This window comes from Clarias gariepinus, chromosome 1 (genome assembly GCF_024256425.1).
Source record: "Clarias gariepinus isolate MV-2021 ecotype Netherlands chromosome 1, CGAR_prim_01v2, whole genome shotgun sequence".
NCBI classification, from domain to species: Eukaryota; Metazoa; Chordata; class Actinopteri; order Siluriformes; family Clariidae; genus Clarias; species Clarias gariepinus.
Window position 1 is genome coordinate 9866465 of NC_071100.1, and position 72089 is coordinate 9938553.

At 41.5% G+C, this 72089-nt stretch overlaps 1 protein-coding gene across 1 annotated transcript; it reads right to left on the reverse strand.

Moving 5' to 3' along the window:
- Nucleotides 1-2430: 2430 nt before the first annotated feature.
- LOC128515988 (Fc receptor-like protein 5) lies at nt 2431-33492 on the reverse strand. Its single transcript, XM_053490317.1, has 8 exons — nt 33432-33492; nt 31214-31560; nt 30694-30730; nt 15860-16168; nt 15495-15770; nt 4080-4340; nt 3543-3641; nt 2431-2477 (listed from the first exon to the last, which is right to left on the reverse strand). Exons 1-8 carry the CDS (start codon nt 33490-33492, stop codon nt 2431-2433), a joined length of 1437 nt encoding a protein of 478 aa, XP_053346292.1.
- Nucleotides 33493-72089: the final 38597 nt, after the last annotated feature.

The following is a 72089-nucleotide window of genomic DNA, read 5'->3' on the forward strand; positions in this document are numbered from 1 at the left end:
AACTAGTAATTGCTTTAAATTGTCCCAAACAGTTGAGGATGGAGTTTCGCCAAACAACAGCGTGTCAATGTTGGAGTTTAAGACGCCCGCCCCTAAAAAGCCCTTGAAGCGTAGCATCAGCGGCATCCAAAAGGTCCTCAACATCTACAGCATCCTCAGCTCGACTAAAGAAGGCAGAAGCTAACAGAGCAGCCTTGTTGGCTAAAGCAGCAACCTTAGGAGCTTGGCAGGCGCTAGAACTAAAGGGAGCACAATTAAAGGCAGAAAAGGAAAGGCTGAAAATGGAAACAGCACTTGTAATGGCCGATGCTGAAATAAAATCGTACCAGGACTGTAAAAAAAAACAACATCCTGCGAGACGGAGTGTGGTCATCGAAATGAGTGGTGCATGTGCCCCCGAACCGGAATACAATAAACACCACGACCACAGTTCGGCAACGGAATACCTCGAACTGCCATCACACCTCCGCGCAACCCACTTAAGCATGCCCCTAAGTGCAAAACCCATAATGTCAAGCACCTTAATGGAACAGTCTACCCAAAGTAACAAACACTCACTTTACAATACTGATGCAGTAGAGTCTCAGGGTAGGATGCCACTTCAGGCAGATATTACAGAAATGTTTGTTTCTTCGTTCGATGGTGACCCTCTTAAGTTCACGTCCTTTGAAAGAGCCTTTAAACATGTCATTGAAACCAGAACTGATAGCGATGTGTATAGGCTGTACTATCTTGAGCAGTATACTAGAGGACAGCCTAGGGACTTTGTGAGAAGCTGCCAGCTCATGCCATGTCATCGTGGTTATGCAGAAGCTATGACAAACAAATAATCGCTACAACGCTGATGCAAAAGGCACTCAACTGGCCAGAAATAAAGTCAGAGGACAAGAGTCGCTGACCACTTTCTCCCTGTTCCTGGTAAACTGTCACAATACTATGGCAAGCATTGATTACATGGATGAGCTAGATAATGCTACCAACTTAAGGACTATTGTCTCAAAACTGTCCTACCAATTGCGTGAAAGATGGAGGAACCATGCATAAAAGGCGCACCCAAACAAGATCCAAGTTTGTGCAGTTGATGGAATTCGTAGAGCAAGAAGCAACGGTAATGTTCAACCCACTTTTCGGTGACCTGAATGTTTTAACTTGTGATAAAAAACACTGCAACAAATCTCCTCCAGGGCTCAAGCAAGAAATGGAAGGAAAAAGAGGTAGCAGCTTTGCAACCGACGTAAACCAGGTTGGTAAAAATCATAAAGACTTGATTACAGTAAAGAGTAGTGGTGCATCAGTTATCAGTGCCCCCACTAAACCTTGTGCATTCTGTGTGAAAGATCATACCCTAGATGAGTGCTACCAGTTTAACGCTAAGACATATAAAGACAAATTGGACTTTTTGAGAGAGAATGGATTTTGCTTTGGATGTTTAGTAAAAGGACACTTAAGCAAAGACTGCACAAGAAGAATCACATGTTAAGCACCATGAACGCGAGGAAACAAGTAGAAAGTTATGTGCTTACTGACTTAGAGGTTAGCGGTCTGGAAGAAAACACTTTCAACACTCCCCAAAGTGTTCACACAAAAGAGCATCCCAGTCACAGTGGAAAACATTCCGCAACAGCACGACATTGATAAGTGGTCATACCTCAGCGAAGTAAAATTGCCTCAGATTAATGCTAGAGTCGAAATTCTCATAGCTAACAAATAGCATAGACGAGTGGTCTCCTAGGACCATGGCGAGTAATTAACAGCAGGAACAATGGGCCATATGCAATAAAGACCGCTCTTGGATGGACCATAAATGGACCTCTTCGAGAATCAGTCGAGGAAGGCACGTGTGACAATGAGCAAGCGATCGTTGCAGTCAACAGAGTTTCCATCGAAAGTGTAAAACAAATGCTGATACAACAGTACAATCATGATTTTCCTGAATGGAATTGTCTGACTCTGTAACCAACTCCCTGCAGTTTACCGACAACCTTTTTTTACATTTAGGCATGTGGAAGATGCTCTTATCCAGAGCGACTTACATTTTTATCTCATTATAGATCTGAGCAGTTGGGGGTTAAGGGCCTTGCTCAAGGGCCCAACAGTGGCAACTTGGTGGTTGTGGGGTTTGAACCTGGGATCTTCGAACTGTAGGCCAATGCCTTAACCACTGCGCTACCCCTGGCCGACATTATCCGTCTTTTTTATTAAGTATTTCATTTATTTAGCAGTATTTAGCAGTATTAGCAGGCTTTAGCTAAACAAATCCAGTTACAATAACAAAGCAGTAACATTAAAGCAACTAATAATAATAATATGGAATTATAATAATAATATTATTATTATTATTGTTGTTGTTATTATTATTTATACTGTACAAGCAATCAAGTATCCTTAAAGAAAACACCACAGCATCCTCTTCTTATACAGAGACTCTGCTCACTCCTCCAAAACTGCATTCTCAATTTTCTCTTTATTAGTTTGAGCTGTTAAAGGAAACAAAAGCACAGTGTGTTGTTGCCAAACTGCATTTAATTTCATCCTAAAACAGTTTATAGGGAGTTTATTTTAATGCTTATGAATGGCAGTGAAGCAACAAGTGCCAGTGCTTCAAGAAAAGATTGATGTTAGAAAATTAACAACATTTATTAAGTCATCAGTAACTGCAACATATAGGTCAGAAAGATTCTTTATCAATTATTACAAACAATTTATTAGAGTATCATGTTACTGTATTAAATACTACTTCAAGGCCTAACTTGGGCAGAGACTGACTCGTGCCTCAGTGGGGGCATTATTATAACCAACTGCATGATCTAAATGTGAAATAAAATAATTACACCAAAGTTTCTTTCTAAGTAAAGCATCTATTTCATATTGATAATGTTTACACTGTGTTCTATCAACAGAATCAAGTTAGCTTGATATACAGCATTTTAAAAAACAGGGCACAAAATTTAAGAATAATGCACAAAAAGAGTTTATAAAGTACACGCCCAGGTGTTATCGCTTACCTGCCTGAGGGCATTGTGTGGCAGCAGACATTTAAAAGAAAAACCTCTTTACCTCGAAACTCTTTAACTATATGTATCACACACCGCTTCACTTATAACCCCTAAACAAAGGCATTGCTTGGTGTGTGGACCAAGGGATACCAAATCCTACAGAAGGAGTGCACTACAGTAGCTTTCCATTTAACACTATTTGGGATTTAACCCCAAAGGTGTTGATGTCTGAGGATAAAAGCTAAAGCAGAATAAGTAAAGACATAAAGAGAAACAAATGAGATTTACAGGACTGTCCACCACCATCACCACTTACTGTATTCTCCTCACCATTCAGTTTTATATTGCAGTAAAAATGAATATGCACTGTATATTTGAGAAAAAAAAATTAAGACGACTTACTGAACCCTGTTAATTACACTCTTGATCACTAACTATCAGTCACCAGCTCCACCATTCATGGCTAGTCATGGAAGGATATGTGTTGGAGAAGCAAAATAACTAAACAAACAAATTATGATCTAAACATTCTGAAAAAATTCTCACCTCGAGCTCTGTAACATTTGAACAGTAGAATGATGGTCACCAGCAGGTATGGAGAGGCCGTCACTACACTACTGATCAGCATGAGCACTGAGGATGGAGCTGATCCTGAATATAATAATAATAATCATATTATTAATAATAATAATAATAATAATAATAATAATAATACATTATGCACAAGACATTATGCTTTACAGTGTGCTATCTTCTTTACTGTTTTATCTGTTTCGGCTCATGAGAGAAACAGATTTTACACACGAAGGACCTGACATTGAATAAAATAATAATCATAATATATTTAAAAATATATAAATATATATAGTATATAAAATTATAATCATAATATGCTAAACTATGTGCATATAACAAACAGATACAAACAAACACACACACACACAGTGGACTTTGCAATTATAATTTATATTTCATATATTTAAAGTTATACAATTATATGCTTATATGTACATCAATATAAGTAGTGTCATGTAAATGCACTGTGTTCAACATGTTCAGAGTTTTATTTAAATTAATATTTACCTGATTTCTCACCTCTGACTGAGACCCAGTTTTTCGGTGACTCTCCTCTATCTGGGTATTTACAGTGATAGAAATCTTCATCTGACTTTGAGACCTTATGGATGATCATCTCTCCTGTAGTCTGTGTCTGGAGAACTGATCCATCTTTATAGAAATCAGCTCGGAGATTTGAGGAATTTGTGCTGCGATATAAACAGCGTAGAGTCAAAGGATGTCCCTCAGTCACAGGATGGACAGGACTCTCCAGGATCACATTACCATCTAGATCACAAAAAATAACATGTACAGCACAAAGGATTACAACCTCAATATTTATTTATACCTGCAGTGACAATGATTTAAAATAAATATCATTAGTGTATGTTGTGTACAATAGTAACTATTTACCATGTAATATAAAGTGGGCGGTAAATTTTTTTTTACAGACTTTTTCTGAAAAGGGTGCAACAGAATGGAATTGGGAGGTAAAATACAAAGTTGAATTATGTATCCAATTTAAATGGTGGATTCAATTTTATTTGTCTTTCCTTATGTATGAATAAATGGTTAGTTAATGGATGTCATGTAATAGTGATAAATAGTATGTGCATTATTGTTAATTTATTATTATTATTATTATTATTATTATTATTATTTAATTTAAATTACAAATTCAAATTTTATTTGTCACATACACAAACATACACAGTACGAAATGTAGTGAAATGCATTATACGACTGCCATTGACCCTAAAAGAGAATTAAAGTTTACAAATAAGAAATAAATATGAATAAAAGAAATACGATAGAAATTAAATAAAAAAATTACATTAAACTAGGAAAAATAGAACTAAAAATAAAAATAGAAATATGCTAGGAAAAATAAAACTAAAAATAAAAATAGAAATATGATGTAAAAAAAATAGAAATATACTGTACAAATTGAAATATACTGTACTGGGTGTGCAAATATGCATAGAACAAAGTGTCTTTGTGCAGAGGTTATTAAAGTGTCTTTGTGCACTGGTCCAGGATGTAAACGTAAACATGTAGTGTAGTTGTGAAGGTAGGTGTGCAAAGTTATTAAAGTGTCTTTGTGCAATGGTCCAGGATGTAAACGTACAACATGTAGTGTAGATATGAAGGAAGGTGAGCGTGTAATTTTCCATAGTGTTCATGGATGTAAAAAGATTGATAGATTTGATCAATTATGAAAAGATTGTGTTAGTTCTGCATAGTGGTGTGGTTGTGGTTGAGAGACCTTATCGCCTGCGGGATGAAGCTCCTCCTCAGTCTTGATGTGTTGGCCTTCAAGGAGCGGAATCGCTTCCCAGGCCGCAACAGAGTAAACAGTCTGTTATTGGGGTGGCTGAGGTCCTTCACGATCTTCCTGGCCTTGGTCAAGCACCGCTTGCTGTAGATCGAGTGCAGGTCGGGAGCTCGATGCGGATGATGCGCTCAGCTGATCGCACCACCCTCTATAGAGCTTGTCTGTCCTGCATGGTGCTGTTCCCGAACCAGGTCGTGATATTTCCCGTCAGGATGCTCTCTATGGTGCAGGAGTAGAAATTCCTGAGCACCTTGGAGGGCAGTCTAAAGTCTCTCAAGCATCTGAGGTGGTAGAGACGCTGCCGGGCCTTTTTTACCACGGTGTTGATGTGACAGGACCATGCCAGGTCCTGCGTGATGTGAACACCGAGGTATCTGAAGCTGTCCACTCTCTCCACTGGGCTCCTGTTGATGACGGGGGTCTGGTAGTTCCTCACCTGCTTTGTACTGAAGTCCACTATCAGCTCCTTTGTCTTACTGACGTTCAGGAGGAGATTGTTTCTCTGGCACCAGTTCTCCAGATTTCCAACCTCCTCCAGGTAGGCAGTCTCATCGTTGTTCGTGATCAGGCCCACCACAACAGTGTCGTCAGCAAACTTGATGATGGTGGTGGAGCTGGTAGTGGCCACACAGTCGTGGGTGTACAGAGAGTACAGCAGGGGGCTCAGAACACAACCCTGGGGGGCTCCAGTGCTGAGAGTGAGGGAGGCTGAGACATGTCCGCCCATCCTTACTGCCTGTGGTCTGCCAGTCAGAAAATTGGAGATCCACTGACACATTGATGAGCTGAGTCCCAGGTGCTCCAGCTTGGTGGTAAGTGTGGAGGGGATTATGGTATTAAATGCAGAACTGTAGTCGATGAAGAGCATTTTCACATAATTCCCCCTCCGAGTGTCCAGGTGAGTGAGAGATGTATGGAGGAGATGAGAGATTGCATCATCCGTGGAACGGTTTGGACGATAAGCAAACTGTAGTGGGTCGAGTGTGTCTGGTAGTGAAGAGATGATGAAGTCTCTGACCAGGCGTTCAAAGCACTTCATCACTACTGAGGTGAGGGCTACAGGGCGATAGTCATTGAGGTCAGCAGGATGAGGTTTCTTTGGGACAGGAACAATGATGGACTCTTTGAAGCATGTGGGGATCACCGACTGAGATAAAGAGATGTTGAATATCTCAGTGAACACAGGTGCTAGCTGGTCTGCGCAGGCTCTGAGAATGCGGCCTGAGATGCCGTCTGGTCCTGCTGCTTCCCTGGTGTTCACTCTCTTGAAGGCTCTCCTCACGTCATGCTCGGTGATGATGAACGCGCTTCCGGTGCTGGCAGTGACTTCCTGTCTGCAGCCGTTAGCGCCGCTAGCATTAGCGCCGCTAGCATTAGCGCCGCTAGCATTAGCGCCGCTAGCATTAGCGCCGCTAGCATTAGCATCGCTAGCGTCTTTAGCTGCAGCCTCGAAGCGAGCATAGAAAGTGTTCAGCTCGTCTGCCAGAGACACGTCTGCATTTATCATACCGGATGTTGGTGCTTTATAATCCGCTATTGTCCTTAATCCCTGCCACAGGCTCCTAGGGTCATTCTGTTGGAGTTGTGACTCTAGTTTCCTCCCGTAGCGCTGCTTCGCCTCTTTCACCGCCTTCCGGAAGCTGTATGATGCAGCCTTGGATGGTTCCATGTCCCCCGACGCGAGTCCCGTGTTGTAGGCAGCGGTGTGAGATCTCAGAGCGTCGCAGATGGTTTTATCCACCCACGGCTTCTGGTTGGGAAACGTTTTAATAGTCTTTTTTCTACGGTATCGTCCGCTAGTTTCCCGATGAATCCCACAACCGCTTCCGTAAACACGCTGACGTCATCATCGGAGCTGTTTCTGAACATGTCCCAGTCTGCGTCATCGAGTGCGTCCTGTAACGCGGCCACCGATTGGTCCGTCCAGCGCGCGACCTCCCTCTGAACCGGAACTTCCTGTTTCAGCCTTTGTTTGTATTTTGGCATGAGGAAGATGGCGGCGTGGTCGGATTTACCAAACGGTGGACAAGATTGTGCCTTGTAGCCCTCCTTGACCGTTGTATAGCAGTGGTCCAGTGTCCTTTCGCCCCTGGTGGGGCAGGTGATGTGCTGATAAAAGCGTCCCGGTGTTGTGTTTGTTGTTGTGTGAGTGCCTCATGCAGCTCGCATAAGGCAGTGTCCGTGTCCGCTTGTGGTGGAATATAAACGGCGCTGATTATGACCGATGTAAACTCCCGAGGAAGGTAAAAAGGACGACACATGATGGACAGTAGTTCCAGATTTGGTGTGCAGGAGCGTGTGAGAGGAACAACGCTCGCGCTGTTGCACCAGCTGCTGTTCACCATTAAACACACGCCGCCTCCCCTTGACTTCCCCGAGTCCCGCGTCCTGTCCATGCGGTGAACCGAGAAAAACTCGGCCGGCTGGATGGCGTGGTCCGGCACCGCTGGGTTCAGCCATGTCTCGGTGAAGCAGAGGAGATTGCAGTCCCGAATGTCTCTCTGGAACTTTATCCTGGCCCTGAGGTCATCGAGCTTGTTTTCCAGTGACTGGACGCTGGCGAGCAGGATGCTAGGCAGAGGTGTGCGGTGTGCACGGGCTCTCACGCTGGCTCGTTTCCCTCAGGGCCGCCGCTTCGCGTCGCGTCCTTTGTTGTCCCTCAGGATCTCACTCGGCCAGCTCGGATCCGGAGTTAAAAACGTCGAATTGTGAGTACATTGTATACCAATAGAAACAAGAGTGTCTCTATCATAACTAATGTACCCTATGGTAGTAATTTTGCCGGTTTTAAAACGCTGTAAACTAACTTAAAGAACAAAAACAAAGAAAAGGTGGTCGGAGCAGTCGTGACGGCAGCCGACCTCACCGGCGCCATCTTGAATATTATTATTATTATAAGTAAAATGTCTTGCCAGAATGAGTTAAAGTTCAAATTAAAGTTAAATTAAGTTGCATTAAGTGGACAGTTATTTGGCTGAGACAAAAATTGTAAGAATAGGGAATCCACTTGAGTACTGGAGCAGACACCAGTATCCTGGCCTTTACCAGCTGGCACTGGAACCACTGTGTGAGATCATGCAGTTTAGGATTGTTGAGGTTGGTGAAAAACTGTCTCACCTCAACCACAGCTATGAAGATTTTTTTAGGAATAAAATAGTTTTTCTTTAAACGTACAGTGTGTGTCTTCATAAAGCAAACCTACTGGGTCACCAATTTGTTTAAACGATGTCAGAGCTCGGCAACAGTGTAATTTCAAAAAGACTTTGGACACCATGATGGCCGGATCTGATATCATCAGACTTCTTCGTTTGGGGTATGATCAAAGGAAAAGTCTAGTGAAACAAGTCTCGCACTGAGGAAGATTTAAAGAAAAATATTTACCGTGAAAATTGCTGCTATTGCGATACATTCAGAAACATGAATAGTTGCGTTGATATGGGTCTGGCAGAGAAGATCACTTCCAGCATCGCATGTAATGCAACTGATTACACATACAGTATGTCAAGTTATGTACTGTAGCCTTTTTTTTAGATTGTTTCAGATTTGTTTCATCGTAGCAAGAGTTATTACGAAATATTTGGGGCCTCTTTCGTGAATTACCCTGTCATACCAATGAATGCCAGGAGCACGGTGTGGGTGTGTTTTAGAACCTAAAATAAAACTGGAATGGTAACAGAGCAACTGGAATTCATGGACCACAATTGATTTTTGTTGTGACACATACTTGAGCAATATTTATATAATCACTAGTTAACCATATATATATATATATATATATTTTTTCCCGGCCTGTCAGTATCACAGATAACACATAACAGAGTGTATGTTTAGCTGTGCTATCATCATTCACAGCCATTTTTTTTTCCATTAATTAACAGTTTTTTTTTTTGTTTTTTTTTGTTTCCCATATTATGACAGACAAGACCGGGGGACCAAAAAAAGTGAAGAGAGAGTAAAAAAAATAAAAAATTAATAAAATATATATATATAAATAAATAAATAATAACAATAATAATAAATAAATGAACAAATAAACAATTAAGGAAAAAAAAAAGGAAAGGAAAAAAAAAGAGAGAGAATATAGTCAGAATCTGCTTCCGTACCTGCTGAAGAAAAAGAGAGAAAACAACAGAAGACACAACAGCAGAGAAATTGCAGCCACAACCAACATCTGTATGATTTGCAGTAAATCATAAATTCTAAAACCTGTTGAGCAGCGCACATAATAAAATATTTTGAAATAAACATTTTGTTTTGAAGCAACAGCAAAGACAGTGTGTGTGTGAGCACCTGTTTGTACACCACTGTGAACGCCTGTGTGTGTGAGCGCGCTTGTGTTCATAAGGTTCCTCCATGTAAATGTTTAATAGTGTGTGTGGGGAACCACAGTCCCGTCCCGCAAGGCATGGAGCAGACACGGCGGAGACACGGGCCCCAGACATCCAGAGGCCCCCCAGAGCACAGGAGTCCCAGGAGAACCACCACAGGGACAGCCCCCCCACCCCGAAAGGGGCAGCGGAGAGCCCAGAGGGGGGTCATCCAACAGCCCCAGTGCAGACGCCCCAGGGGGCCTTGGCGACAGGACCGCAGGCTCTGCCGGAGGTCGTCCACTCCGAGGCAGTCCGGTCCCTGTGTCCAGAGTTCCCAGGGCCCCTCCACCCCCCAGCCGGTGCCCAGCCAAGCCAGGAGAGCCAGATCCCGCCCAGCGACCGCCGCGAGTGAGCCCCGGAGTGAGAAACCACCAACCCACCAGCGGCCGGGGGCACCCCACAGCTGGGTGTTCTGGCAGAGCAGGGGGGGCCTGGGATGTTGAGAGAGGTGTCTAGGACCTGACCTGACACCTAAACGTAGACAGCCAGGCACACATATACACAAACAAATATTCGCACACTCACACATGTAGACACACAAAAATAGACACAGTATACACACTCACACTTCCCATATACCCACTTCCCTCCGCCGTGGGGACAGAAAGACCCCCTCGGTCCCCGCAGCAGCGGAAAGGACCACCAGCCCAGACCCCGACCGAACGGCCAGCTCCTCCTCTCAGCCCCCGGCCCTGGATCGCGGACAGAGAACAGGGGTGTAGAAAAAAAGAAGACCCCCGCTTCACTCCACCCGCTCTAATGTAGTGTTGGTGTGTGTTGTTCTAAAGTGCTTTAAAACAAGGGAGGGGCAAGACACTAACCACCCTTCGGCAGCTCGTGTCAGCTCTGCCCCTCCCAAGAACCCTAAATGTCTACGTGCCACTTAAAATTGGGAAGTGGGCACTGGCACCAGAGGTAAGGCTGATTAAACAGCCCGCCCTCTGGACGCCATTCAGTGTGCCCACCCCCAAGGCCCTATATGTATGTGTAACATAACAGTAAGTAATGAGAGTGTCTAAGATGTGATATAAAATTGAGATACAGGTGGTCACAAGGAGACAGGGGAGGGAAACCTCCCCTGCATCCCAGCAACACCCCTGCACCCCAAAGCCCTACCTGTATGGTGTTGTGATGGAGCAGGAGGAGGGAAGCATCGGGGATGGGGAGGAAATAATCAGAGGGGGCAAGTACCCCCCCTTTGGAACCAGCTCCCCTACTGACCCCCATAGGCACCCCCGTTGCCCAAAAATCGGGGGGCCCAGGCCCATCCAAACCAGGGCCCATGGCAGCGGCCCCACCGGCCACCGCAGAGCCCAGGGCAGCCCACCAGGCCCCACAACAGAGGGGAAGAAAAAAAAAAAAAAGGGCCGGGCACCAGGGCAAGCACCAACCCACATCCCGGCAGCACACCAGCCAGGACCCACGCCCCCCAGGCCCAGCCGGAACCCCAGCCCAGAGGCAGAGCGCCCCCAGGACCCCAAACCCCCCCCGGACCTATCTCGGGGCGCTACGGCCCCCAGGCCGGCAACCTACATCTGCTGACACGGGCCTCCCCAGCAGCACCGCGTGCGGCCGGCAAAAAAAAAAAAAAAAAAAACACCGCCCAGGAGCCATCCACGCCCCAACCAGGCCAGGACCCCAGCCCCAGTGCCGGACCCCCCAAGAAACCCACCCCCCGAGAACACCCAGATGCCCCAGGCCAGCATGCCCCCCGCCGCATCAGCAACCAGAACCAAAACCGGACAGAACTGCGGCACCCACCCGCACTAGGTAATGGAGCCGATCAAAGGAGCCCAGAGAGATTGATCTAATGTGGCAGCAGATGCCGTGTCAAGACTAATACAGTCTAACAAACGATTTCTGTATTGGTTAATATTAAGATTTTTTCTATTTTTCCAGTTCATGAGGACAGTCTTCTTAGCAATGCATAAGGCGGTGAAAGCCATGTGGATTGTGTTGACCTCTGTAGTGACACCCTCTAGGTCACCCAACAAGCAAACTGAAGGAGAGGCTAGAATGGAACATTTAAGACACTTTGATAAGTCTTCACAAATCTCATACCAGAATTTCTGAACAGGTGGACAGAACCATAGAGCATGTATGTAATTGTCAGGTGTGTTGTTTTGACAGTGTGAGCAGTTGTTAGAAGCTGTAAGACCCATCCGGAACATCCGATGACCTGTGTAGTGCACTCTATGCAGAATTTTGTATTGTATTAATTGTAAACTGGGATTTCTAATCAGTTCAAAAGGTTTTAAACATATCTGAGACCAGAAATTGTGGTCCCAGCTGACTGATAGATCTGCCTCCCATTTTGCAATAGGAATCGATACTGATTCATCTATTTTGGATAGTGTCCTGTATATTTTAGATAATAATTTGGGGGTCCTGAGATTAAGGAATTCTGCCACTCTTGGTGGTATTTGTAATTTAATACGATCGGAATTAAATTTCTTTTATACTATAGATTTAACTTGTTGATATTCTAAAAATCTGTTCTTGTTATCCCATATTGATTGACCAATATATCAAAAGGAATAAAATCTGTCCCTTCGAATATATGTTTCAAGTATTTAATACCTTTACCACTCCAGTCCATAAAGTTTATCATATTATTGTTTTGTACTATGTCAGGGTTGTTCCATATGGGAGTGCGTTTGCATGATTAACCTAGTTAACCATATGCCAAATGATGCTTCAAGAAATTACATGTGACCTTTTCTAGAACCAATCAGTTGGGAAGCCTTAAAGTTTCATGAAGCCTCAATTGGGCATCACTACTAGAAACTTAAGGTTCATGCTAACCCAAGAAAACAAATAAAAAACCAAACATACGAGGAAACAAGAAAAGTTTCAATAAAAGCAGATGCAACAAGACAAGACCCAACTCAACCACAGACATTATATCGACTGATTAATCAAACTAAACAATGGGCAGGTGAACAGGTGAGACGCAATCGAATCTGTACTTTACTTAAGTAGGTTTATTAGAGGATATGTTTTACTTTTGCTCTGCTAAAGATATATTATGCAGAAAATATCACTACTTTGTTCTTCTGTAACACGGCCGCGCGAAGGGCAAATCTGCAGACAACTAGGTAGATTCATAGGCAGGCAGAGCAGCAGATGGCCGTAGTTGCGAGGCAACCCAGCCATGTTGACAATCAAAGAAGGCGCACTACACCTGTCCGGCAGGTAACTTAAACCCCCAGAAACCAGCACACTATGTGAAAACATTAAATAGCACCAGGTATATAGGGGTAAAAAAACGTCAAAACTAAAAAAAGAATGTAGAAGAGAAATAAAAGAGAATGTAAAAAAAGTGAAGAGAAAGGTAAAAATGTTAAGAAAAAAAAAACTGAAAAGAGGCCTGAAAGATAAATATTATATCTCGGAATTTCACCATCTGTTGACTATTATGTGCAGTTGGGTAACTTGCCTTTACTTGGAGACATGGTTAATTTACATTTACATTTTGGCATTTGGCAGACGCTCTTATCCAGAGCGACTTACAAAAAGCTACTGCATGGAGCAGAGGAGTGGTGTGGTGTAAGAGAACTTGGGAAGGTTAAAAACGAGACGTGCTGCTGGATCAGTTGCAGAGGAAGAATCGTGGACAGAGGCAGGCCTGCCAGGAGTGAGTTGCAGTAGTCCAGTCTTAAAATAACAAGGGACTGAACAAGCACCTGAGTAGCCTGTGAAGAAAGAAATGGGCGATTTCTCCTGATATTGTAAAGAAAAAAATCTACAAGAGCGAGTACGGTTAGCGATGTGTGGGGAAAATGACAGATGATTGTCCACGGTTACCCCAAGGTAGCGGGCGGTGGCTAAAGGAATGATTTGGTTGTTGTCCAGGGATATCACAAGGTCTTGACATGGGGATGAGTCACAAGGGATAAGCAACAGCTCAGTTTTACAACCAAAGAATATTACAGAACTAGAAGCCTTTTGCAAAGGAAAAATGGGAGAAAATCCAAAGTACAAAAATTTAAAGACTTTTAGCTGGCTATAAAAAGCGTTTGCAAGCTGTGATATCTGCCAGAGGAGGTGTTACTAAGTACTGATTATGTAGGGTGCCCAAACTTTTGCACAGTGTCACAATAATGTTTTTATTTATTATCTTTGTTCAATTCATGATATAAAAAAAACCTATGCACCAATGTTTGCTGAAAATATTGTGCATTTTTTTCAATTTCCAAGAGAGACTGTGTTAACTTCTTTTTAATAAAAAATAAATAAATAAATAAATAAAATAAAATAATCACCAAAATCTGTTATTTATCAAGAGGTGCCTAAACTTTTGCATAAGACTGTATATACAGTATAAGGTCATGGGTGCTGGTTGTTTAAATCGAGAGACTGTGATGGCCATTCCAAAACATTCATCTTGCATCTCTTGAGGCATTCCAAAATGGATTTCAAGGTATGTTATTACACATACACACACTTATTCAAACACTACGGGCAATTTGGGAACGCCAAATAGCCTAATCTGCAGGTCTTTCAACTGTGGGAGGAAATCGGAGTACCCGGAGAAAACCCAGCAAGCATGGGGAGAACATGTAAACTCTGCACACAGAGACGGGCATCGAGCCTGGACCCTGGAGGTGCAAGGTGGCAGTGCTAACCACTACACCACCATGCCGCCATTGAATTACAAATATTTTAAAATTATAATTAAATACTGGAAATTCTAATAAAGTATTTGAATTTACCTTTACAGTTCCTAAATAAAATGTTTTAAACTGATACATTTCCCCTTCGTTATTCATTACAGTGATATAATGCCTGTCTTCTGCCAAGCACCAAGCTCAGAAGGTCTGTGTCATCATCACATGATAATCAGCGAGGACTGATGCCACCATGTAAGTACCTGCTGCAGGCTCTGCTGCTGATGTTACAACTCCATTAAGAGATGTGACCATGGAGTAGATCTGTTAAGGGCTTTGTAATGTTAGCAGCAGAGCCTGATAACATACAACACCGTACATTACTATGACTTTATCAGGAAGTTTATTTACAATCTCACAGTAATTGTGATGGTACGAAGGAGACTTTTTTAGCTTGTTTGTTAGTTTAGATGTTTTGTTTATCGTTAGCTATGTTTGATGTAAGACATTTTGGTGCTAGGTAACCAGAAGTGAATGGCTTTTCCATTCTGAACAGTGCAGCGTATTTTTGTGGCTCTGCCCCTTGCGAGACCTGCGTCATTATAGTTAATGGTTTGTTTGTTTGTTTGTTTTTTATCTATTTTAGCTTGTTTGCTGGGTGCTCAGTTTTGGAGCTCACTGAAGACCCAAGTCTGAAAGAAGGAGTTCATTACTGTTTAAAACCAACACTGAATTAAAGCTGCAAATCTTACACTTATTTAAATGAAATCTATTTCATGGCATTGTGAGACTCATTAGTGTTATTGTGTTTAGTGGTGTGAAATTAGATGTAAAATTTAGATAAGGAATGTAAAACTGGGGCTGTGTAGAGCTGCATTACAGCCTTATTTAGTGTTTTATCCTCTGTAGCTTATTTGGCTCATTAGAGAAACTTAACTGACATTTGGTTGCTGTCTTCAGGTAATATTACAATTACAGAACATGCAGAAATTTCTAAACATTACTGCAAACTAACAGTTCAGTGTCTCTTGTTGAACAGTTCTCCCAGGGAAACTCAGAGCTGAATAGTCTATAATGAAACATTTCCCTTTTCTTTTATCAATAAACATTTAACATGAAGACTCACCATGCACTGTGATGTTGACAGGATTACTGTTTTCTCCAGATTCAGACTCACACCAGTAAACTCCAGTGTGGAATTTGGAGAGGGAGCTGATATTACATGTAGATCCTGTAACTGATCCCCATAGTGAACAAGTTGTCAATCCCGATTCATGTGTGTATCGTCTCACTATCCATCCAGTAGAGTCAGTCCGGTCCACACAGGTCATTGTGAGAGAGTCACCAGTAAAGTGTTGAGTTCTGTTGGGATTGATGATCAGAGAGACTGGAGGAGATTCACCTTAAACACACAACATTATAATTTACGTGTTATTAAGATTATGTTTTTATGGCATAACTTACTTACAAAGTTGTTGTAATTTTCCTCACCAGTGATCCATAGTGGCTGTGAATTGCTGCGATCTGTCTGAACCTGCTGTCCGTCTCTCTGTCCTCTGCACGTATAAACTCCTGTGTGATTACGAGCAGCAGGACTAATACTGTAGGAGCCTCCACACCCTCTCCTGCTGTCTGAGAGGAGTTTTACTTCATACCTGATATGTCCATCACTGTCTCTGTAGATAACCTCTCTATACCATGTGAATGTCCAGTCTGTAGAGGAGTCTGTAACCTTACAGTTTAGAGTCACTGTGTCTCCTTCAGTCAGCCAGCTCTGTGGAGATACACTCAGTACGGGCCCTATTCATATTACACAGGAAATACACATGTTTTTGTTAAGCTTTTGGCTGCTCTTGTTAAGGTGTTGCCACAGTGGACCATACGATCCGCACAACAGCTTGGCACAGGATTTACGCCGGATTGCCCTTCTGGAAAGCTACCATTGAGACATCAATGCCCATTCACAGGAAATGCACAAATATACTTAAAACTGTACATTTACTTTATACATAAAAATCATTTCATACCTCACATATAACACAAAAAGAAAAGAATAGTAAATTACATACTAAACAGCAAAGAAATTAATGAAGAAAACATTAAAACTCCGTTAAGCGACGTCACCATGGAGTAGATCTGTTAATGGCTTTGTAATGTTATTAGCAGAGCCTGATAACATACAACACTGCACATTACTATTTCTTTATCACGGACGTGGAGTTTATTTAGAATCTTACAGTAATTGTGAAAGTACAAAAAGGTGAAAGATTTGTTTCTTGCTTGTTTGTTTGTGTGGATTGTTTGTTTATAGTTAGCTATGATTGATGTAAGAAATTTCTTTGCTAGGTAACCAGAAGTGAATGGGTAAAGGAAGGGAATCTGTTATGCATGTTTTTTGTTAGTTAGTTTCATTGTTTTAACAGTTAGTTAGTGATATGAGAGTTTTCTTTGCTAGCTATCTACAAGTGGACAAGTAAAGGACGGTAATCTGTTGTCTAATCTAATATTGCTTTGCTTCTTTGGTAGTTTTTTCTTTCTTTTAAACCAGAAAACTGTTGTGTGTGAAGATCAACAGTTTCTTTTAAATACCAAGGATCACCTGTAGGTCTGAATCTGGATGTCATTGTCTGCTTCACTCAGGAGGATTAAATCATGGATTTTTAGTTTTCCAGGACACAACACTCATGACTATATACTGTACAGTACAGGCCAAAAGTTTGGACACGCCCTCTCATCTATATGTCAATGTGTTTTCTTTATTTTCATGACCATTTACATTGGTAGATTCTCACTGAAGGCATCAAAACTATGAATAAACACATGTGGAGTTATGTACTCAGCTTCCCGACAGAGCAGCAAGCGCTCCAGCTACAAACTTGTTATAAAAACCCTGCTTCCAAGCCAGTTACAAATTTCACATCTATCAGTTCATAACATAATAAATTCCTAGGAGTTACTCCACTGCACTTGGATCCATCTCAACCTGCGATCCTTAATAAATGTGTGTGTGTGTGTGTACATATATATTATGGCAAGCCGTTTGGGAAAATATTCATGAAAACTCCATATATATTGAATGAAAAGTCTGAATATATTGAATGGATTCTGAATATATTGAATGAAACTCGATATATATTGAATGGATTCTGAATATATTGTGTGTTTCGATGACGTCATGTTTCATTCAACGTGTTGACCATCTCTTCATTTCTCAGAATTCCAGCAACAAAGTTTCTAACTGACTCACTCATCCTTCCTTAAGATGGCGCTGTGTTTCGATGACGTCATGTTTCATTCAATATATTCAGAATCCATTCAATATATTCAGACTTTTCATTCAATATATATAAAGTTTTCATTCAATTCTCTCATGAATATTTTCCTAAACGGCTTGCCATAATATATATAAAGAAGACTTAGGAAGAGGCGCCAAGGCCCCTCGAGGGAAGTTGCAGCAGAGGCCCCTCAAACGTTCAACGTTCTATCATGCTGTATCACGCGCAGAAAGGAAGCTGTTAACCTTTGCAAGGCCTGCGGTTACCAGCAATGTTCCTTTTACCTAATGATGAACTGTATAGAGTCACGTCTGCTACAACTGTACAATGTGTTCAAGTTTGGCAGGAAGCCAGCCCTGAGATTGAAATATGTATTTTGATGTGTGCATTAGGTCTAGTTAGAAGCAGTATAAGCTTATCTTTGTGTGCCAGTATTTACCTTATAAGGTCAAGGCCTGCTAATTGGTTAGTAGCATAAGGCTGTTAGAACATAAGTCACAGAACCAGGGTATAAGACAGTTCTGTTGTACTCCTGAATTGTTCTTTGGTTATTGGGCAGTGTTAGCATACGCTGTTAATTTAAGTTCACAAGCCTTTGTGTTCTTTTATTTTCCATTGAACCCTTTGCTCAGTATTTACTATTGTATTCACCATAAATCTAGCTCGTTTTATTTTCTTTAAGTTGTCATTGTTTTGCAATATAAAAAAATGAAAGGACTGCCTCCCATTGCTAGGCCAGAACCCCCAGCACGGTGCTGAAGGTGTGAGTTTGTTTTGTGTTTGAGAGCAGATGGTTCTGGGGACTACATTTCCAAGGACCTTTTCTAAGATGAGTCTTGCGCTTATCTTTACAGAATTTGACACCGGTAATTTATATATATATATATATATATATATATATATATATATATATATATATATATATGTTGTTAAGACACGGAAGGATACAGAAAGGTGTGGAAAAAACAAGCTTTTGACCGTGAGATCGTGAGACTGTAAGCTAAAAGATACAGTAAAATGAGTTTTTGTAACTGTAATCTATCTAAACTACAGAACACAGCAAATGACTTGTCGTGACTACAGTGGATTTATGCAAGAAACTGTAACAACCGTTGTACTTTGATGTTGAAAATAAACAAGAGACAAAGAAATCAACGAAACGTCTGGAGTTGTGAGTGACACTGTGTAACAAAGGGACACGCGTCAGAACTTGTGAATAACATGCACGTACATGTAAAGTCAAACGCTTGCTCCGCTGCAAAAATAAAGATAAGTGATTTAAGAGTGTGAACATGGAGTGAAGAGCGCGCGTGCGATCTCAAAAACGCGCATCGACTGTCGACAAGCAACTGAAACCGAAAGCGATAAGAGGACTTGCCTGCTTTAAATTTTACTATGTCAGACGGCGAGGACAACGCTGCTGTCGCCGAACCTGAGCATGTGATGGCACAGACGACAAAGATGCCGCAGACAACCTTCACGAACTGAAGAACGCCAGAGAAGGCAAGTGGAGTCAATTGACTGCATTAACCGGTGAATTAGAGTTGCTTATGTACGATGCCTGCAATCTGTATGATGTTGAAACCAAATACTATACGGAATACAAAGCGCTACTAGAAGACTTTGCTAAATGTAACAGAGATTTGCGATCGTGTTTGAATGAAGACGAATGCGACCATGGTCCGCCAGACCTGCACAAGTATAAATTGCTGTACTGCACGGAATTCACAGAAAATAGAGTCATGGATTGCAAAGACTAAGAACCGCTCTAAGCCGCTTCAAACATTTGACGACGGAGTTTTACCAGAAGACAGTGTGTCAATGGTGGAATTAAGGACGCTCGCGCATAACAAGCACGGAAGCGTATTGACGGCAGCATCCAAAAGGTCCTCAACATCTACAGCATCCTTAGCTCAGCTAAAACAGGCAGAAGCTGACAGAGCATCCTTGCTGGCTGCAGCAGCAATCTTAGAGCAACCGCAGGCGTTAGAAATGGAGGAAGCACAGTTCCAAGCACGATTAAAGGTTAAAAAGAAAAGGCTGGAATTCGAAGCGAAGCTTGCAAAGGTTAATGCAAAAATAAAAGTGTATTAGGGTTGTTAAGAACGACAAAGTCCTGCAAGACAGGACGTGACCATCGAAAGGAGTGGTGCATGCGCTCCCGAACCGGAACACAATGACCACCACGACCACAGTTTGGCAACGGAATACCTCGAACTGCCATCACACCTCCGAGCAACCCATTTAAGCATGCCCATGAGTGCCAAACCCATAATATCAAGCACCTTAATGGAACGGCCTACCCAGGGTAACGAACACTCACTTTACAATACTAATACAGTAGAGTCTCAGGGTAGGATGCCACTTCAGGCAGATATTACAGAAATGTTTGCGAAGAGTCAAAGGCAATTTTCCTTACCTCCGTGCAACGTTTCTTCGTTCGATGGTGACCCTCTTAAGTTCACCTCCTTTGTAAAAGCCTTTAAACATGTCATTGAAACCAAAACTGATAACAATGTGGATAGGCTGTACTATCTTGAGCAGTACACCATAGGACAGCCTAATGACCTCGTGAGAAGCTGCCAGCTCATACCAGAACATCGCGGTTATGCAGAAGCCATGAGATTGTTACATGATAAGTTTGGAAATAAACAAATAATCGCTACAACGCTCATGCAAAAGTCAGAGGACGGAAAGTCGCTGACAACTTTCTCCCTGTTCCTGGTAAACTGTTACAATACCATGTCAAGCATCGATTACATGGATGAGCTAGACAATGCTACCAACCTGAGGACTATAGTCTTAAAACTGCCCTACAAATTGCGTGAAAGATGGAGGAACCATGCATATATGCACGAAAGGCGCACACAGAAAAGAGCCAAGTTTGTGCAGTTGATGGAATTTGTAGAGCAAGAAGCAACGGTAATGTCCAACCCACTTTTCGGCAACCTGAACGCTTAAACTAGTGATAAAAAACACTGCAACAAACCTCCTCCGGGGCGCAAGCAAAAAATAGAAGGAAAAAGAGGTAGCAGCTTTGCAACCGGCGTAAAACAGGTTGGTAAAAATCATAAAGACTCGATTACAGTAAGGAGTAATGGTGCATCAGTTATCAGTGCCTTTACTAAACCTTGTGCATTCTGTGCGAAAGACCATACCCTAGATGAATGCTACCAGTTTAACAATGAGACATATAAGGACAAATTGGACTTTTTGAAAAGGAATGGATTCTGCTTTAGATGTTTGGTAAAAGGACACTTAAGCAAAGACTGCACAAAGAAAATTACATGTCAGTTGTGCTCAAAGAAACATCCTCGCATGCTACACATTGCAGCACAAGACATTTACATTTACATTTACATTTAGGCATTTAGCAGACGCTCTTATCCAGAGCGACTTACATTTTTATCTCATTACACATCTGAGCAGTTGAGGGTTAAGGGCCTTGCTCAAGTGCCCAACAGTGGCAACTTGGTGGTTGTGGGGTTTGAACCTGGGATCTTCCGAACCGTAGTCCAATGCCTTAACCACTGAGCTACCCCTGGCCCAGCCAAGACACAGCTCAAGCGATCGTAAAGGCTGACAAAATTGAACCAGTTAAAACACTACCTGTTACAGTGAGTCATTCTGTATTCTCTCCATAGTACCTGTTAAAATAAAGTCCAAGAAAGGTAATAAGACAGTAGAAGTGTACGCCTTTATGGACCCAGGCAGCTCTGCTACCTTTTGTACAGTCATTAGCAAGGCTATTAAACGTACAAGGTGAAAAAATTGACATAATGTTAAGCACCATGAATGCGAGAAAACAAGTTGAAAGTTACGTGCTTACCGACTTAGAGGTTAGTGGTCTGGAAGAAAACACTTTTGTCAAACTCCCCAAAGTGTTCACACAAAAGAACATCCCAGTCTCAGTGGAAAACATTCCACAACAGCACGACATTGATAAGTGGTCATACCTCAGCGAAGTAAAATTGCCTCAGATTAGTGCTAGAGTTGAAATTCTTATAGGTAACAAAGAGCATAGGCTCCTAGAACCATGGCGAGTAATTAACAGCAGGCACAATGGGCCATATGCAGTAAAGACCGCTCTTGGATGGACCATAAATGGACCTCTTCGAGAGTCGGTCAAGGAAGGCACGTGTGATAATGAGCAAGCGAGCGTTGCAGCCTACAGAGTCTCTATCGAAAGTGTAGAACAAATGCTGATACAACAGTACAACCATGACTTTCCTGAACGGAATTGTGATGACAAAGCCGAGTTGTCACAAGAGGACTATCAGTTTTTAGACTCTGTAACTAACTCTCTGCAGTTTACAGATAATCACTTCTACATCGGCCTGCCATTTAAAAAAGCAGCTATTCAAATGCCCAATAACCGAAGTGCAGCCATGCAGCGCGCACTGAACCTCAAAAGGAAGTTTAAGAATAACAGCTCCTTTCAAGAAGAGTATTCAAACTTCATGAACGACATGTTTGAAAAGGATCATGCAGTCAAGGTCCCTACACCTCACCTAAGTCGACAAGACGGGCAAGTGTGGTATATACCTCACCATGGTGTATACCATCCTCAAAAGAAAAAGCTAAAGGTAGTCTTCGACTGTGCCGCTAGCTATCAGGGAGTATCATTAAATAGCGAGCTTCTGCAGGGACCCGACCTGACAAACTCACTCATTGGAGTGCTCACACGCTTTAAACAAGAGGAAGTTGCCATGATGGCAGATGTGGAAGCCATGTACTATCAGGTTAGAGTTCCGGAAAAGGACACAGACTTGTTGCATTTCCTATGGTGGCCGAATAGAGTCGTGAGTCAAGACTTGGTCGAGTATAAAATGGTCGTTTATTTGTTTGGTGCAAAATCATCCCCAAGTGTAGCTAACTTCGCCCTTAGGAAAACAGCAGAAGAAAACCGCAGCAATGCACCTGCCGAGGCAGTCAACACAGTACTTAAAAACTTTTATGTAGACGACTGCTTAAAGTCTGTCTCTAGTCATAATCAAGCAGTTGCGTTATATAACAATTTCACCAAACTTTGCGCAAGTGGAGGACTTTACTCACCAAGTGGGCAAGTAATAGTCGAACTTACTAACTTCCATTCCTGAGAGTGAAAGAATCAAAGACATGAGGGACTTAGATTTGAGTAAAGACGCACTCCCTGTTGAGAGAGCTCTAGGGGTGCTGTGGTGTATTAATTCAGACACGCTCAAGTTCAAGATTAGTTTAAAAGAGCAGCCTGTGACTAGAAGAGGAATCTTGTCAGTCACTAGTTTAATTTATGACCCCTTAGGCTTCCTCGCACCAGTCATACTTACAGCTAAGATCTTAATGCAGCAGCTATGTAAAGAAAAACTCGCTTGGGATGATGACATTCCCGAACAATTTATAAAAAGATGGAAAGCCTGGCTACAAGAGTTGCATCAATTGTCTAAGTTCAGTGTAGCAAGATGCGTAAAACCAGTTGACTTTGAGGTTACAGCTGCAGCACAACTTCACCACTTTTCAGATGCAAGTGAAATGGGATATGGAGTTGTCTCATACATTAAGTTAGTAAATGCTGATGGACTCACACACTGTGCATTCATGATGGGGAATTCTCGCGTAGCGCCCTTGAAACAAACTACTATCCCCCGAATGGAATTGACAGCGGCAATGGTTGCTATGAACAACGACAAAATGTTGAAAGGTCAAATGGAAATAAAACTGCTGGACTTTGTGTTTTGGACCGACAGTACAACTGTCTTGAGATACATTGTCAATGAAAAACTTCGCTTTAAAACCTTTGTTGCTAACAGAATTTCCATCATACGAGAGTCAACCAAGCCACAGCAGTGGAGGTATGTCAACACTTTAAAAAACCCAGCCGACGCTGCTTCCAGAGGAGTTTCCTGTGTAAAATTCATGAAAAACAACAATTGGATCCATTGTAGCGCAGCCACATAAAGGGGCGTTTTAAATAGCAGGAAAAGGATTAAGGAGCTAATGCTGCTCACCTGCACAATGAAAAAGGCCCTATATGGTTTTAATTGTCCTAATAGACAAGTGTTGGTCCCAGGATTAAGCTCTCGCAAGCATGCGCGATCGCAGCGCGAGAGAACCCGGAAGCAGCGTCGGGTCACGGGTGCCGGTATAAAGCCGGAACCGGCAAGCGACCCGGCACCGAGAGATGAAGCAGCGCGCTGGTTACTCAAAGAGAGAGAGAGAGAGATTGTTTGAGGTTGCAGTGGATTATTTTCCCCAGGACTCATCAATTCCCATCTCCTTCCGTTTTCTCGGACTTTTCATCTTAACCCGGTGAGGCCGAGCCATCTCTCCCGTACACCATTTCACACACAACAATATCACTGACTATCATACACACACACACACCTGCATTTGACGCACACACTGTTTATATTTGTATATTTTTTTTTATATATTGGTTTGTGGTGCACCCTGTTTGTTTATTTATTGGTTCATTTTGTATAATACACTTTGGTCTGTTTTAGTAAATGTTCTTGTGTCACGTCTTATATTGTCCTTGGTTGCGCAATACCGGAAGTGCTGTTTACAAGCCCATATTTTGATTCTCGACCCCGTTGCATAGTAACTAGCGGTTTAAAATAAATTCAAGCGCTACATAGTGGTGGCCCGTACGGGGAATTGGTATTTTTGGGGTATTTTCCGATGTTGTGTGGCGTGGCTGAACAAAATGGACGCTAATAATGCTAATGCTAGTGGTAGGCTAGCCGGCTTTGCTGTTGATAGTTATGTGCTGGATGATGCGGATAAGGCATTTTAACACGCCGTAACCCTACAGTTGAAATAGCTTCGTTGATTAGTTCTCTATATATATCTGATAGACATGATGATGACAATAATGATGATAATGTTGTTGCTCATGTGACTAATATTGATGTGGTGCACACACTACAAAATGAACTAAATTAATGCAAGGTGGATATGGTGGCGCTTACAGATAAAGTAAGCTCAGTAGAGCGGGATTTTAGACAGTCCCTAGACAGCAGTGTCAACCGAGAAATCAGTCTTTGTGACGCAGTGGACGCGAGCTTGGAAGGGCTGAAGTGCTACTGCCAGGAGGCTCTCGAGAAAATGGAGAGAGCCATCGTTGACTGTTTTCTACGTCGTGACGTCATCTGAGAAAACCAGATGAAGAGACTGCGTCTCACTAGTACGCCCACCAGCCACAGGTTACAGGCCTGCACCCCTGCACAATAATCTCAGGATCAACATTTGCCCAGCACTTCAATCACTACAGCTACGGCCAAGGTAAAGCACCCTAGCAGTCATGATATCTACGACATTTCTCCTTGTTTTCCAGTACACTTCTCTGCTCAGCCTTCCTCCTCAGTCTCACCCTCTTCTCCTTCTCTTTATGCTCGACCACCCATCTGCGTGGAGTTTCCAGCCTTTGGCAACACGTCAGAGACAGCTGATGTGTTCAACTTCATTAAGCAAGCCGAGAATTATTTAGAGATCAGACCACTGACTGCTAGGAACCCTCGGCACGGTTCTACGTGGACCAGCTCTAAGTTGGTGGAAGGCGGAGAAAGGCAAGGTGAAGGATTGGAAGTCTTTTAAACAGGCATTTATGGCAGCGTTTTTACCTGATGACTACCTCACAGAAGGTGAAGTTGTTTGTTTATTTATTGGTTACAACAGCCGGGACAACGCCTGAGAGACTTCACCTATGACCACTGGGCCCTCTGTCTAAAGTGGAAGCTGGATATTTTCGAGGAAGAACTAGTGGGGCGAATCCTGCAGAACATCAACCCAAAAGTGGCCGGATGTCTACACAACAGCTGGTGAAAAGAGGTTCCAGGGTAGAGAAAGACTGCGAGGACTGTTTAAATCTGAGTCCAGATACCATTTCTCAAGAGCCATCGAGCCACGAACCATGTCTAGCCATCATGAACACTAAAGGTTTCACCGACCTACCCAGTGACCTATGTGAGATAGTCCAAGCCCAACAGGAGGACCCTACTATCTTAAAGCTGCTTTCTACGGACCATCCAAGAAGCACACTAGGGTCTCCTTCGAACATCATCAAGGGGCATTATATCGCCGGGTACCAGTAAAACGCGGAGAGAAGCCCCAGCTGGTGGTTCCCCAGGTATTAATTAAAACCTTTCTCCATTTCTACCACGACAATCCCAGGGGAGGACACCAGAGGCAACTTAAAACCCTGCTGAGGTTGCTAGATGTGGCATGGTGGCCGACGGTGCGAAAAGACCTCTGACACTACATGAGAACATGCAGCGTTTGTCAACGACACAGAACAGAAAACGCTAAACCTAGCAGACCACTAGCAAGGCTTACCAATATCTCGTCAACACCTGCTTATACAAACTACTCATCACTGGACAGACACAGATTTATCACGGAGGAAGTGAAACACTGAGTAAAACATCCTGAATCCCAACAAGCCAGATATCACAATACCCGGAGGAAAGAAGCACACTTTCACCCGGGAGAACTGGTCGGGATAAGAATTAGCTCACTCTCCTCCCCGGCAAAGAGATTTTCTGCACAGCTAGCGCCCAAGTGGGAGGGACCAGCAGAATTAAAGAAAAGAAAAGAAAAGAAAAGGACCAATTAACTACACAGTGTCTTGGGGCAATCCACAAAAAACTAATTTATTGAATGTGGTGAATCTGAAGCGCTTTTACGGACATTCTCCTCAGACGCCGGAGGCTTGGGGCGCGGGGGGGGGGGGCGGGGGTGGGGGGGGCGGTCTATGTAGCGCGGCCACATAAAGGGGCATTTTAAATAGCAGGAAAAGGATTAAGGAGCTAATGCTGCTCACCTGCACAATGAAATAGGCTCTATATGGACAATATTGTCCTAATAGACAAGTGTTGGTCCCAGGGTTAAGCTCTCGCGAGCATGCGCGACCGCAGCGCGAGAGAGCCCAGAAGCGGCATCGGGTCACGGGAGTAATTGTTTTTGTGTCGCGTCAATGGAACAAACTTTATAGGTGCTGAGATTGCATTGCGTGAAGCTATCCAACAGTGGAATCAGTCAAAAATTGAAGGCGTCCTCATGCAAAAGGGAATACAATGGATATTTAATCCTGCTGAGCCTCATTTCGGTGGAATATGGGAAAGGCAAATAAGATCAGTTAAAAAAATCTTGAGGTCCGTACCAAAAGAACAAACACTAAACTTATTTCAAGATGGCGCCGGTAAGGTCATCTGCCGTCACGACTGCTCCGACCACCTTTTCTTTGTTTTCGTTTTTTAAGTTAGTTTTCAGCGTTTGTAAATCGGCAAAATTACCACCATGGAGTACATTAGTTATGATAGAGACACTCTTGTTTCTATTGGTGTACAATGTACTCACAATTCGACGTTTTTAACTCCGGATCGGAGCTGGCCGAGTGAGATCCTGAGGGACAACAAAGGACGCGACGCAAAGCGGCGGCACACCTCTGCCTAGCATCCTGCTCGCCAACGTCCAGTCACTGGAAAACAAGCTCGATGACCTCAGGGCCAGAATAAAGTTCCAGAGAGACATTCGGGACTGCAATTTCCTCTGCTTCACCGAGACATGACTGAACCCAGCGGTGCCGGACCACGCAATCCAGCGGGCCGAGTTCTTCTCGGTTCACCGCATGAACAGGACACGGGACTCGGGGAAGTCAAGGGGAGGCGGCGTGTGTTTAATGGTGAACAGCAGCTGGTGCAACAGTGCGAGCGTTGTTCCTCTCACACGCTCCTGCACACCAAATCTGGAACTACTGTCCATCATGTGTCGTCCTTTTTACCTTCCTCGGGAGTTCACATCGGTCATAATCAGTGCCGTTTATATTCCACCACAAGCGGACATGGACACTGCCTTATGCGAGCTGCATGAGGCACTCACACAGCACCAGACACAATACCGGGACGCTGCGCTTATTTTGGCGGGGGACTTTAACAGTGCCAACCTCAAACGCGCAGCGCCAAACTTTTATCAGCACATCACCTGCCCCACCAGGGGAGAAAGGACACTGGACCACTGCTATACAACTGTCAAGGACGGCTACAAGGCACAATCTTGTCCACCGTTTGCCAAATCCGACCACGCCGCCATCTTCCTCATGCCAAAATACAAACAAAGGCTGAAACAGGAAGTTCCGGTTCAGAGGGAGGTCGCGTGCTGGACGGACTAATCGGTGGCCGCGTTACAGGTGACGCAGACTGGGACATGTTCAGAACCAGCTCCGATGATGACGTCAGCGTGTTTACGGAAGCGGTTGTGGGATTCATTGGGAAACTAGCGGATGATACCGTGAAGAAAAAGACTATTAAAACGTTTCCCAACCAGAAGCCGTGGGTGGATAAAACCATCCGCAACGCTCTGAAATCTCGCACCGCTGCCTAAAACACGGGACTCACGTTGGGGGACATGGAACCGTACAAGGCTGCGTCATACAGTGTCCGGAAGGCGGTGAAAGAGGCGAAGCAGCGCTACGGAAGAAAACTAGAGTCACAGCTCCAACAGAGTGACTCTAGGAGCCTGTGGCAGGGATTAAGGACAATAACGGATTATAAAGCACCAACAACCGGTATGCCGAATGCGGATGTGACTCTGGCAGACGAGCTGAACATTTTCTATGCTTGCTTCGAGGCTGCAGCTAAAGACGCTAGCGATGCTAATGCTAGCGGCGCTAACGGCTGCAGACAGGAAGTCACTGCCAGCACCGGAAGCGCGTTCATCATCACCGAGCATGACGTGAGGAGAGCCTTCAAGAGAGTGTACACCAGGAAAGCAGCAGGACCAGACGGCATCTCAGGTCGTATTTTCAGAGCCTGCGCAGACCAGCTAGCACCTGTGTTCACTGAGATTTTCAACATCTCTTTATCTCAGTTGGTGATCCCCACATGCTTCAAAGAGTCCATCATTGTTCCTGTCCCAAAGAAACCACATCCTGCTTCACTCAATGACTTTTGCCCTGTAGCCCTCACTTCAGTAGTGATGAAGTACTTTGAACGTCTGGTCAGAGACTTCATCATTTCTTCACTACCCGACACACTGGACCCACTACAGTTCGCATACCGTCCAAATCGTTCCACAGACGATGCCATCTCTCATCTACTCCACACATCACTCACTCACCTGGACACTCGGAGGGGGAATTATGGTAAAATGCTCTTCATCGACTACAGCTCTGCATTCAATACCATAATTCCCTACACACTCACCACCAAGCTGGAGCACCTGGGACTCAGCTCATCTATGTGTCAGTGGATCTCCAACTTCCTAACTGACAGACCACAGGCAGTAAGGATGGGCGGACATGTCTCAGCCTCCATCACTCTCAGCACTGGAGCCCCCCAGGGGTATTTTCTGAGCCCCCTGCTGTACTCTTTGTACACATATGACTGTGTGGCCACTACCAGCTCCACCACCATCATTAAGTTTGCTGACGACACCGTCGTCGTGGGCCTGATCTCTGATAACAACGAAACGGCCTAGCTGAAGGAGATTAGGAATCTGGAGAACTAGTGCCAGAGGAACAACCTCCTTCTAAACATCAGTAAGACAAAGGAGCTGATAGTGGACTTCAGCACTAAGCAGGAGAGGAACTACCAGACCCCCGTCATCAACGAGAGCCCAGTGGAGAAAGTGGACAGTTTCAAATACCTCGGTGTTTACATCACGCAGGACCTGTCATGGTCCTGTCACATCAACACCGTGGTGAAAAAGACCCGGCAGCGTCTCTACCACCTCAGACGCTTGAGAGACTTCTGACTGCCCTCCAAGGTGCTCAGGAACTTTTACTCCTGCACCAAAGAGAGCATCCTGACGGGAAACATCTCAACCTGGTTCGGGAACAGCACCATGCAGGACAGACGAGCTCTACAGAGGGTGGTGCGATCAGCTGAGCGCATCATCCGCACCGAGCTCCCTGACCTGCACTCAATCTACAGCAGGCGGTGCTGGACCAAGGCCAGGAAGATTGTGAAGGACCTCAGCCATCTCAACAATGGACTGTTCTCTCTGTTGAGGTCAGGAAAGCGATTCCGCTTCCGGAAGGCCAACACAGAGAGACTGAGGAGGAGCTTCTTCCCACAGGCGATAAGGTCTCTCAATCACACCACCACACAGTACTGACACACATATGGTTTTTACACACACACACTGGACATTCTGGACATTCGTTTACACTAGTGGCCACTGCACAACTACACCTGGTGGTCACAAGTCACAAGTCACTTTACATAAATCACTTTTTAAGCATTTTTTGCACGGCACTTGACACTTTAAATATGTGAAACTTGCCTCCTGGACTTTTTAAAAAAGAGGACATTTATGCACGTCGCAAGTGGAAGCAAATTTAATACCTTGCCGACCTATTCTGGAAGCGATGGGTGCGTGAATACTTGTCCTTGCTTCAGGAGCGCCAAAAACGGTCTTAAGTGAGAAAAAACCTCACGATCGGAGACGTAGCTCGAAGCTACAGAACACAGCAAACGACTTGTCGTGACTACAGTGGATTTATGCAAGAAACTGTAACTACCGTTGTACTTTGATGTTGAAAATAAACAAGAGACAAAGAAATCAACGAAACGTCTGGAGTCGTGAGTGACACTGTGTAACAAAGGGACACGCGTCAGAACTTGTGAATAACATGCACGTACATATATATATATATATATATATATATATATATATATATATAAAATTTAATTTTGTGCATATTGTTTGGTGGGAACTCACTGAAAACCTCATACGGAAAGACGGAGTTTAAGACCAGAACTGGCTGACAGGTGAAAAACTATGTCTATTTAATGACATTGAGACAATAATCAGCCAGGTTTGGTTTACCTGCTCTACTGTAACTGATTCAGCTCATGAGAAAACCTAGACAGAGACACTGTGTTGCTGCCTTCAGGTAATATTACAATTACAGAACATTTAGAAATTTCAAAACATTACTGAAATAAACTTGTTACAGTAAGTGTCTCTTGTTGAACAGTTCTCCTATTTGGAGACTTAGAATCATGAATATTTCATAAGAAAACATTTCCATTTACCTTTAAACAATAAACACGATGCGTGAAGACTCACCATGCACTGTGATGTTGACAGGATTACTGTTTTCTCCAGATTCAGACTCACACCAGTAAACTCCAGTGTGTGCTGTGGAGAGGGAGCTGATTTTACATGTAGATCCTGTAACTGATCCCCACCATGAGTGTGAACAATCTGACACACTGTCACTGTGGTTGTATCGTCTCACTGTCCATCCAGTAGAGTTACTCTGGTCCTCACAGCTCAGTGAGAGAGAGTCACCAGTAAAGTGTTGAGTTCTGTTGGGATTGATGATCAGAGAGACTAGAGGAGATTCACCTTAAACATAAGGCACACAACTGTTTATTTATGCAGTAATAAAGAGTGCTGCTCTATGTGAATGAGAATAATCCTCTACCAGTGCTTAGGGCTATGCAACTGCCTTTAACATTCCTCACTTGGGAGGGAGAATATAAAGAGTTTTACATGAAACATAATCACAGATATGATTCTGCATGAATTAAATTAAAGCTGTGCAAATGTTTAGATTTTATTTACGCATCTATATTCAACACACCAGCACACGGGTGTTTAATTTTTCCTCACCAGTGATCCATAGTGGCTGTGGACGACTGCGATCTGTCTGAACCTGCTGTCCGTCTCTCTCAACACTGCACATATAAACTCCTGTGTGATTACGAGTGACAGGACTGATAGTGTAGGAGCCTCGAGATCCTCTGCTGCTGTCTGAGAGGAGTTCCTCTTTATACATGATATCTCCATCACTGTCTCTGTAGGTAACATGTCTGTACCAGCTGAATGTCAAATTTTTAGAGAAGTCTGTAACCTCACAGCTTAGAGTCACTGAGTCTCCTTCAGTCAGCCAGTTCTGTGGAGATACACTCAGTACTGGACGTGGTCTCACTGTTACACAGGAAATACACAAATATACTTGAAGCCATACATTTCCATTTATGTACACAACAATCATTCCATACCTCAACGATCACAAAAAAAAACTAAAATAGTAAGAAAAAATACTAAATAGGATTAGATGAAGGCATTAGAAATGTATTTGTTCTCCTTGACCTCATTAATGGCTGATTTTTTTTTTGCTGAATAAGTCAAATCACCTGTATGCACTGGTCTGTGTGTCACACATGGGAGACTGAATCTCCCTGATAAATACACAACTGTTAAAATTTGACATCTCACTTTCTACAGATCAAGTCAAATTATTTTGTTTGAATTATATATTATAATCCTTATTTTAGAATTACAGAAGCAGGATGAACAGTCGTGTTATATATTTATTAAGAATCCTCACATTGTTTTAATTTACTTGAGTTGGTAAGAACAGTTTTCTCAGGTCTGAACATTTAATAAATGAAAGTTATAAGTGTAAAGACACTCAAACTCATACAAGTCAATACAAGTTCCTTTAAACACACTTAGCACTACTTTACTCTATAATATGCAGATAGAAAAGAGCAAAGAAAATAAAGAATAAGCCACTGTATCCAGTGGTTAGGGGTTGGGTGGGAATCAAACCTGGGCCTTACACATGGCAGGTGAGAAACATCCCACTGAGCCACCAATACCCCAATAATACAGTGTAGTACGGATATATCAAAATTATAATTAAATACTGTAATTGTAATGAAGTTTTTGTAATGGGTTTCATTTCCTAAATGAAAGTGTTACTTTTACCGATACATTTCCCCTAAGCACCTTCATTATTCATTACAGTTTCAGTTAGTGATATAATGCCTGTCTTCTGCCAACACGGAAAAACCCTATATAAAACATATATGTTTTAATATAGGTTTGATATAGGTTTTTTAATATATGTGACATATATAAAATTGGCCGTTTTCCTATATTATATGTACATATATGTGTACATATATACGTGCATATATGTACCTATATATACATGCATACATGTACCTATGTGCATATATGCACCTATATTTTTACCTAGATAATAGTAAAATTATTAAAATCCATAGCTGTTAGACAACATAAATAAAAGCCCAAAATGTAGAAATTTTTTATTTTTAATTTTTTTAAGAACAATCAAATAGTAAAAGAACAAAAATATAGTACAAGAACAAAAATAAGACAAAAAAACTCAACAGGAAGAAAACATATACTGTATATATTTTGAGGACCTTCTCAGCTTCGTGAGCTTTAAATTGATAGATGTGCCTGTTTGCCCTCGGGTGTCTGCCGGCCACTTCTTCAATGTAGCATCTAGAAAAGACAAAAATAAGACAGTATAATAATAATAAATGATTATTTATTAAAACTTCAGACGACAACAATTATTGCCACAAGGTTATTTGCTACACTATATGTTCTACAAAATAGAGGACTACACACCTTATAGCGCAATACCCCAGAAATGTGACTTTAGAAGAGGAAAGGTAGGATTAAGAAGTGAGCAAGCGATGAATTAGTACATAGGTCCCAAACAGATACAGTAACAATAATGGGTGCCCTACCTTATGCAGTCTCCAATGCCTAATAAACGCGACCAGCTGCTCCCCATCCCCTCTGGTTGGCTTTTCACCTTAAAGTAATATTTCAAAATTATTATTAAAGGGGGGTAAAATGAAGGTGGAGAAAGCAAGAGTTTTTTTATATACACATCACGTTTTCTTGAGGTTCAAGTAAATACAAAAATGGCAAGTAAAAAAGCGATGGCCCGCACACAAACATAATTTATTCCACAGAACATGACTGATTTTTTTTTTTTTAAGGACAGAAGAGATTAGGAACATGTTTTGTACCATTCAGGTTGCAGCTCCAACTCTCCAAGTTGAAGGTGCCCAGCAGCAGATTCCGCACCATGGCAGTAGCAGAGGTGGCAAGGCGGGATGCTCTCTACGCTTCTGCCTGGCAAAACACCCCAGAGTCCTTTCAATCTAAAAAATAATTTCACATCACAATATTAATTTATTGGCAACTTTTAAAAACTTTTTCATGTTTCATACTGATTCTTGCTTAGCTTCCCAATAGTTAATAGGATTTTATGTATAAAAGCAGATTAATGATAAAAATATAAAACAGTGTTATAAGCTAACCAAAACGGAGCCAAATACATATTAGCAACCATAATCTAAAGCTATCCAAAACAAGGGGAAATACATTAGAACATTTATAAACATCTGTAAACTCCATAAGGCATTAGCTTAGCCACCGGGAAATATCATGTTTGTGCTACATACAGAAAGGCAGCATGTTAGCATGATTTACCTAAACTATGTAAATGGCATTGAAAGCCAATGTGTCACACAAGCTGACAAGAGCTAGCTGAAGTGAGGAAAATATTTACTAATATTAGTTTAATATTATCAGAATAAGAGTTATATAAGACTTAATAACTTACTGGATATTCTCTCTTCAAAATGCTCCCGTTCGTCGTCAGGGCCACACAGTCTTCTTCTTAAGTAAATGTAAACTCCTCCCACTTTCCAGAACATTCTGAAGAGTTTCCTTGTCATCTTCCAAACGTGCAGAAAACTGAATCTGTGTGTAAACTCAAGCCTGTCTTTGTGTGTGTGTGTTTCATGCCGGTGTCCGGGGGCGGGGCCTAGTATGTAAATTAGCCGGACTGATTTCCGTGTGATTGGCGTGTGGGCGTGTCCTGCCTCGGGTCATTAGCAGATAATGCGACAGAAATTCTAAAATGTGTATAACTATAGTTAAATTCCATAACATGCCAATTACATGTGATACCAATTTCACGTGTTCGCACATAAGTTTTTGCTTTTTTTTTATTTAGTTAGTTCTTAGTTATTGCCTTGATAATAGAAAATATGAGCGCATCATGTATGACAGTTGCCAAAGTGAGATATGAGCTAAAATGACCAGATCCTGCCATGAGCTATATAGGAGACATATCTTGCATGTACATATAGGGCTTATATGTGGATATAAAGAAGCAATACAGGAGACCTATATGGCCTGTATATGCACATATATGCACCTCAATTTTGCCTATATGCAGCATATATATTATCATATATATGAATATATACTGCATATAGGCTTTATATATGCGCATATATCCCCATATAGGTGAGGATAAATGCGCATATATGGGTCAATGACGTGACGCCCGCTTTTTCTGTCCGGGTTAATTTTATTTTGCAGAAAAAACTAAAAAATACATAAAAATTTCTCATCTACTTGTTATACCTTCTTTACCTACTAAACCACTCTAACTTCTCCAAATTTTTTAGTTTTTCATCATTTTTCTGCTATCCGAAGTGCCAAAACACCATATGGGGCGACTGTCTGGCCTTGACTTTAGTTAGGACAACTGGTTTAAAAACACTTTAAATCAACTTAAATATATCTTTTTTCTTAGTTGGCATAATTTTAAACATGTTTTACATCCATTGACAAAACTATAAAGCATTTGCTCATATATTTTTATCATGATGTACAAACGAATGTTGTCCGAATTATGTTGATTCTATCCATTTCTTTCATTTGATCTAACCATAGAACGGCCAGTTTGGAGTGAGTGATGTTTGTAGTGAACTTATAGTTATGATTAAAACCTTCTGGACTTGCTAACGTGTAAGTAATGTAATATCGCTGAAACTATATTCCCTCGTATGAAACGGGGCATTAGCACATGTTCCTGACATACTGGTAACACTTTATCACACGTTTTTAACGTTATCAGTATATAATCCCTAATACTGGCAGCAATTTTACACGATTTAACGTTACTACAAGTAAAAGTACAAAAGTCCACAAGTTGACCGATTAAATTAACCATGTAAATTAAATAAAATGTGAAATTATATATATATAATTAAACATATATATATATATATATGTTTAATTATATATATATATATATATATATATATATATATATATATATTCCTATTTGCTTGGTATTAGTATCATGGATTAATGGGCGGAGCACTGTCTCACTTTGAGCTACAGTAGTGGTCACTTAGACCAACAAGCTGAGGTTAGCCATTACTATGAAGTTTAAAAGTAAACATGAAATGTTTATTCACTTTTGTGTTTAAAGGTCTGTTAGCTTTTCTGAAAGGGAATTATTTTACCCATACTGCAGACATTGGTAAGTCCCAGAATCCACAAATAAAAACATTATGTGGATACATTTTGAAATGGAAATGATACAATAGAATTGCAGTGAATTTATTAAATGTCAATGTCAAGTGTCAAGTGTCATCTTAATATCCTGAAATAAACTCCCTTGAAATGACAGAGCACTGAAAATTAGTAGTTGAATTATCTGATAATATCAGAGAATAATTTCAGTTATCCTGCAAAACTGAATTATGTTCATGGGTTTATTGTATTATCAGTAGTGAGCACTTACAAAGCAACAGAATGCAGTTATTTTAAAGGTGTGTGTGGGGTGGTGATTCTTTCTATACATACTGTAATTAAGATTTACTAAGAACTTGAGCCAGTCCAATTTTTGTTTTTACTTTTTTTTTCAGATCAGTAATGAGTTTCTGAGAATTACAACTGCTCCACTTCAAGCAAGATTGCTGGTTTCCTTGGACAAGCAACACTACAAACTCATTGAAATAATCAGAAACAAGGGAGGAATTGTCAGAGAGAAGACCAGAGATATAATCTTCATCTTCAAGTTCTTGATCTGGTATGTACTTGCTCAAAAAAGCAGAAATTAGCTTGTTGTCAAATGTAATATTGTGAATGGAAGCCACAGGAGCTGAGCAAGGCATTCAAATCAAGTTGGCTGTGAAACACTAAATTAAAACAAAACTAGCAGAATAAAACATTTTAGTTTAACTTGTTCACAGGTTAGTGAATGCTGTCTGAATACAGGTTTCATGTTTGCCATGTTCATTTTATTATGCTTTAAAAGCCTAACATAATACTATGTTTGTTTTTACATGCCTAGAGCCTGGAGGTGAATGTATGAAGAGAGTATCTCCTGAAATGTCTTATGGTGTATTTAGTGGAAGATGTGGACCAACTGTTTAAACACTGGTAAACGTTTTTTCATAAGGCATTTCAACCTTAGGACTGAAAAATGTTACGAGGTCAGTGGCATTATCAGCTGCAGCACAACCTTTACACAGGGCCATTATTTTTTTTTAATCAAAGTATGTATTTATATTAGTTACATACATGCTCCTTGAACTTGTGGAAAGACTTTACAGAAGAGCTGAAGCTGTTATAGCTGCAAATGTCCAACATCATATTAAACCCATCATATTAAGAAGTGGATGTTACTCAAGTTCATATGCATGTGAAGGCAGGCGAGCCAATACTTTTGGCAATATAATGTAATATATAATGTGTGTGTATATGTATGTCTGGTGTTTTGGCCTATTTATTAACATAATTAAATTTAACTTGATGCACCATAATCCTAGGTGTTTTTTTGCACTCATAGGGAGCATTAAGTGATTTTTACATTCATACATCAGACACTGTTTTGCCAAATAGAGCAACTTGTCGAACAAATGTGCTTTCTTTTATTAGGTTGTTCAGAAAGATGAAGCTCAGGCTGAACTTAAGAGGTACACGATGGCCCTGTTTGTCCTCAGGGAGGAAGCGGACTGTCTTCAGCCACCACAGGAAATCGGGATTGTGACTTAAGTTTCCATCAGTCGCACATGAATGTTCCATGTTTGGCCTTATCTATGTGTTAAACTTGAGCTATCCTGGTGAGCTCAAACACACATTTATGGCCCGGCAGAAAATATTCAGGGAACGTGTTCTATATTGACAGTAAAATATTAAATTTTGGCCACACTATTTGTCAAACAATTGTCAGATTTTCACATGGTTAGCAAATAGGATTATACAGTTTTTAAGCTAAAGTTATTAAAAATGCATTGTTTTATTGATTTTATTTTTGTTTTCTGTCTTTATTGGAGAAATTATTTAATAGTACAACATGGTATGGTTTCAAGGATGGTAATAAATGTTTTTGGAGGAAAACTTGTTTGCTCATTGTCTTCATTTTTAAATTACTTCTCTACAACTGAAATTTTTCTTAAGTTGTATCTTTTTTTATATATTTAAATTATGAATGCCTTAAATATTTATTCGATGCAACTTAAAAAAGTTAATTTTCTCAAACATTCAAAAAGTGGTTTATATCAAGTTTATAATTTCAGGTTAGATTTAGCAGAATATTTAGATTAAGTAATATAGCCAACTCATTTATTTTGATTTAGAACAACTTAAAAAATTTTGTTTGATTTAACTTCAGAAATTAGTTTACATGAACTTAAAATTTTTAAGTTACATGAAAATGTTTTATTTACATTACATCAATGCTAAAAATTTAGGTGTGACAGATTACTTCAATTTTTTTAAGTTGAGCCAGTGTTATATTTTTTTCAGTGTATATTACGGTCGCCCCAGATGACTTTTTTAAGGCCTTTTTTTTTTTTAAAGTCTTATCCGTCAATGACCCATATACTGCATATAGGCCTTCATATATGCGCATATATCCTCATATAGGTTCTTTCCATGTGCTTGCTTGTTTGTTTTTTGTTTTTTTCCTATATATACTTCTTCCTACAGTCCTTGGACTAATCTACCCCCGCCACCGCCAAAGAATAATACGAATAATAATCATTCCCATTCACAACTGTCTTTGACTGGTGGCACTTAGTTAGAAACCATTATCTTAGTGTAAGTAACTAACCAATGATGGAAGGTTCAAAGCACTTTTTGTAAGTCACTCTGGATAAGTGTCTTCCAAATTATTTCGCAAATGATATCTCAAAAAACATCCTAACAGGGCATGTTACATCTTAACATAGGACCCCTTCTTTGATATCACCTTCCCAATTCTTGCATCCATTGAACTTGTGAGTTTTTGGACAATTTCTGCTTGAATTTCTTTGCAGGATGTTGGAATAGCCTCCCAGAACTGCTGTTTTGATGTGAACTGCCTACAGTAAGTCAAAAACTCTATATACTTTGCCGAGGTCATTTTCACACCTTCTACCAGCTCTCTCCCCATGATTCCGGCCCAAAACATGACTCCACCACCTTCTTGTTGATGTCGCAGCCTTGTTGGGACATGGTGGCCATCCACCAACCATCCACTACTGTGTCAGTCGGTCTGTTACTGCTCCGGCTGCAGAGACTCTGCTTTTTTCCGAGCTCCGCCAGACTGACCAATTTTTCAACTTTTTCGTCCCCTTACGAAGAGTAACATATAACAGATAAGTATTTCATACTACCTTATAATATATTCACTCGAAACACGACACGTTGGTCATCGGAGACTCCATCGTCCGGCACGTGCGTGCTACCACGGCTAAAGGTAAGGCGTACACACGCTGTTTACCTGGTGCACATGTTCTTGATGTTGCTGCACAAGTGCCTGCGGCCCTGAGGAAGAACATTCGAGCTGTGGTTCTTCATGCTGGCACGAAGGACATCAAAGGAATTTAGTAAATCCATGAATGCGAGTGCTAAAGCGTCGTTATATCGTTTTCGTATAAGTTTATATAGTATAAGTTTTAATTGTTTTGCAGCACACCACTTCTAGCCGGCTTTCCATTAGCATCGCTAGCCCGTTAGCCCGGCTATCACAATTTTGTTTACGCTCTTTCACACCGGTTATTTCTATTTTTAGACACCATGTCGGTTGTGTCTCTGCCTCTGTGTGCAGATGAGGATACATTGGAGCTGCACCCGCTTCGCTCCTCTCCGCGAGACAGCACACGACACGTTGGTCATCGGAGACTCCATCGTCCGGCACGTGCGTGCTACCACGGCTAAAGGTAAGGCGTACACACGCTGTTTACCTGGTGCACGTGTTCTTGATGTTGCTGCACAAGTGCCTGCGGCCCTGAGGAAGAACATTCGAGCTGTGGTTCTTCATGCTGGCACGAAGGACATCAGGCTGAGGCAAACGGAGATCCTAAAGAAGGACTTCAGGAGCCTGGTTAAGAAGGTCCGCAGCACATCACCCACTTCCGACATTTTAGCGAGGAATCGAGAGGTTCAGTAGATTATTTGCCTTTAACGAATGGTTACAATCTTGGTGTCAACAACAGAGATTACCCTTTGTTGATAACTGGAATGTTTACTGGGAGCGTCCTAGGCTCTACCACACAGATGGCCTGCACCCTAGCAGAGCTGGAGCAGCCGTCCTTTCAGACAACATCTCCAGGACATTACGAACCATCTGACTGGCGGTAAGTCATACCTAAGATTCCAATCGCATTAGCCACATCACAACTCACCATACTGATAGACGCACACACATAGCTTGTCCTATAGAAATTGTGTCTGTTCCCCGAATAGTGAGAAAAAAGAATAAATTTGTTAAATCTGCCCGAAACAATCTGATAACCATAAAACCAGAAAAAGGCCAAATAAGTAATCAAAATCTACCTCTAACGTTTGGACTTCTTAACATTAGACCCCTTGCGCCTAAAGCAGTTATTGTTAATGAAATGATCTCGGATTATTGCCTTAACGCACTCTGCCTTACCGAAACCTGGCTTAAACCAAATGAATATATTGGTCTGAATGAGTCTACTCCGTTAGGATATTTCTATAAGCACGAGCCCCGTCTAACTGATCGTGGTGGTGTCGCCACTATCTACAATGATGTACTCACTGTTACTCAGAAAATAAGGCCCAGGTTTATTTGAAGTATATCATTTGAAGTGCTCATCATTAATGTTGCACTCAGTAAAATACATAATAAACCCGCGCTATATTTTACTCTGGCCACCGTGTACAGACCCCCGGGGTCATATGTCGATTCCCTTAAAGAATTTGGACATCTGCTATCAGACCTACTGGTTAACTCTGACAAAGTGTTAATAGTAGGAGACTTAACATTCATGTAGATGATGCTAACGACGCTTTAGCACTCGCATTTATGGATTTACTAAATTAATTTGGGGTTAAACAAAATATAAATGGAGCAACTCACCGCTTTAATCATACGCTAGATTTAATTATATCCCATGGTATAGATGTCTCTAATATAGAGATCTTACCTCAAAGTGATATTACAGATCATCACCTCCTGATATATACTCTACCCGTAGAACAGATTAGCTGTGTCTCCCCACGTTATCAATTTGTTAGAAATATGAATCCGACTACTAAAGACAGATTTACAAGTAATCTGACGGATCTGTCCCAAATTCTTATTAGACCCCTTGTTGCAGACGATCTAGTTGAGGTAACTAGCAGCATGGGCACTATTTTTACCAGTACATTAGACACTGTTGCCCCCGTCAGATTAAAAAAAGTCAGAGATAAAACACTTGCACCGTGGTACAATAGTCATACTCACGCACTAAAGAGAGCACCCATAACCTCGAGCGAAAATGGAGGAAAACTAAATTAGAAGTTTTTCGAATTGCGTATAAAGACAGTATGTGCAGACCCTAAAAACTGCTAGGACCGAGCATCTTAGCCAACTGATAGCAAGAAACCAAAACAATTCCAGGTTCTTATTTAGTACAGTGGCTTGCCTAACAAAACCTAAGATGCCCGCAGAGAGTATCCCATCACAGTTTAGAAGTGAAGAATTTATGGACTTCTTTAATGAAAAAATCAATAGTATCAGGAAGAAAATAACGGAGGTTCAACCTCTAATAGTATCACACGATCAAGTTCAGCCTAGAGCTTCACATTTAGATTTTCAGTGCTTTACAGGTATAGGACAGGAAGAGCTGTATAAACTTATCACCTCAGCTAAATCAACAACGTGCCTGTTAGACCCAATACCAACCAGATTTTTAAAAGAAGTCATGCTTACGGTTGGAGAGCCACTTCTAAACATTATTAATTCTACATTATGTCTAGGTCACGTCCCTAAACCTTTGAAGCTGGCAGTTATTAAGCCGCTTCTTAAAAAATCTAATTTGGACGCGAATGAAATAACAAATTACAGACCGATTTCAAACCTTCCGTTCATATCAAAAAAATTAGAAAAAGTAGTATCAGCTCAAATATGCACATTCTTGCAGGGAAACAACATCCAAGAAGAATTTCAGTCAGGTTTCAGGCCCCATCATAGTACAGAAACTGCACGAGTTAAGATTGCGAGCGACTTGTTTTTAGCTTCAGACCAAGGCTGCATCTCAATACTAGTCTTACTTGATCTTAGTGCTGCATTCAACACCATAAATCATAATATTCTCATAGATCGCCTACAAAATCATATAGGTATTCAGGGGCAGGCATTAAAATGGTTTAGATCATACCTGTCTGATCGATACCATTTTGTAGATCTAAACGGAGTACCGTCTGATGTAATGCCAGTAAAATATGGGGTCCCACAAGGGTCAGTTTTAGGACCGCTGCTGTTCTCAATATACATGTTTCCCAGATAAAAATACCCAAGTTGTCTAGATTAACCGAGTGTGTCCAGGACATAAAAGATTGGATGACCAATAACTTTCTTTTACAAAATTTAGATAAGACAGAGATATTACTCATCGGCCCAAAAACCAGCACACAACAGCTTTCACAATTTAGCCTGTGTTTAGAAGGATGTACTGTTACTACCAGCTCAACAGTAAAAGACCCGGGCGTAATATTAGACAGTAACTTGTCTTTTGAAAATCATATTTTCAATATCACAAAAACAGCCTTTTTCCATCTTAGAAATATTGCCAAACTTAGAAGTATCCTATCCGTATCTGATGCAGAAAAGCTAGTTTATGCATTTATGACCTCCAGACTGGACTATTGTAATGCATTACTAGGTGGTTGTCCTGCATCCTCAATAAACAAGCTACAGTTAGTCCAAAATGCAGCCGCCAGGGTTCTCACTAGATCCAGAAAATATGATCATATAACACCTATATTATCATCACTGCACTGGCTACCTGTTCAATTTAGAATTAATTACAAAATAGTACTACTTACATACAAGGCCTTAAATGGTTTAGCTCCCACATACCTAACCAGTCTTCTGATACGCTATAATCCACCACGTTCCTTAAGATCACAAAACTCTGGACTTCTGGTAATTCCCAGAATTTTTAAATCTACAAAAGGGGGCAGGGCATTTTCATATTTAGCTCCAAAACTTTGGAATAGCCTTCCAGACAGTGTTCAGGGAGCAGACACGGTTTCCCAATTCAAAAGTAGACTCAAGACGCATCTCTTTAATCTGGCATACGCGTAACTCATCCCATAACCTCATACTCCAGTACACCTATCCTGAATGGCAACTAGGCTAATTCTCATAATTCTAATAATGTGGAACAACCTGCTTCAGTACTTTTCCTTTAATTGGACTCATCTGGCAAACTAATTATCAGATGTCTGAGATTAATTTTAGTGACCCAAAGAGCTCTGAGATTCAATACCATCCATAAGTTTAACTTAAAAACCAAACATTAAATGTTTACGACAGTTACATCCAATTTGCATAATAATTTGGATAATCTGTATAAATACATACAGTAAAACCTCTTAAATTTTTGACTTGAAAAACGAGCATTGTCTTGGTTTACGAGTACCGAGAATCATTATGATAAAATATGTTTTACGCACACATATTTTATTTTGTGTTTGTAAGCATGTGTGTACAGTGCGCATGTATTGTTTATTATAACAAACGTGTGTCAGTGCAGCTAAAGCCAAAAGCAAGTCTCATTAGAGAATAAAGAACCATTATTTCCCTCCCTCTCTGTATCAGCCTGTCGTGTGTGTGTGCGCCCATAATTTGACACCGTGCTCCTATACTCACATCAACACACACACACAAACACACGCACGCACACACACACACACACACACACTCTCTCTCTCTCGCCTTTACAGCCCCCCTATCACCCTCCTCCTCTCGGCTTTCCACACACATACACACACTCTCTCTCTGCCTTAATTAAAAAAAAAATTATTTAATGACACTGAGACGATAGTTAGTGTTACTGTGTTTAGTGGTGGGCAGCACATGGAGTAGTGGTTAGCACTGTCGCCTTGCTCTCTTCAGTAGATTTTTTAGTTGGATTCAAGTGCAGGATCCACCTGAAAGTTTGTACTATAGCCCGACAATGCAGCAAATAAAAAACGGCCATGCATTGACCAGTTTGTTTATCTCATCATTACACACACACACACACACACACACACACAAATGGAAACACTTATCTGTCAGGATTTATTTTTACAATTTTAAGTGCAGGTTAATTTGTTTTATTTTTACTTAATATTTTGTCTTAATTGTATTTATGTATTTATTATTTTGGGATGAGAAATGAATAGTTTGTTTCCATTATTTTTTATAGGACAATTAAATTTGGCTTCCGGAACGAATTATGCTCGTAATCCAAGGTTCCACTGTATAAGCATTATTATCCAGGGGACGGGTTTGATTTGAGTTTGCATGTTCTCCCCGTGCTTGGTGGGTTTCCTCAGTGTACTCCGGTTTCCTCCCACAGTCAAAAGACATGTAGGTTAGGCTAATTGACATTTCCATTGTGTGTGTGTGTGTGTGTGTGTGTGTGTGTGTGTGTGTGTGTGTGTGTGTGTGTGTGTGTGTTTGTTTGTTTGTGAGTGTATGTGCGTGTGTCCTGCGATGGATTGGCACTCTGTCCAGGTTGTAGCCCACCTTGTGCATAAAGTCTCCTGGAATAGGCTCCAGGTTCCCCTGTGACCCTGAATATGAGGATTATGCGTTATAGATAGTGAGTGAGTGAGGGTTTAGTGGTGTTGAATTGGATGAAATTTCTGAAGATTAGGATGTATAGCTCATGAGAGACAACTGACATTCAGCTTCTGGTAATATTACAGTTAAAGAACATGTTGAAAAATTTTATGAGATGTATCAGAAGGTGTAAGTGTCTCTTATTAAACAGTTCCCTGAGTAAAAACCCCTGAGTCTTTAATATTCTCTCACTAATGACTCACCATGCACTGTGATGTTGACAGGATTACTGTTTTCTCCAGATTCAGACTCACACCAGTAAACTCCAGTGTGGTATGTGGAGAGGGAGCTGATTTTACATGTAGATCCTGTAACTGATCCCCACCATGAGTGTGAACAATCTGACACTCCCTCGCTGTGTTTGTATCGTCTCACTGTCCATCCAGTAGAGTTACTCTGGTCCTCACAGCTCAGTGAGAGAGAGTCACCAGTAAAGTGTTGAGTTTTGCTGGGATTGATGATCAGAGAGACTGGGAGAAATTCACCTTAAACACACAACACTACAAAATTTACACATATTATAACTGTTTATTTATGGAATAATTTACTCTGTTTAATTAAATGAGGTTTGATTGTGTTCAGTGTTGTATGAATGAGAATAATCCTACACCAGTGCTTAGAGCTATTTAACTGCCTTAAACATTCCTCACTCAGGAGGGAAAATATAAAGAGTTTTACATAACATTTGCGCAGATATGATTCTGCATATGTTAAATCAATGCTGTGCAAATGTTTAGATTTTATTCACATTCAACACTCCAGCAGACAAGTGTTTCATTTTTCCTCACCAGTGATCCATAGTAGCTGTGAAGGACTGTGATCTGTCTGAACCTGCTGTTCGTTTCTCTCTCCTCTGCACATATAAACTCCTGTGTGATTACGAGTGGCAGGACTGAAAGTGTAGGAGCCTCGAGATCCTCTGCTGCTGTCTGAGAGGAGTTTCTCTTTATACCCGATATCTCCATAACTGTATCTGTAGGAAACATGTCTGTACCAGCTGAATGTCCAGTCTGTAGAGGAGTCTGTAACCTCACAGCTTAGAGTCACTGAGTCTCCTTCAGTCACCCAGCTCTGTGGAGATACACTCAGTACTGGCCGTGGTCTCTCTGTTACACAGGAAATAATAAAAAAAAATACACTTAATTCTATACATTTACTTTATACACAATAATGATTCCATACCTCAAAGATCACATAAAAAGTGAAGAACATTTAATAAAAGTACTAAATGAGGATGAAAAAAAGGATTTGAATAAGGCATTAGACTTTCATTTGTTCTCCTTGACCTCATTAATGTGTGGTTTATTTTTGCTGAATTACTCAGATCACCTGTATACACTGGTCTGTGTGTCACATAAGAGACTGAATCTCCCTGATAAACACACAACTGTTTTACATTTGACATCTCACCTTCTACAGATATTAAATTATTCTCTTTGAATTATATATTATAATGCTTATTTTAGAATTACAGAAGCAGGATGAACAGTCGTGTTATATATTTATTAAGAATCCTCACATTATTTTAATTTCCTTGAGTTGGTAGGCACAGTTTTCTCAAGTCTGAACATTTAATAAATAAAAGTGATAAGTGTAAAGACACTCAAACTCATACAAGCTAACACAAGTTCCTTTAAACACACTTAGCACTACTTTACTCTATAATATGCAGATAGAAAAGAGCAAGTAAAATAAATAATACGCCACTGTATCCAGTGGTTAGGGTTTGGGTGGGAATCAAACGCAGGGCCATAATCATGGCAGGTGAGAAACCTACTGAACCACCAATACCCCTATAATACAGTGTAGTACGGATACAGTATATCAAAGTTATAATTAAATACTGTAATTGTAATGAAGTATTTGTATTTGTTTTTACATTTCATAAATGAAATGTGTACTTTTACCCTGATACATTTGCCCTAAGCATCTTTATTATTCATTACAGTTTCAGTAAGTGATATACAGTGGAACCTCGGATTACGAGCATAATTCGTTCCGGAAGTGGGCTCGTATTCCAAAACACTCGTAAACCAAATTGAATTTTCCCATAAGAAATAATGGAAACTTAAATTATTTGTTCCACAGCCTAAAAAATTAATACATAAAAATAATTAATACAAAATATAAAGTAAAAATAAAACAAATTAATCTGCACTTTATCTTTATAAAAAATTTAAAAATAAATCCCCAACAGAGTAAGAGTCTATGTTTGTGCGCGCAGGCTATGTGTATGTGTGTGTGTGTGTCTGTGTGTCTGAATAGCGACTTCCGGCCTTGCTACCGTTCGGACGTTCCTGCTTACTGCTCTGCGCTTTGCTTGCTTTGATCCCTATATATGTACTTTTCTTTGATTTCTACTTTAGCAGATCAGCACAGTGCTCAAACAAAACATTTTTGGCACAAACACTTAAATTAAAAACTTTTTGTGATTGGATGAAAAGGGGACTTCTTCCTCCCACTGCCAGCAGCTTACATTCAAGAGACAAGAAAACACAGCTGCCTACTTCAAAAAAACGAGAAAGAAAATGCCTTTTGTGGAATCTACCTGCTGCATGACCTGCCAAACACAAAGGATTGCAGTTCTTGAAACAAAGTTACTGGCTGGACTTCCAAAACAGGCAGAACAATCAGCAGATCGTCATCATGGACCACCTCAGCATACGGCTGATGAGTCTCGTAAATCTAGCAGGTCTCAACAGTTTATACCAAGTGTAAAGGAACATGTCGAAACTGATCGACAGATTCATCGGTGGCACAAACAGGAAGCGAGACCCAAAGGCACTCGAGACATCAGATTGTCACGAGTATCACACTTTGCTGCAGTAGCATCCTCTTCCCCAGATATGGCTCTAAAAAGACTTGCAAACACTGGTATTTTGCCACCCCCTATTCATCTTGAAAACAGATTTAAAGTGTTAATGAATGTGGGTGAGAAAAATGTGACTGAGTATGGATTGGATCAGCCAGCAACTAATGTCGCTACCAAAAGGCGCTCAAAGTCGAGCAGACAGCGGCATTCAGCTCAGAGTGAAACCGAGGTTAAGACTGTGATAATCGGGGACTCAACTATCAGAAACATTAGCAGGAGAACAACAACATCATGCTGCTTTCCTCAAGCAACTGTCTCTAATGTGAACAGGGAACTTCGGAACATTCTGACGGAGCACAAGACTGCAAACAAAATCATTATCCACGTGGGGAAAAATGATATTCGTAAAGAGCAGTCGGAACTCCTAAAGAAGGATTTCAGTGAACTCTTTGAAACACTTCAGAGACTTAAAGTTCAGTCATTCATCAGTGGACCACTCCCAGCAAGGGGAACTAACATGTTCTCACGGTTACTTGGGCTGAACACATGGCTTTAAAGAACCTGCAATTCAAAAGGAGTCAACTTAATCGACAACTTTAATCTTTTCTGGGACCATAGACAACTGTTTAAACTGGATGGTCTCCACCCAAACAAACTCGGTGCAAGGGTGCTAAAGGAAAATATCTATTTCTCCCTCCATCATCCTTCAGCAGAGAAAGGCACATGTACGCCTGGGTGAAGTATGCGTGACCACAGACAGTTATCGAGTCATCATGGGGTTAAAGAATCCCACAAGGACATTGATAACATCACGCAGCCAAAACAACCACTGCTCATGGACATCCCGGCTCAGTCCTGCCCACAGAGCTCATCACGGACAGACTGTGACATACCACAACAGCTTCAAGATAACCTTCTGGAAAACAGCCAGGAAATTCAAGACAATATACTACAGCCACGGGAAACACCAGAACCAGAGCCCATCTCACCAGACACAGTATCCCTCTCTCCAGCTTCTTCACTTCTAAGCTTCTCACAGAAAATGGAGGAACTGGTGTACACTGGGACCAAACTCTCCCACTCTTTTGCTGCAAGGCCCCAGATGCCAACTAAAAAACAGCAGGCTCCACAACCACCAAGGTCTATGGGCCCAGCTCGTCCTCCTCCTCCTTTCTAGGTGAAATAAAACAAACAGATAGCAACTCTCAGTGATGTGTGTCGGGTCCCCGCTACGATAGCAGAAACATTTACAAATGTTTACAGAACAAGCGGAAACCCAGTGTGCCTGTAGCTTTCTCTATCTCTGTTCTATCACGTGATAGAAAGCCCAAGGCCTTCTTAAGCCGTACAGCTGACCCATCTAATCTCCGACCTGTTATACATCAAACTAAGATTACTGTGGGGACAAAAAGTAATGCCATCAAGTTAGCACTTTTAAATATTCGCTCGCTAAAAAATAAATCATTTCTAATCAATGATTTGATCACCACGAACAAATTGGATTTTATGTTTTTTAATGAAACTTGGTTAGATGATAGCTGCAGTGCAACAGTCCTAAATGAAACAGCGCCTCCTAACTTTACTTTCATGAGGGTCTGCAGAACTGCTAGGAGAGGCGTAGGTGTAGCTGCTCTATTTAAAGATGTCTATCAATGCAAGCAAATGTCATTTGGTCAGTATTTGTCTTTTGAATATCTAGGTATATTGCTGAAAGGTGCCCCACGCATTCTGTTTATCATTATTTACAGACCTCCAAAATATTCTCCAGACTTTATTGAAGAGTTTACAGAACTGCTATCAATGATTTCCTCAGAGTTTGACTGTTTTGCCATAGCAGGGGACTTTAATATTCACATTGATATTACAAAAGAAATGATAAGTGTTTTAAACACCTTTGATCTGATTCAGCATGTGCACGGGCCCACACATAATCGTGGACACACTCTAGACTTACTCATCAGTAAGGGTCTAAATATCTCATCCATTATTATAAAGGACGTAGCACTATCTGATCACTTCTGTATTTTCTTTGATATATTGATCTCTGTTACCACCTAATCTAGATCTATATCTATCAGAAAAAGATGCATTAATGAGAACACAAGTGCACTATTTATAAAGGCTATATCTTTAACACCAAGCATTTCTGCAGACTCTGTTGATCTTCTCCTTGATTCCTTTAACTCAAAAGTTAAGAATGTTATTGACGATATTGCTCCAGAAAAGGTCCGAAAGGCGGGCAGACAGAAATCACCATGGAGAAAATCAACAGCAGTTCAGAATATGAAAAGATATTGTCGAAAAGCTGAGCGGATGTGGCGGAAGACGAAACTTGAAATCCACTATAGCATCTATAAAGACAGCCTTCGTGTTTTCAGTGTGGAACTAGCCAAAGCTAGACAGACCTATTTCTCAAACATTATAAACAGCAACATAAACAACACACGCACTCTTTTTGCTACTGTTGAGAGACTGACAAACCCACCAAGTCAGATTCCTATTAAAATGCTCTCTGACAGCAAATGCAATGAGTTTGCTTTCTTTTTCTCTGAGAAAATCAGTAATATTAGGAGGGCTATTAACACAACAAGTTGTGCAGAGATCAGAAAAACTCAAACACAACCTTACAAAACAGTTACTATGTCTGTCTTTCAAGCAATTGATAGCAAAATCTTGAAAGAAACAGTGCAGCACCTCAAATTGTCAACCTGCGACCTTGACACACTTCCTACATCTTTTCTCAAAAGTGTGTTAAACTGTTTGGAAACAGATTTATTAGAAGTGGTGAACACTTCACTTCTCTCTGGGACTTTTCCAAACTCTCTGAAAACCGCAGTTGTTAAGCCACTTCTAAAAAAGAATAATCTTGATAACTCCGTATTAAATAACTACAGACCAATATCAAATCTTCCTTTTACAGGAAAGATTATTGAAAAGGTTGTCTTTCATCAGGTGAACAACCATTTAAACTCAAATGAATACCTAGACAGTTTTCAATCTGGTTTCCGAGCGCATCACAGTACAGAAACAGCGCTCCTAAAGATAATAAATGATATTCGTTTAAATTCTGACTCCGGCAAAATATCAGTGTTGGTACTGCTAGATCTTAGCGCTGCGTTTGACACTGTCGATCATAACATACTAATAGAAAGACTGGAAAACTGGGTCGGGCTTTCTGGCATGGTACTCAAATGGTTCAGGTCATACTAAGAAGGGAGAGGTTATTATGTGAGTATAGGAGAGCACAAGTCCAAGTGGACGTCCATGACATGCGGAGTCCCACAAGGCTCAATTCTTGCACCGCTCCTGTTTAGCCTGTATATGCTCCCTCTAAGTCAGATATTGAGTAAGAACCAAATTGCCTATCACAGCTATGCTGATGATACCCAGCTTTACCTAGCCTTATCTCCAAATGATTTTAGCCCCATAGACTCCCTTTGCAAATGCATTGATGAAATTAACAGTTGGATGTGCCAGAATTTCCTTCAATTAAACAAGGAGAAAACTGAAGTCATTGCATTTGGAAACAAAGATGAAGCTCTGAAGGTGAATGCATACCTTCACTCTAGGGGTCAGATAACTAAAAATCAAGTCAAGAATCTTGGGGTGATTCTGGAGACAGACCTTAGTTTCAGTAGTCATGTCAAAGCAGTAACTAAATCAGCATACTATCATCTCAAAAACATTGCAAGAATTAGATGTTTTGTCTCAAATCAAGACTTGGAGAAACTAGTCCATGCCTTTATCACCAGCAGGGTGGATTATTGTAATGGTCTCCTTACCGGCCTTCCCAAGAAGACCATTAGACAGCTGCAGCTCATCCAGAATGCTGATGCCAGGATCCTGACTAGAACCAGAAAATTTGATCACATCACACCAGTCCTCAGGTCCTTACACTGGCTTCCTGTAACATTTAGGATAGATTTTAAAGTACTTTTACTTGTTTATAAATCACTTAATGGCATAGGCCCTAAATACATTAGATATGCTCACTGAATATAACCCTAACAGACCACTCAGATCATTAGGATCGAGTCAGTTAAAAATACCAAGGGTTCACACAAAACAAGGGGAGTCCGCCTTTAGCCATTATGCTGCCCGCAGTTGGAACCAGCTTCCAGAAGAGATCAGATGTGCTAAAACATTAGTCACATTTAAATCTAGACTCAAAACTCATCTGTTCAGGTGTGCATTTATTCAATGAGCACTGTGCTACTGTACATCCGAACTGACTGTACTATCTTATGTTTATCTAATTTCTTAAACTGTTTTATTTTTATTTTAAATTATGTTTTTATTAGTTTTAATTAGTCTTTTATTTTTATTTTAATTACATTTTAATTAGTTTAAAGTTTTGTTGCAAACTGCATTTATTTTTATTTTAAATGAAATTTAAAAGTTTTTGTTAAAATGTCTTATTGCTATTATCTTTTATTTCATTTCATGTTTATTTTCTTCTTCTATGTAAAGCACTTTGAATTACCACTGTGTATGAAATTTGCTATACAAATAAACTTGCCTTGCCTTGCCTTGAATCTAAAGTAAGCTCTCCTTTTCCCCTTCTCGTCTTACATACTAACCTAAGCCTAACCCTACCTCCACTCTTTTTACACACAAGCGCGCAGACAACAAAAACAGTTTTCTCGAAGAAAAAAAAAACAAGAAATCTCTCTAATGATGCTCAATTGAGCGACACACTAATGGAATCACTGCTGTTGGGTAAAAATAAAACAAATTAACCTGCAATTTACCTTTGAAAAAAATCGTGACAGAGCAGTGTTTCTGTGTAGAGCAGAGAGAAAGAGTGTGTGTGTGTGTGTGTGACACGATGTCCAATGACGTATGCGCATATAGACACAAAGAGCAGGCTGAGTCTTGAGCAGAGAAAGAAAACAGATTTTTAACCTCTCTAATGAGACTTGTTTTTGCTTTATTCATCAAAACAGATGTGTGATTCGGAAACACTTCTTCATTTAAACCTAACATTAGTGGTGTTGTATTGGACGTAAACTCTTTAGATAAGAGATGAAAAACTAGAGCTGTGTAAAGCTGCAATACAGCCTCATTCAGTGTTTTACCTGCTGTACAAAATCAGTGCATGAGAGAAACTCAACTGTGATGTTGGATTGCTGACTTTAGGTAATATTACAATTACAGACATTTAGACCTTTAAACATCACTGAAATAAACTAGTTAAATGTCTCTTATTGAGCAGTTCTCCTAGTTGGAAACTCAGATTCTTTAATATTCTGCAATGAAACATTTATCTCACCTTTAACAATAAACACACTACATAAAGACTCACCATGCACTGTGATGTTGACAGGATTACTGTTTTCTCCAGATTCAGACTCACACCAGTAAACTCCAGTGTGGTATGTGGGGAGGGAGCTGATATTACATGTAGATCCTGTAACTGATCCCCACCGTGAACAATCTGACACTCTCTCTCTGTGTGTGTATCGTCTCACTGTCCATCCAGTAGAGTTACTCTGGTCCTCACAGCTCAGTGAGAGAGAGCCACCAGTAAAGTGTTGAGTTCTGTTGGGATTGATGATCAGAGAGACTGGAGGAGTTTCACCTTAAACACACAACATTATAACTCACATGTTATTATGATTGTGTTTTTATGGCATAATTTACTCTGAACACATTCATACTCATTTAATTAAACAGTGTTGTATGATTAAGAATAATCCTCTACTAGTGCTTAGGGCCCTTTAACTGCCTAAACATTCCTCACTCAGGAGGGAGTTATTCCTGTTTATAAAGAGTTTTTTATGGAACATAATCACAGATATGATTCTGCATGAATTAAATCAATGCTGTGTTTAGTTTTTATTTACGCATCTATATTCAACACTCCAGCAGACAAGTGTTTCATTTTTCCTCACCAGTGATCCATAGTAGCTGTGAAGGACTGTGATCTGTCTGAACCTGCTCTCCGTCTCTCTCTCCTCTGCACATATAAACTCCTGTGTGATTACGAGTGGCAGGACTGATAGTGTAGGAGCCTCGAGATCCTCTGCTGCTGTCTGAGAGGAGTTCCACTTTATACCACATATATCCATGATTGTCTATGTAGGGAACATATCTGTACCAGCTGAATGTCCAGTCTGTAGAGGAGTCTGTAACCTCACAAATTAGAGTCACTGAGTCTCCTTCAGTCAGCCAGCTCTGTGGAGATACACTCAGTACTGGGCGTGGTCTCTCTGTTACACAGGGAATAATAAAAATACACTTATTTCTATACATGTACTTCATACACAAAAATGATTCCATACCTCAAAGGTCACATAAAAAGTGAGGAACATTTAATAATAGTACTAAATGAGGATAAAAAAAAGGATTTGAATAAGGCATTAGACTTTCATTTGTTCTCCTTGACCTCATTAATGGCTGATTTTTTCTTTGCTGAATTACTCAGATCACCTGTATGCACTGGTCTGTGTGTCACACATGGGAAACTGAATCTCCCTGATAAACACACAACTGTTTTACATTTGACATCTCACCTTCTACAGATATCATATTATTCTCTTTGAATTATATATTATAATGCTTATTTTAGAATTACAGAAGCAGGATGAACAGTCATGTTATATATTTATTAAGAATCCTCACATTATTTTAATTTACTTGAGTTGGTAAGAACAGTTTTCTCAGGTCTGAACATTTAATAAATGAAAGTTGTAAGTGTAAAGACACTCAAACTCATACAAGCTAATACAAGTTCCTTTAAAAACACTTAGCACTACTTTACTCTATAATATGCAGATAGAAAAGAGCAAAAAAAATAAATAAAGAATAAGCCACTGTATCCAGTGGTTAGGGTTTGGGTGGAAATCAAACCTGGGCCTTACACATGGCAGGTGAGAAACCTACTGAACCACCAATACCCCAATAATACAGTGTAGTACGGATATATCAAAATTATAATTAAATACTGTAATTGTAATGAAGTATTTGTATTTGTCTTTACATTTCATAAATGAAATGTGTACTTTTACCCTAATACATTTGCCCTAAGCATCTTTATTATTCATTACAGTTTTAGTTAGTGATATACAGTGGAACCTCGGATTACGAGCATAATTCGTCCTGGAAGTGGGCTCGTATTCCAAAACACTCGTAAACCAAATAGAATTTTCCCATAAGAAATAATAGAAACCTAAATTATTTGTTCCACAGCCCAAAAAATAAATACATAAAAATAATTAATTCAAAATATAAAGTAAAAATAAAACAAAAAACACACTACATGAAGACTCACCATGCACTGTGATGTTGACAGGATTACTGTTAACTCCAGATTCAGACTCACACCAGTAAACTCCAGTGTCAAATAGGGAGAGAGAGCTGATTTTACATGTAGATCCTGTAACTGATCCCCACCATGAGTGTGAACAATCTGACACACTGTCACTGTGTTTGTATCGTCTCACTGTCCATCCAATAGAGTGTCTCTGGTCCTCACAGCTCAGTGAGAGAGAGTCACCAGTAAAGTGTTGAGTTCTGCTGGGATTGATGATCAGAGAGACTGGAGGAGATTCACCTTAAACACACAACATTATAACTCACATGTTATTATGATTGTGTTTTTATGGCATAATTTACTCTGAACACATTCATACTCATTTAATTAAACAGTGTTGTATGATTAAGAATAATCCTCTACCAATGCTTAGGGCCCCTTAACTGCCTTAAACATTCCTCACTCAGAAAGGAGTTATTCCTGTTTATAAAGAGTTTTCCATTAAACATAATCACAGATATGATTCTGCATGAATTTAAATCAAAGCTGTGCAAATGTTTAGATTTTATTTACGCATCTATACTACACACCCCAGCACACAGGGGTTGTCCTTTTTCCTTACCATTGATCCATAGTGGCTGTGGAAGACTGCGATCTGTCTGAACCTGCTGTCCGTCTCTCTCTGCACTGCACCTATAAACTCCTGTGTGATTACGAGTGGCAGGACTGATAGTGTAGGAGCCTCGAGATCCTCTGCTGCTGTCTGAGAGGAGTTCCACTTTATACCTAATATGTCCATAACTGTCTCTGTAGGTAACATGTCTGTACCAGCTGAATATCCAGTCTGTAGAGCAGTCTGGAACCTCACAGTTTAGAGTCACTGAGTCTCCTTCAGTCACCCAGCTCTGTGGAGATACACTCAGTACTGCCTCTGGGCTCTCTGTTACACAGGAGATACACAAATATACTTAAACCTATACTCATACACATCAATGATTCCACATCTCAAAGATCAACCGAAAAGACAGAATCAGTTAAAAAAAAAAAAAAAAAAAGCTAAATAAGTTTAAATTAACTAAGTAAATTCCATGGCCTTACACATGGCAGGAAAGAAACCTCCCACTGAGCCACCAATGCCCCAATAACACAGTGAAGTACAAATATATTAAAATTAAAATTAAATACTGTAATTGTAATGAAATATTTGTGTTTGTGCTTACATTACGTAAATGAAAGTTGTACTTTTACCCTAATACATTTGCCTTAAGCATCTTTATTATTTAATGAAGTTTCAATTAGTGATATAATGCCTGTCTACTGCCAAGCACCCAGCTCAGAAGGTCTGTGTCATCATCACATGATAATCAATGAGGACTGATGCCACCATGTAAGTACCTGCTGCAGGCTCTGCTTATGTTACAACTACATTAGAGATCACCATGGAGTAGATCTGTTAAAAGCTTTGTACTGTTAGCAGCAATTTTTCAATTAAATTTTATTTGTATAGCATTTTTAACAATTGTCATTGTCGCAAAGCAGTTTTACACAATCAAAAGAATTATCTAAGTCTGTATGGAATGTAAGTGTGCATGAATCAAGATGATCAGATTGTCCCTGGTGAGCAAGCTGCGGGCGACAGTGGCAAGGAAAAATTCCCTGAGATGGTAAAAGGAAGAAGCCTTGAGAGAAACCAGACTCAACAGGGAACCCATTACATATTTGGGTAAAACAGAAAGCAGGAATTGATCTGCATTTATAAAGTGTGTTAGGTGGCAGGCAGTTCAGCTATAACAGTTGATGTTAATTAATGTAAATATGTAGTCCAACTAGTTATTGGAGACAATTGCAATCTTGAACTATTGAGCAAGTCAAAGTCAAGTCCTCAGAGAAACAGCTGTCAACAACAGTTGAGGCCAGAACCGTCTTTATGGTAAAGTGAAACCATTCCCAGACACCAGACGCATTCCAAAGAGACACACGGGGCATCCATGCGCACTCTACACACTGAATTAGCTGAATATTAGACATGATATCGTACCTGAGTCGGAGTTTAGTTGTTTGGAGCTGAATTCCGTTTGTTGTTCTTAGAGGAAGAAACTCACACGTTTTCCAAAAAGCGCAAAAAAACAGATAAAAGTGAAGCCCAATAGTATGAAAAACATAACAAAAATAGTTGCTGTTAATATTATTATTGTATAAACAGAAAAGCTATTTAATTTAAACGCTGATACAAACGAGAAACTTTCGTGGCAACGATACAAAAACAGGTTACGTCACCAGCAGCAGAGCCTGATAACAACACTGCACATTACTACTGTATGCCTTTATCAGGGACGTGGAGTTTATTTAGAATCTTACAGTAACAGTAATTGTAATAGTACAATTGACACATGCTTTTGTCACGTAGTTTGTTTTAATACTGGCTAACTAGAAGTGGACATGTAAATGACGAAAATCTTACTCACTTACTCATCATTCTTTATCCTGTATTCAGGGTTGCGGAGACCTGGAGCCTATCCCAGGAAGCTTAGGGCACGCGGCATGGTACACCCTGGACAGGGTGGCAATCCATCGCAGGGCACACACACATACTACGGGCAATTTGGGAACACCAATTAGCCTAATCTGCATATCTTTGGAATGTGGGAGGAAACCCACCAAGCACGAGGAGAACATTTAAACTCCATGCACACAGAGACGGGAATCAAGCCTGGCCGGGAATCAAACCCAGACCCTGGAGGTGCAAGGCGACGGTGCTAACCACTACACCATGGGTCTCAAACTCAAGTTGTTTGGGGGCCACTGCTGTGATTGACATCAATTACAGGTTTTTTTTAACATTCAAGCACAACAAGGAAGCACAATATTTCTGTCAATTTTCTTTACTTATTTAGACATAAGTATGTAGTGAAAACTCGAGCTTTGTCGCGTAACTGATTATAAATGTCATTGGATAACTTGCTAATACGCTCTGCTACGCTGTTTGCCGATAGAGAGAGATAGTTAAACAAGCTCTTTTTTCTGGACATAGAATATCAGCGACTTTCAACATGCAATCCTTTATAAACTGCCCTTCAGTAAATGGCTTTCCTGCTTTAGCGATCAACTCACTCACCACATAACTTGCTTCAACTGCAGAATCAGCGTCCTTTTTGGCTTTATGGAAAAGGCTTTGCTGGGACGTTAGCTCGCTCTGCAACCGCGTAGCTCATTTTTTTCTATCATCTTCCTGGTACTTATCATATTGTTCTCTGTGTTTCATCGAGTAATGGCGCTTGAGATTATATTCCTTTAGAAGGGCGACTTTTTCCTTGCATATCAGACATGTAGCATTTTCATTAAACTCCACAAAAAAATACTGCAATGTCCATCTTTCTTGAAACTGAGTACACCATCTTGCCACCCTGACGAAAATCTGTTCTCTTTCAAAGGCTACACTCGATGCTGCGTGAAAACGCTATGGGAAACATCTTGTCATGTTGCCGGTTGTGAAGCATGTGTGTATCAAACACGCCAAATTTTGGCTTATATAACCTCGGTCGGGTGACGTCATCTGATGAGACGCACCTGCAGGTTATAAATAGGAGTGAACCGGAAACATTCCTCAGATCTTTTGTCTTCACTGACGTTGTTGTGTATGCGTGTGTGTTTAAAACAGCAAAATAAGAAAGTGTTTAACTCACCGATATGGCAGAGTTTTAATTGACTAATAAACACATATTGGAGGGCGATCTCTACACTTTACTGCTTCGAATAAAGTGCTCGCGCGCGCCCCGCATTCCTTGACAAGCACTGGGCTGCGGCGCATTTCTGGGGCTTAAAACGCGTGTATCCAGCAGAGCTGTGAAAGACGGATTTAAAACTCCTATCTCTCACTTCCTCGTTGGATCGGGAAATCCCTCTGTCCGCTCGCAAGCACGCGCTGCGCTTCTTGTGAATGGGCAAGGATAAACATTCTCTCTCACTCCGCGGAGATGGAAATAGCACCCAAGCATTTAAAAAAAACAAAAAAAAAACATTAGACGGCAGGTTCTGTCGGGTGGCCGGGGGGCGGAGCCTCAACAATGCTTTCTCCCTTTTTCTTAGCAATCTCCATATGAGTTAACCCTTTCATGGAGTAAGCTGTATCTATCCTGTGTTTTCCTGCCATCTACTTTATTTATTTGTTTAAATATAGTTAAGGTGGAAGCGCAGGGTTATATGATGACGCCCAGATAGAAGAGACGCTTCCAGGCTATCTCTCTCCTGGCACATCATCCTCTCTGAAAAGCTAATACTTCCTTTCAAGCTGTGTAGACTTTTATCTTCCCTGGAGGAAAAAGCTTTTCAGGCAGCAGGTCTGGTTGGTGCTCTATTAGACACCAGTTTTGCAGGTCTACCAGGCTAACCTGGTGAGAGACTTGAGTACTGGCGGGGCTCTTATAGATAGGGTGTTCTGGAATTACGCCGGGCCACAAACTTATGGCTTGAATCTCAGCGGCATCAAGCATAGGATCGCGCATTCCTCCTTGATGCCCCTATTTCGCCTTCCGGCCTGTTTAACTCGTTCGCCACTAGGTTCATGAGGCGAAGTTATATGAACAAGCCTGCCTTCGGAAATTCCTTCCCCGCCATGCTCAAAGTCGGGACTGTCGGCCACCCAGTCTCGACCAGAGCCGGGCACCCCCTCGTACAGATTGGGGTGCGTCGTGATTGCGCTTCGCAATCCGCCTCAAAAGAGCTCAGACTGGCATATTGTCCGTCCGTCCGTCCGTCCGCCCCCCCCCCCCCCCCCTCCCGAGTAAACCAAGTTGCCGAAACTTTTGCCCCTTTCAGAGAAACTGGCAGCGTGGAAACTACTGCCAAGCATATCTCCTTGGGTACTAAGCACTGTAGAGAGAAACTACAGGATGCAGTTCTCACATCACCCTATGTGTTTCAACAGCGTCTTCACTTCCGTGAAACCGGAAAGTGCGCATCTGCTGACAGAAGTTGCTGGGGAATGGGGCCATGGAACATGTTCCCCCACCAGACAGTAAGTCAGGCTACTACAGTCGGTATTTCTTGGTTCCCAAGAGGAACGGGGGGCTACGTCCAATTTTTAGATTTTCGCGGGCTGTTCCGCTATCTAAAATAAATAAATACAGCTTCAAAATGTTGACTGTCAAAGTGATTGCTCTCAAATCCTACCAAGCGATTGATTTGGGACAACCAATTGAAGAACGCTTACTTCATATAGAAATATTGCCACAACACAGGAGGTTCCTAAGGTCGCTTTCGGGGGCGAAGCTTACCAGTATCGGGTCCTTCCATTTGGTCTAGCTCTCTCACCCGCACATATATGAAATGCATAAATGTAGTTCTGGCGCTTACGACTCCAGGGCATCCGTATTTGAATTACATAGACGACTGGCTGGCCCAGTCTCAGTAGCTAGCGCTTTGACATCAGCATGTCACCCTAGCTCATCTTTGTTTTTTAGGATTGAGACCCAACGCCACGAAAAGCGTGCTCTTTCCTGTTCAGAGGACAACATATTGGGTGTCACATGGGATTCGATCGGAAGCAGGCACAGCTGTCTCCCGCTCGTGTCGAATCCATTCTCAACACCCTCAAGGAAATCAAGCTAGACCGGAAAGTGACCATCACTTTCATAGATCTTAGCTCTTATGGCAGCTGTATCCACGGTGACACCTTTGGGCCTTCTGCACATGAGAGCATTTTAGTTGTGGCTAAGAACCAGGGGATTTCACTCTAGGCCCAATCCCCAATAAATGTTACGCGCCAGGTGCTTCGTACCTTTCCTATGTGGTTCAGACCCCGGTTTCTGACTTTGGGTCCCACTCTAAGTTCGTCTTGTCATCGCAGATGCTAACGACAGACGCTTCCCTCATGGGCTGGGGTGCGGTCTTAGATGACCGTTCAGCCCAAGGGAGCTGGAGAGGCCATCTTCTCACGTGGCACATCAATTGCCTCGAAATGATAGCTCTATTCTGGCCCTAAAACACTTCCTCCAGCAGTTGAGAGGCTACCATGTCCTAGTGCGGGTGGACAACACTATGGCAGTCTCATATATTAATCGCCAGGGCGGAATGTGCTCGCACTGCTAAATAGCTAGCGCACCAGGTTCCTGTCCCTCAGGGCGAATTACATTCCAGGGCATATGAATGTGAGAGCAGTTGTTCTGTCCAGTCAATCTCTGACACAATAGTCAGTCAATCTCGGAGAGATTTCAGGTAGAAGAGGTGGACCTCTTTGCCTCGCAAGATCAGCAAATGTCCCCTTTACTACTCTCTGACTCTTCCAGCTACCCCGAGTCTGGACGCCGTGGCCCGTACATGGCCCTGGTTACGCCTTTATGCGCTTTTCCTGATAGCTCTGCTCCCGGGAGTCTTGGCGAGGGTATATCAACAGTGTTTGCGCCTCTTATTGATAGCGCCCTGTTGGCCGACCAGAGTGTGGTTCTCGGATCTAGTATCCCTCTTCAACGGCTCACCATGGGTGATTCCAATGAGGTAGGTACTTCTGTCTCAGGCGCAGGGGACGATATTTCATCCCCGGCCCGAGTTTTGGAACCTTCACGTTCAGTCCCTGAACGGGACCAACTAAGTCAAGCTGGTCTTTTAGCCAGCGTAATTAAGACTATTCTAAGTGCTAGCGCTCTCTCCCCTAGAAGAGCTTATGCCCTCAAATGAAATATATTTGAAAGTTGGTGCATGACGAAGCAGGTAGACCCAGTCCACTGCCGAAATGTTTCAGTGCTGGAGTCTCTGCAGGAAAAATTGTCCTCGGGCTTGTGCCCTAGTACTCTCAGGACGTACAAAACTGCTATTTTAGCCTGCCACAATGGGACCAACTAAGTCAAGCTGGTCTTTTAGCCAGCGTAATTAAGACTATTCTAAGAGCTAGAGCTCCCTCCCCTAAAAGAGCTTATGCCCTCAAATGGAATGTATTTGAAAGTTGGTGCATGACGAAGCAGGTAGACCCAGTCCACTACCGAAATGATTCAGTGCTGGAGTCTCTGCAAGAAAAATTGTCCTCGGGCCCTAGTACCCTCAGGACGTACGTAACTGCTATTTTAGCCTGCCACGTCCTGATTGGTGGGGTTACTGTGACACGGTCCCTTTTGTGGGTTTTATCTATCGTGCTCGAAGAGCCAATTAACACCCTTTTTTTTTGAACCACTAGAGTCAGCGCCTCAGATTTCTGACCTTTAAGATGGTTTTTCTAATGGCCATTACCTCTCTGAGAGGATTGGAGATCTGTCAATCTCCCCATCCTGCCTAGACTTTGCCCCTGGGCTAGTCAGGGCCATTTTGTATCCTCACTGAACTATCTTCCGAAAGTTCCATTCTCAACATGTACCCTTTTGTTTTTGAAGCCTTCTGTCCTCCGCCTTTTACAGCTTCAGAGCAGAAGAGACTTACTGTGTCCAGTACGTGCTCTTCAGATTTCTGTCTACCGCATCAGCCAGTGGCATATGTCAGAGCAGCTTTTACAGGGGGGCGGCCGCCACTACACTGGGTGAGAGATGCTATTGCCCTATTGGCGTGTTTGATACACACATGCTTCACAACCGGCAACATGACAAGATGTTTTCCATAGCGTTTTCATGCAGCATCTCGTTCCCGCCTTTTCAGGGAACAGGGTTACAGCAAAGTAACCCGAGACGTTCCTCTTATATTTTGTTTGTTTATTTGTAAGTTCATTTTATTGTTTGTTTCGTTTATTCTTCTGTAAAGAATGACTCTATAGTACTGTATGCTGTTAGAAAAGAGTAAATTAAATACAGTGAAACCTCGGTTTGGCTGGTTTGTAAATGAACATGTGAGTGTATGTAATTATGTGCAGTGCGATGGCTTGGCACCCTCTCCAGGGTGTTCTCCACCTCATGCTCTATATTTCCTGGGCACTCACATGCTCATTCACACACTACAGGTAAGTTAGGAATGCGAATCAGCCTTAGCAGCATGCCTTTGGACTCCACGCCCCCATGATGCTGTATACAGTGTAAAGTGTAACACATGATGAGTGAGTAATATTTTAGACCCAGAGTTCATTATCAAGTTTGCAAATAAAATTGAATGAAAACAGTTTGTAAGGTTACAGAAGTACACATTGTAATTTGAAACAACACTGTAATGTTTAATTTCATGTAAACTCCCTTTTTTTCGTTGTAGGGAATATTTGATTTTTAGTATGTTTCATTGTTTTCTGTGTGCATGAGAACAGAGTGATTTTCTTCCTTTTCTCACGACACAACCTGTACTTTCAATAAACACATTCTATAGAAGTTTATGTTAAAGGTCGTAAAACTGTTAAACGCTCGTAAATGCAGAGCTACTCCTAAATTTATGTTCTTCCTTACTTTATCTGTTAAAAGCATTCCAGACTGGATGTAAACACTCCTGCATCCACCTTTTCTTTGGTTCTTTGTGTGTGTGCGTATATATACTCCTGTCTCCCACAATAAACTTTGAACGTCTCATTGAGCACTGACTTGTGTGTATCATTGAGGGGTTCCCTGGTACCAGGCGGGACAAGCAGAATACAGGCTGAGCACTGAGTAGACAAAAGGAGGTCTACCAAAATTCAAGAAATCCTTACAATTTTGGGGCTCGTCCGGGATACCTCTAATCAGGTGAGTGCTGCTTTTAAATTTTTTTCTCTATGAGCATAGAGCAAGCACGCTCCCTGGTTTTTGGTATCTGGACCATATACAGTACGGGGGAGGATTGTCTTGGGGCTTTTACGCCTGTTTAGCGCGCGCTCGCTTCTGCTTCGCTGAACTGAAGCATAGTGTGGAAGCTGTATTCTGTTGCCCGCTCTTTGTTATTGTCTTTGTTGAGCTCTTTGTTGTTGTCTTTGTTGAAGTATTGTGTGTTGTTTGTTGAAGATATTGTTTTTTTCTGTCGCGGGTTAATTCACATTTATAAAATGGGTAATAAGAACACAACTACTTATCCAAAGCCGGACCCAGAAGAGGTTCCGCGTGACTGGATGAATAGGTGTGGACTTACTTACTTTACCACACCTTGGCTTGATAATTTATCAGGGTGGACTGAACCACAATCTCAATTTTTAACCTATCCACGAGGAGGTACTTTTAAGCCTGAATATCTAGCCTCTACTTACTCTCAGATATATGAGGGTATGGGTGATCCAGGTTGGGATTATCCTTACATGGGTTCATGTTATCAAAAATGGGTAGAAATGAAAGCTCTTTGGGATAAATAGTTAGACATAAAAGAAACTAAAATACAGAAGAAAAAGATTCCAAAGGTCACATCTGAAACTAAATTTAAGCCCCTGTTCACTCAACCTTTCCGATCCCTCCTCCATATCATGCTGACATAGTAACGTCAGCATCTAACCAACTAATTGTTGAGAAAATCTATCCTAATTTGAATCCCACTAATTCTTTTATGAGCTGCCCATCTGTGCCTGTCTCCCCTGTACCCACAAAACCGTGCTCAACTTCGTCGGAAGTGTGTGCCTCAGGAAAGGGAAAGACTCCCAAGAAGGTGTCAGGACGAACTTCTGACAGCCCTCTATCGGATGATCCCGAGGATACTGATGGTGAGGATGATGATAATTCGGAAGATGAAGGTCCGGATGAGAGGTCTTGCCCCAAACCTCGACAAGGAAACACTGCGTTTGTTTTCTCTATGGGACCAAAGGGTCCAAAAATCCTTCCACCATCCGTAAGCACGCTGAAGGACATTATTAAGATGCTCCCTTCTCCCAACAAACCTTTGCATTTTGTTGATATGCTGATAAAGGCTTCTAGGCACTGTCAGCTCGTGGGTGCGGATTACCGCTTTATTTTGCAATCGGTTTTATGAGATGGGTACGATGAGGCTGATTTGATAAAAACAGTAAAATGCTTAGACCCTGAAAAAGACACATGGACTGTAGTGGTTAAACAGGAAGATGTAGAGGGTGGGGGAAGACGGAAAAAGAAGGAATATGACTTTCATTGGGGTAATTCTAATGAGGCTATGAAACTTTTAAAGGATGAGCTAACTGCTTATCTTCTTGCACGTCAACAAGCTAGTCAAGATCTGTCACAGGTAACTAATTGTTGACAAGAAAAGAGTGAGACTACATCCAGGTTTCTTGAGCGGTTTCGAGAGACCTGGACCCTTTTGGGTGGTATGCCCCTCCCTGAAGAAAACCCTAACCCACTTTTCCTTACAACCTTCTTGAATAATTGTCGACCAGAAATCGTGAAAATTTTAAAGTGTTAATTGTCAGATCGTTCTACAATGACTATTAAAAAATTAGGTGAGCATGTGAGAACACTAGAAGAAGATGGTATTTTAGAAAATAAACAAGTGGCATGTTTGTTTGTGGAAAGTGAAGGATACAGATGTGGAAAAAAAGGAGGTAGAGGAGGCCGAAGAGGCCGTGGAAGAGGTAGAGGAGGTCTGCAGGGTCAGAGTGTACCCCGTAGATCTGGTTATTGTTATTATTGTTATAAAGAAGGTCATTGGGCTCGTGAATGTCACACGAAGGCCCGAGATGAGGGACGTAGTGGACAAAATGTGTAAAATCAATTGAATGATGCTAATGAGGTGTTTTCTCCTAATCCTTCCCAGCAGCCACCACAGCGAGTACAACAACAACAACAACAACAGCAATATAGACCCAATCCCTTCTCAGGGATGCAGGTAGGAGCATATGATGCATAGGGATGCCCGCAGAGTTCCAGCCCCGCGATGTTACTTTGTACTTTCGAGTCACCTCAGGTTAATGAGTTGCCTTTTATAGAATTATGTATAGATGGTTCCGTATTCTCTTTCTTGGTTGATACGGGAGCCACAATGTCGTCTTTGGGTCGTGATTACGAGGGGCCGCTCTCGAATAATAGTATCCTTACAAATATGCGTGTAAATAATTGTTTCCTTTCTTCACAGAACAGCTCTCTTCCTGCTGCCCTTGAATGTGTGCCAAGCAGTCTGTGGGCTGAACATAAGGATGAGGTGGGGTTAGTTCACTGTGTGCCTTATAAAGCTAAATTAAAACACTTGCAACCTGTGTACATCAAACAATATCCACTCTCCGAGGCCAAGGCTTCAGGAATAGATGAGATTTTAAGCTCACTGCTCAAGCAGGGTGTTGTTAAACCATGTGTAAGTTTTTATAACACACCTGTTAACCCAGTCTTAAATCCTGATGGTACGTGGAGATTTACACAAGATCTGAGAAAAATAAATGACATAATTATGCCTGTAGCACCTGTTGTGCCTGATGTGCTTTCTTATCTAAAACTTTAGATGCTGTGGCACAAGGTTTGCCTGCCTGTCTCAGGGCTGTGGCCGCCTGTGCGGTGATGGTACAAGATGCTGAGAAGATTGTTCTCTCTCATCCTTTAATTTTGTATTCTTCACATCAGGTTAAACAGGTGCTACAGAACCTTCAAACACAACATATGACGGCTCAGAGACGGTCTGGGTATGAGATTATCCTTTGTTCTACAAGTAACTTAGAGATAAAATCCACCTCTTCTTTTGACACCCTTGGATATGCTCTGGCACGCTTGATCAATGCACAGGACGACACGTTAGTAGATACAGATCATGACTGCTGTTCAGAGATCATTCACTCCACTAGTATACGCCCTGATCTGTCTTCTACTCCATTAGCAACTGGTGACACTCTGTTTGTAGATGGTTCTTGTTCAAAACCGTATGATGGGAAATTTCTCTGTGGTTATGCTGTGTGTGCATTGCCAGATATAACCATTGAAGCTTACTCTCTCCCTTTCTCATCTGCTCAGGCAGCTGAACTTTTTGCTCTAACTTGTGCGTGTGTTCTTTCTGAGGGAAAAGATGTCACTATATACACTGATTCTCGTTACGCTTTTGGTATCGCTCACGACTTTGGCCGCATCTGGCAATCCAGGGGTTTTCGTTCTGCTGAGGATAAGCCAATTTCTCATTCTTCTCTAGTTCAGGATTTGATCGACGCATGCCATCTACCTAGTACTCTCGCTATTGTAAAAACTAAGGGTCATTCTTCTGGTGACTCTATGGAAGTGCGAGGTAATTCTCTAGCTGATTGTATTGCTAAAAAAGCAGCTCAAAAACAGATTTTCTTTCCTGACTCTGGTTCTGATTTGATCAATACATCCTTTCTTGCTAGCTCTTTGATTCCTGATGTAGATTTATGGTCTTTGCAAGCTTCAGCCACGCCAAATGATTCCTCTTTTTGGCAAGCTCAAGGTGCCTACGTTGCTTCTGATGGTTTATGGTATTGTGCTGATGGTCGTTTGTGCCTGCCATCTCATTGTCTTCCGTTCCTCGTGTGCGAGTTCCACGGTGTTACACATCGCGCGCGAAGGGGGGTTAAGGAAGAGATGAAAAAACTCTTTTGCATAGCCAACATGCTTGGAACAATTGATTCATTAATACCTAGATGTTTGGTGTGTGCTCAGAATAATGTGACAAAGGGTTTAGATAAACACGAAAGTCTTCCATTACCTACTGCCCCGTTTGCAGAGTGGCAAATTGATTTTACGCATATGCGGGCATGTGGCACATTCAAATATCTTCTCTTTTTGGTTGACAAGTTTTCTAGGTGGGTGGAAGCTTTCCCGTGTGCTCGTGAGAATGCAAAGGTGGTGACCCGAGTCTTAGCGAAAGAAATAATACCTCGTTATGGCGTGCCTCATGCTATTGACTCAGATAAAGGAACACCTTTTACATCTCAGGTAACACAGAATAAGTGTAAATATCTTTCACTGTCCTGGTATTTTCACATTCCTTATCATCCACAGTCATCAGGTATAGTAGAAAGAACAAATAGGACACTGAAAGAAAAATTGACTAAAGCAATGCAAACCATGGGAAGTAAAAACTGGGTTGATCTGTTACCTGCTGTTCTAGCTGAAATGAGAATGACACCAAGAAAAGACGTGCACATGTCCCCACATGAAATTATATTTGGCAGACCCTTTCCCGTGCCATGGAGGAAAGGTAAACCCGCGATAGGAACAACTGATCTTGATGTACATATTGCTGAATATTCTGCTGCTCTGATAGATACTCTAACTAAACATTATGAACAAATTGCTGATGTGACTCCAATACCCTCAACAAAACCCACACATCCTTTTAATGTGGGAGATACTGTTCTGGTAAAATCTTTGACCCCCAGAAAACTGGGAGATTGTAAATATGATGGACCAGCAGAAATAATCGCAATTACTCGTACTGCTGTCTTAACTGATCTTTTTCCACAGTGGATCCATGCTACTAGGCTGAAGAGATGTCCTGTCGGCGTGAGACCAAAGGATGAATAAATGCGTGTGTATTATTATCTTTCTGTCTCTGTGATTTTTGTTTCCTAGACTAAAGACGTGCTGCAGTGATGTCCAACCCGTGATATGACATAGAGAGAGTGACGTGACACAGAGGGATCGTCTGGGGTTGCCACTGAACAACTTTACTTCTGCTATTAGTGTAGCATTTCTGGTGGTGTCTTAGCGCCTCGTAAGGTGGGACGAGTGCAGATTGGGCATGCCCGCACTCTGAGCACTGTATCGTCGAGAAAGGGAATAGTTTACCACTAGTAGTTATTAATGAGTTTGCACTCAACCTGTCATGTTTCTGTGTATTTTTCACTGTGTGCAAAATCTTTTGTACAAGTATGTTTCAGGTTATGTTCCTGCGCCGCGTCCGATGACCTATTATCCGCCAGCGACTTCTTGAAAGCTCTGAGTTTTATTCAACGATGTTTCTTATGAATAAAAGGGGGGAATTGTAGGGAATATTAGATTTTTAGTATGTTTCATTGTTTTCTGTGTGCATGAGAACAAAGTGATTTTCTTCCTTTTCTCATGACACAAGCTGTACTTTCAATAAACACATTCTATAGAAGTTTATGTTAAAGGTCGTAAAACTGTTAAACGCTCGTAAATGCAGAGCTACTCCTAAATTTATGTTCTTCCTTACCTTATCTGTTAAAAGCATTCCAGACTGGATGTAAACACGCCTGCATCCACCTTTTCTTTGGTTCTTTGTGTGTGTGCGTACAGATGGAGCCACGCCAAATAGCCGCGGCCATGTGAATTGCGTACGAATGGCGTACGGCTGCCCTATGCACGCCGTAATCCCCCCTCCTTTTTCTTCGAGAAAGGCGTGTCAAGATTTCACAGTAAACACGCCCATTCAAGCCCTATTTATGCATTTACCTGGTTCCACGACTAGATGGCGCTTCGTTCTCAAGGACACGTTAACACAAGCCAGCAATTTAGCTGCGCTAAGTTGCAATCATGTGATTTTAACAACCCGCTCCCACCCCCGCTGAACTGACGCTACCAAACTGCACTGGAGATGAAGATGGCGGCTTAATGGACTATTCGCGGTAAGTGGTGTTTTAATTTATAAAATTTGTTTGGGATTAGTTTAAAGTTTATTTCCCAGTTTAGTTTTTTTATCGGCCATTTTGAAAATCACTGGCAGCACCAGCAGTGGTCAGATGTAACTTTAGATAACTTAATGGTCTGTTTACCAGGTCTGGTGTTAACATTACAGCTTACTGTCAGTGTCACAAACTCACAATGTCACTCCCTTTAACTAAATATGACACTAAAGCTTCGAAAATACTCTTAATGTCCCTATTACAAAAGCTGCACTACCGGATGAAGAGTGTTTGTGCTCTATAAAAATGCCTTTAGAGTCTGACCGCGTGCTGTCTGGATTAATTCAGCATTTATTTATTCTTTGGGTAAGAGTTAATCTGCAGGTTTTATCTGTGAATATAATGTGATGCAGTTCATGAAGGACACAAGCTGAGGATACATGTAAAGGAGCTCGCGAGCTAAACGCTCATAACCCGGTTTATATTTTTCTCAGTTTGGCCGTGACTTTGCGCGGTAGCGCGAGCGCTTAGTTACCGAGATGGATAAAAACTCTGAAGTGTTTATCAGTTAAGGAGTGGGGGGAGGGGTGTGCGTGTGTGTGTGTGGGGAGGTGAGGGGGGCTTCAGTACTCGGGAAGTTATAGTTTGGCTTCAGAGATGAACTAATGTATACGAGTGTTATATCGCCTAACTTATTTGTATGAAAAGCGCATTTTAATTTAATGCAGACGATAATACAGACAAACCGGGGTTAACACCAACAAAGTTCAATGGTTAAAGTTATCCCAGTTTATTTACATTCCAGAATTCCCCAAAACAGTATTTTACACACTCTGTGGTGTAGGTTTACTAATATCTTTTATATTTATTACAACTAGATATTCTGTAACGTTTATTTATCTTTGTCTTCACTAAATACTCCTGTTTTCTTTAATCAGAGCTCCGAAGTGGAGGATTGGGGGGTCAGACGGATGACGGTTGGCCTTTTGGAGCTACTGGAGGAGCCTGAACAAGCTGTTGAGGGAGCTATAGGAGGGATGACGTCACAGTGCAACAGCTTTAGAATGATGTTTGGTCAGGTCTACTGTATGTTCTGAACATAGAATTGCAAAACGTCTGATACTTTAGGGGGAAAACAAAGAATTAAACAGTTCCATCTTTAATATATATTTATATTTTTTTTAAATGATATTTTAATATAAAAGAACCAGATAGAGACTGATAAGCAGCTGGTGTTATCCGGGTATTTTAATGACTTTTAAGCAAAAATTTAACATGTTTTTACCTGTTTTATACAAATTATTGTTTTACCTTTTACTAGTTTTGAAAGAATAAATTTTATTTTTAAAGTCATGTGTGCGTGTTTTAATTGTTGGGGGATTGTTTGTGTATTTAAAAATACATTTACTTAAACCAACAACTTTAATGTGCAAAAATGGGACCCGACGTTGTTTTAAATAGTCAAAGAGTTAGGCTAATAATAATGATAATAATAATAATAATTATTATTATTATTATTATTATCATTATTATTATTATTATTACTGGTTATAGAAACAAATTAAAACAACAGTTAAACACTTGATCATATGTATCTGTGCTAGTTTGTGTTTGTGACTATGTGAATCATAATAATTTTTTCTCAGTATAAAAGTTTTGGGTTTTTTTAAGAACTCCATTAAAAGAGCAAAGACAAACTTAGAAGGAGTGGAAGGTAAGAAACCTCAGTGGAGAATACTGACTGTGACATGGTACTAATTGCTCTCTCTGTGTGTGTGTGTGTGTGTGTGTGTGTGTGTTTGGCGGGGGGAGGGGTCCCAAATGTTTGTGTTAAAGCAACGGAGAAATGCCGGAGCGCGCGCACACACACACACACACCTCTCATCCACAAACGCTTTAACTGTTGTCTCGTAAATCGTTGATTAAACCTATGAACACAGCTGTTCAGCATCAGTCCTAAACACAAGCACAGGGTCTGTTTTTGTCCTTAATTAAAAGACACCAATATGTTAATAATTTACACAATGATAACATGTTGTTTATGTTTAATGTTTATTTTGCGGGAAAAGGTAATAAGCAATATTTAAAATAAAACAAACCAGGAAGTAAGTGTTTCATACTGTGGCGTTTTTATCGCCTGAAAGGATGGTGGAGAGACGAGCGAGCTTATCTTGCTGCCCAATGCAAATGGCTGGGAGTATTTTATTTAAGCACACAATCTCACAACTCAAACACATGAGACGGCTTAAAACAAGAACACCCTATCACACATACCCTGGCTGAAGCCACTAAACCAAACACCTTTCCCCAACACGGTGAACACATAAACAGTCCCTCCCGCAGAGCATGATGGTTATTACCCGAACCCCGCCCACGCCACATTGCCCCCACCCGAGCTGTGACCGTCCCCGGTCACCATGGCGAACTCAGTCTAGCAGGCGTGACGGTGGCCGGCGCTGGCGTTGTGAACGCCGGAGTCTTTTTGCGGGGGAAGGCGGGGCACAGCCCTCTTCCTGAGGCGGACCGGCCTCCACAGAGCTCGATGTTTTGCTGACGTGGGGCTGGTAGGGAGCGAGCCGGTCCCGGTGGAGCACGACCAATCGCGACCGCCCCGTCAACCGCACCCGGTAGACCACATCAGAGAGCTGTGCGACGACCGTGCAGGGGCCCACCCAGTGCGACATCAGCTTAGGTGAGAGCCCCCTTTTCCTTCCGGGGGAATACACCCAAACCTGCTCCCCATTAGCAAAGTCACGCCCCCGGCTGTGGGTATCGTACACGCGGCGCTGCTTAACCCCGGCGTCCGCCAAGTGTCTACGCGCCAATTCGTGGACACGAAACAGTTTGTCTTTTAATGAATAAAAATAGTCCAAACCTGGTTTCGTGGGTAAATCCACTTGAGGCGGGGGCCCGAACACCAGATCCACAGGCGTGCGCAACTCGCGACCGAACATTAACGCAGCTGGCGTCAGTTGCGAGGACTCCTGCACCGCTGTGCGATACGCCCAAAGCACGAGAGGCAAATGCTCGTCCCAATCTTTTTGCCGGTTGCTGGTAAGCACGGCGAGTTGGGTGGTGAGTGTTCGGTTAAACCGCTCCACGAGGCCGTCACTTTGTGGATGCAGGGGCGTGGTGCGGGTCTTTTTCACCCCGAGGCGCTCGCACACCGCCGCAAACACCTCCGCCTCGAAGTTACGCCCCTGATCACTGTGCAACTGCTCCGGGGAGCCGAATCGGCTGAACACCTCATCCACCAGCACTCGAGCCGTGGTGGAAGCGCTCTGATCCGGAACAGCGAACGCCTCCGGCCACTTGGTGAAGTAATCCATGGCCACCAGCACATAACGATTCC

Coding starts and splice junctions, on each gene's coding strand:
- LOC128515988 (XM_053490317.1), bottom strand. CDS start 33,492: ATGGTGCGGAATCTGCTGCTGGGCACCTTCAACTTGGAGAGTTGGAGC. Junction 30,731..31,213: donor AATTAAACACCCGTGTGCTG/GTGTGTTGAATA, acceptor GAGTCTGAATCT/GGAGAAAACAGTAATCCTGT. Junction 16,169..30,693: donor TGTCAACATCACAGTGCATG/GTGAGTCTTCAC, acceptor TAATATGAATAG/GGCCCGTACTGAGTGTATCT.